Here is a 72089-nt window from a genome sequence, read left to right as displayed (position 1 = left end):
CTAGTCTACACTCTACCTCAACGATTCGGATTAACTGTATATGGTGAAAAATCAATTAATGTTAAAGTGTGTGTTGTGTAAATTCAATAGATGACCACATAGATTCCCATGATTAGTGGACCACGCGAGAAGAAAGTAGTTTTCTTCAATCAGTGTTTTTGGCCCTTTGAAGCAAAGAGACGACTTCTTTTGGGTCTAAAATGAAATAATTTCTGTCCTGAAGAAGGCGAAGAAACGTTTTGCCGAAATGCCGCGTTGACAATGTCTGTTTTTAATGTGACATTTTTTTTTAACTGTATTTTGTATTTGTTCGAAATAATGAAGTGAATACAAAAAAAAATACCAATTTGCTAAGAAATTCACTGTTTTGAAATATAATGGTGACTATGCGAATTTGAACTTTGTAAAATTGCACTTGTAGGATTTCGAGACAATTTGGTTTATGTTTGTGTTTTTATAAGGGTTTTAAATAAATAATTGAAATTAGAGTACATTATTGATCATTGAGTGATTATTGTTACACATCGCAGCAACTTGTAATTTCATCTAAAAGGTTTTGTCATTTCTCTCTTTAGTGACAATATTAGTAGTTTTTGGCTTGTGATACTACAAGTACCTATATCACATGATCCAAACCGTGGGTGGTTTTAACATCTACGTGCATATCTATTTTGTTTAGATTTCATCTCTGGAGAAAAGCTAATTCTTTTTCTTTGTGGATCTTGAAGAGAAACACATCCTTAAGACCCAAAAAGTGGGGACAAATCACAAGGGTACACCCAGGACAAAGAGCTTGGCCTTTTCAGTTGATCCAATAGGTGCGCAAGGTGGCTTTCTGCAACTGTCACCTGAGAACACCCCATATGTGCTGATACTGGAAAATGTCCTGCATTTATCTGAGGAAGTAAAGCTACTGAATGAAGCCTTGAAGCAAAGGTCTGCCCACTGGTTATGCACAAAAGTCCGTTTTGGGGGGGGGGGGGTGGGGGGGTTACTTGTTTAGCATGAGTTGGGTTGGTAACTCAAGGAAAACAACTAAAGGTGACTGTATAGTGCTTAACTTAAAAATTTAACATGGTCTGGGTCTTATATTACCTTATGACTTTCTGCAAGATGGTTCAGGCGTTGTAATTAGAGTCCTGCCCCTTAGCTTTTTTTATAGACCCTCAGTGGCGAGCCAGTACAAAACCCATTAAGGTCCAAAATCCTCAAGCTATCTAATGACATACCCATTAGCAGTCAAATATATCTGTCACCACCCGATTTAAGCCATTCGTTGATATGGAGTCAATCAATCATAGACACATCAACACTGAGATGAACATCTAGGAAGGAGCTTTGGAGGCCACAGCCACCATGCCATTGGGACACTGAGCTCAAATACTTCTACCTGGAGGGGCCCTCCTATCCACTACCACTGAGGCAAAACCAAAAGCCCACCCAATAGGTTTGTCCGTGGCCATTTAGTTGACTTTGTGTCCAGGAGACCTGAATGTCTTTGAAACAGAGCATAATATCCATCTATGTAAAAAGAATCAACCAGCATTTGCATCATCAGCAGGTAGGGTACAGGGCGGTCTTTGCCATCTTTGTTTGTGTTAAAATCACGAGGCTAATGTTTTACTTAAATGGTCCTCACCACAGTTTTTAGTGTCCTTGATATCTCTAATGAGGGAGTATGTTATAAACATTTATCAGCAAGATGTCAATGTTTTTAATCAACAGGTGTGTTAAGTAATTGATGATTTGGTTGACTTTTTGGAGAGTTTTTATCTGCATTTGAATAAGGAGGTTGTTTTGCTGTGGGTAGGGGATTTTAACATCTCATTATTCCCCCTAGGAGATAGTCATTTGGGTGTTTTCCTTTAGAAAATGATGTTGGTATGGTGCACTATACACACACTACCCTAGAGGATGCTTTGAATACCCTCATATTAAAGTTGATGAAACTTCACTTGTGATTGTTACATCATAAAGACTGCCAAACCATCCCTACTTTCACTGAAAGTTCCACTGGGAGCACTATTGGCTTTATATTAATATCTACAGAGGCCCCCCCTTGTCCTGGACTTTGAAACTATTTTTAATGATTTTAGTGATCATAATCCAGTGAGCATTTTTTTAACAATTAAATGTAAAGAAATATTCTGAAGATAAATGCCATACACTGATGTTCTCAAAGAGTAAAGGAATGAGTCAAGTTGGGGAAAAATTATTCCAATTATTTTTTGGCTAAACTTTACAAAGATAATATGGAGTCCATCATAGTCTGTCTGTCAGAAAAACCAACCAAGAATCTATATGAAGGGGGCTTGAGCATCTATGCGAGTCTATTGCAGAGGGTTTAACTTATAAGGATGGCTCATAATTTGGCCTATTAAATCTTTGGTTTAGTGCTGCCTGCACTGCTGTCCACAAACGCTTGAAGTCCACACTCACAGCATTCCCTCATTTGCCTAGTGGATTTTTTAAATGCTAGGCATGACTAGAATGCTATATTGGAAGAAAGGAAAAGAGAAATAATAAATAAAGCCTGGGAGGATTTATCAGCGGCTGCTCGTTTGAGGGATAGCACTAAGGTTTGTGAGGTAATTAATCATTCGTTCTTCTCGAACTATGATACCCCTAAGGTGGACCTCTGATCCCAGAAGATGAGTGGGTGACCCACTTTACTGGAGTATTGCAGCTTAGTGTTAGAAGTCTACAGCCTAGTGATGTTTCAACTAGGCCCATCATTTAAACTAACAATCCCATAGATTTCATGTTCAGCCCCTGTTCCCCTTAATGGTCATGGCTATCAAAAAGTCTGGCCCCCAGGGATAGCCCTAGTCCCTGATGGGGTACAAGTTGATCCTTTAAATTGAATGTATGTCTGTGGGGATCAGTATTATGTGCTATGTAGTGCGATTGAGGGTACCATTCCTGAATCCTGGAGATTGGCCATTTCAGTCCCAATTTTTAAATAGGGAGCCAAATTAATGCTTGCTTGCTATAGATCAAACTCCCTTGTTGAATCCACTGCTGAGTAATCCTGTCCCGCCTGGAGATCTGGGCAGAAGAGAAAAAATCCTGACACAATTCCAGTTTGTTTTGCTGTACTTATGCCCAGGTCTAAATCCTAACAATAAGGGGATTATTTAGATTTCGGCAGATGGGTTACTCTGTCACAACGGTGCCTGAGTAACCCTTCCACCAAAATGTAAATCAGGCCCTAAATCTCCATCTCATCACAAGTAAATATGTGGAAGCAAAAAAGGGGGCTATTCATATGGCATTTATTGACTTATCAAGTGCTTTCGGTTTAGTCAACCGTGATAAACTACGGGAAGAGCCTGGCAGTTGAACAAGAACGCTTTCAGGTCGAAATGCAAGCGTTTTCCATACTAATATTATAAAGAGAGAGCCCAAACCTTTGAGGCGGGTAATCTCAGTAACCACAGCACCAATCACAACACCCAATACAGCGTTGGAAAGGGCAGTTGCAGCAGAAGCACATAGGCTATGCAGATGGCCACCATATACATTTAAGAGGTAAAAGAACCGTGCCAGCAAAGTAGTCCCTGTGGACGTGTCTGCGTTCTGCTGTGGGCGTGACAAACGCTGGGGGCGTGTGGTACGTTCCGCCCTTCATGCCATGTGAGTCATAATTGCGCCGCATCAAGGGGCACGCTGGGGCCGTGACAAATGCTGTGGGCGTGTGTCCGCGCTGTGGGCGTGTGTCCGCCCTTCATTCCATGTGAAGCGCCAATTACAAAATTGCGCCGCATCAAGGGGCACGCTGGGGGCGTGACAAACACTGGGGGCGTGTGCTACGTTCCGCACTTCATGCCATCTGGGTCGTACATTAATCAGATCGTCTGCTGTGGCCGTGTGCTGGGGGCGTCACAAAGGCGTTCACCTCGAAGCATGGTAAGTAACCATTCGCAAGACTCCCTTGGGAGACTGCCCGTTGTCTCACACATACTGGGAGTGCCAAATGCAGTGTGTGCCTTGACCTGGGTGTGTCTGAAAGGGCCAAACGCAGTGTGTGGCTTGACCTGGGTGCGTCTAAAAAGCACTCGGGCCGAAGAGCGTCGGTGTGGGTCATAAAAAAATAAGAACAGCGGGAAACAATCATTCAAGACTCACACAATTCTAATTGTTAGACGGTCGCCGCTTGCCCTCAAGCGGGGGCACACGCGACTGAGCGTGTCTGCGGGGACAATTACTGCAGCCTCTCATGCGCGCTGTTACTGAACTATCACATTAAACCAAATGACACGCGCCTGCTAACATCAGCCAGGGCTGTAGCCGGGCTCAGGCGGCGGATCACTACACTAATTACATGCGCCTGCTAACATGAACCAGGGCTGCAGCTGGGCCTCAAGCGGGGGGACACGCGCCTGCTAACATCAACCAGGGCTGCAGCTGGGCCTCAAGCGGGGAACACGCGAATGACCGTATCTGAATACACACATTACACACATTCTATTTCATACCCGGACAACGTCGGGACGGGCTGCTGGTATTAGAATAAAGTTATGGTTCGGTAAAGCACTCAGGGGGAAGAAACATCACAAATAGTCTTTAAGAGGAGTAAGACAGGGATTGATATTAGCTCCGTTCCTTTTCATGATTTTACATCAATGTAATATTGGAACATCTTTTATGGCTAGGTAAGGACTTGCCAAGGATGAGCGAGCAATCAATATCAGTACTTTTATTTGCAGATGATGCGGTATTGATTACTCACACAGCAAATGGTCTTCAGGGACTTTTGGATCACTTTGAATAATTCACTTTTCGATCCAAGTCCTTCATAAAGTCTGCAAAGTCCTACATAATGGCTTGTGAGCCGCTAAGTACTAAAATGAAAATTATTTATTATTCTAAAGCACTTAGTTACCTAGGGACAATTTTTTGTTCCTCTCTGTAGGAAAGTAGGATCTGCATTCATGGTTACCCCCCCCCCCCCCCTCCCTCCCCTTTGCGTGGCTTCAGTATTTTTTTTTTTTACTAGTCTGACTGGGATCCTGCTAATCAGGACCCCAGTCACTGTGCTTTCTCCCTAAATTGACTACGGTAAGTACTTCTGTTCAGCCACAATTGGTCACTGGTGTACCCTTGTAAATCCCTAGTATATGGTACTGAGGTACCCAGGGCATAGGTATACAAGGGTTCTCCGATGGGCTGCAGTATGTATTGTGCTACGCATGGGAGTCCACTTTGCAGGCCTGCCTTTGCATCCTATCTGTCACATGCCGTGAATGGTGCAAGCACCAACTCACACAAAACCTATAAGGAAACTTAGTTTAACTGCAGTAACCGCAGATAGAAGTCACCCCTATGGCAGGCCTTTCAGTCCTGAGGGCAGGGTGCATGGTTAGACGTGTGAGGGTGCCCCTACATGATCAGGACTACCCTACACACCCCGGAGTCGATTCTCCAAGCTTTGCAAGTGCGGTCAGCCATTTTAATACATATAGTGGACATCAGTCAATACGAGATGGCTAACTATATAGTGGCTGATACCAAACACGGCAAGGTTCGGCACAAACCTGTTGGAATCATACCCCATCACCGATTCTAGTGTTGGATGTTTGATCCCATATACTGGGCGGCTCCCTTGGAGTACCCCCCTGTACTAACGGTAACAGCCTTTCAGGGCCTGACAGCAAGCTAGTGCTGCTGCCGACCATAGACAAAATTCTGCTTTGAAGGGCACATTTGGTGCCTTCCTTGCGTACTCCGGTTTGGGCCAGCTCAGGGAGCCCTTGGCTCCCACTCTGGCGCGAAACTGGACAAAGGACATAAGAGTATCCTTCCCTCTGTCCAGCCCCTCCTCTGGGAGGGACCCCTGAGTTGTTTCAACCCATTCCCTTGGGTACTTAAGGGCTTAGATTTGTCGTGAGACAAGACTCAAGCCTAAACCACATCACTCTTTGACCATCTGGACACTTGGACTTCACCTGGAATTGAGACTGCACCAAAGAAGACTCCTGCTGCTTCTGGTCTCGCTGTTCTGCAAGTCCTCATCGTCTGCTCTTCATCCTGGATTTTCAAGGGAGATTACTTTGGGTGTCCTTGATGCCAACAGGTCTGCTGGAGTGAAGGAGTCACTCCTCTGCATCTTCCGGCACTGTAATGAAGCTGACTGGTCTGCTGCTCCTGATGTCCCACGGACTTCAAAAGGCTCAGCAACACATTTGGTGGTTCTGCAACTCCCTCGGACCTTCCCTGTCCTCTCTGCAATTTTGAAGCCAGTATCCCTCGTTGGAACCACTGTGACTGAACCCCTGTGCACTGCATTGACTTGCTGTTGCCAAGACTTGTTGGCTCTGTACTCCAGAAATCTTTGGGCTTTAAGAAGCTTCAGCCTCCAGCATCTCTTCCTGCCAAGTACAGCATCCTCACTGCAACTTCTGCACTGTTGGCGTTCCTTCTTGGTGAGCTGCTCAAGGTCCTCTTACAACTCCTGTGCCTTTGGCATGTGGGTCCTCCTCAGGGTCCTCTTCTGCTTCAGTGGGTTTACTCTGGGCAAGATCCGCTTACAGCCGTCATTAGACTGCAAATTAGTAATGTCACTATGAAGAAGAATTTAGGGTGGGTTGATGTTCCATCTGTAAAGCTTTTTACAAATGCTTTGTTTGCAAGTCATTAGTCAGGTGTGAGGACATCTATTTTAGTTTTCGAAAGTAGTTTGATTTCTGTCTTTGTTAATAGAGTCAATAAGATAAACTAACAAAAATAATAAATCAGCATAATAGATCACTGCAGTGCCTTGTACGTGAATGAAACGAAGTGAAAGAATGAGACAAATTGAAATATCCGACAGCTCACTACACACAGAAGTATGAGGAATAAATGACTATTCCAGAGTCCACTTTTAAAGTTCCATAGGTTCTTAAATACGTATTGACATTGAGTGTCAAAGTCCACTAGAAACAGACATGGGTAAAATTAAGCAGTTTTAAGAACTGGAATTTTTCATTAACAGATTTCGACCTACAGCACGAAAGACAGAGAATGAGAAGAGAGAAAGGAGGAAAAAAATATAGGAATAGTGTCAAAGGCAGAAAACAGGAATGAAAGGAGTGACGTAAGATGACAGGACTTGTGTGATGACAGAAAAAACATACGAGGTTGTTACGGTATTCAGAAGTCCAGTATTTGGAAGTACTTGTGGGAGGATCCGGAGTAATACTGGGTACCTGAACTTATTTTTTTCTGACAAACTGTTCACCTTAGCACAAGATCTTCACATCTCATTTGTCCATGAACGTTGAATACCTCCATGACTTTGAAGCTGATTAACCCTACATATACAATTTAAGGAACATGTATGTAAATAATGGATCTGTAAGGCATGTTCTGGACCTACAGAGGTGAGGATGGTTAACTGATCAGGCTACTGAACAAATAAGTTATTGTTGGAAATGGCCCTTTTTGCAGGGTTATCCCCAAACATTTTGCCACTTCCTCCTATTTTTTCCTGACCTGCTGTTGTTGGTTTTAGGACTCTGGGCACTTTACCACTGCTGATCAATGCTAAAGTGCATATGCTCTCTGTGTAAACTGTGTTATGGATTGGGGATTCCATGATTGGTTATATGATTTACTAGTCAGTCCATAGTACAGTGCACTGTGTATGCCCAGGGCCTGTAAATCAAATGCTGCTAGTGGGCTTGCAGCACTGTTTGTGCAATCCATTCAGAGAAGCAGTCTTTCAAAGGTAACTCAGACCCCCCCCTGCAGTATTTGTGTGCAGTCTAGTACTGCCATGTCGACCTGGAAAGTACACCCACTTGCCAGGCCCTAACCTTCCCTTTTCTTACATGTGAGTCACCACTGAGGTAGGCCCAAGGTACCTCTAAGGGCAGGGTGCAGTGTATGTGAAAGGTAGGGCATGCCCTGATGTGTGTGGCATAGCCTGATCGTGAAATTCTGCCGATTTCGTTTTTCACTGTTTAAAGGCTTTTTGACCCATAGGAAAGCATTGTAATAACTCATAACAGCTTATAAATATAACTTCCCATTGGGACCAGATAGGAAAATAAAGTTCAGTATGCCTGAACTCAGAATCTAAAGATGCTTCTTTTATTAAAGGTGATTTTTACATTTGGTGTTTAAAAATACAACTTTTAGAAAGTAGGTATTTTCTTGCATAGCCCTCTAGTGTGTCTCTGCTAGCATGTGTATTGACTGTATTGCTTTGGAGTGACCGGGGCTAGGGGTGTGCAGTGGCTCCAGAGAGTCTGGATGAGTTAGGACTGGCCTGAATAGACCTGGGCTACATTCAGAGTAGTGGAGGAGTTTTCAATAGCACCCGGTCTGCATTTATAGTAGTGGGAGGAGATTTGCTTGCACCTGAAAGGGCCTAGTCTGCTGTAGACAATGCTGTCTCCATTTCCTGCTGGGAAGCTGGGCCAGAGAGGACCAAACTGGTTTGGACTAAGCACAGACACTCTCCTCTTCCAGAGAACAAATGATTTTGGTTTATAAATATTGGGGCCCAGACCCCCATATTTTAGATTACTGCTGAACTAAGGAACCTGTCAGGAAGAAGGGCTGGAAAAGCTGTCAGGAGGAACTGCCACTTTGCTGCGTGCTCTGCTGTGTTGGTCTGCTGCTTGCTGCTTCTGTCTTGGGCAGGGAAAGGACTGGATTGTATTTTCATCATCCTGCTGTTAGAGTTTTCTCCAATGGGTTGAAGTGGAGTTTGCCTCATGTTTTAAGTCTCAGGAATATACAAGACTCCAAAGAACCCTTTGGGACCAAGAAGATTGCCAAGAAGAAGAGCTGGGGAAGCTATGAGGAGAGACTACCACTTTGCTGTGTTCTTTGCGGAGTTGGCCTGCAGTGGCTGCTTGTATTTTGGGCAGTGAAAGGACTAGACTGAACTTTCTACAACTTTCTTTTTTTGAGTTTCTCCAAGGGCCCCAGGTGGAGCTTGTCCCCTGTTCAAGAAGTCTCAGGAACAGCAAAGACTTCAAGTTCTTCTGCCATCAGCATTGGGGACTGTGTGTTCTGTACTGCAACAGAAGAAAAGCAACTCGCCACCGTCTATGACGCTGCTGCTGACCATGTCCTGGAAGCACCGCAGAGGGAACCGCCGAAATGCCGCACTGCAACTCGGGTCTCACCAACGACGCCACCTGATGCAGCCACAGACCTGCTGCCTGCACTGCGACCTGTGGGAACAGCACTCCGTTGCTTCATGTCATTGCCCTGGTATCCTCGACGTCGCTGCACCACGCCGACATTGACGCCGCTGCTTGCACCGTAGTTCGAGGGCACCGCTCGTAAGTTACACGACGCACCATCCTCATCCTGCACCACAACTTTGGCCTACTGATGCCAGTGCCATCGATTCCAGTTTGTCAGCCGACGACAGCGCTTCAGCAACGATGATGCCGCTGCTTGCACCCTGACCAGCCAGCACCGCATCACTTCGCAACGCAGCCCTGGTCTCACTGATGCCGCTGAACGACCGTCACTGAGCCGCTGCCTGCACCACGACCTGATTCCTGCCGTCGCCAGCGCTCCCGACTTCAACCGCGAGGAATTCGATATGCAATGTGTGTGACTTCAAGGGCCCGATGACTCCTGCACCGACCTCTGGAACAGACGCCAGCCTTTCGGGGCTCATTGAGAGGTCGCTGACCCTGCATTTCTAAAGGTACTGTTTGTCGCAAAGACCTGCAACTGTAGCTGGCCCACGACACCGCATTCAAGCCAGAACTGTTTGGATTTGCTATTCACGACACCTTGATAGCCCGAGGCGGCGCTATCGACTTAAAGGAACCATATTTCAAGTCTATTTTAATGTCTGAAGATTACTAAGTACTGTATTGTGGATTTTGTATCATTTTGGTCTTGTCTTAAGTATTTAAAAATATTGGATATTTTTCCAAACTGGTGTGGTGTCCTTTTGAAGTGCTTTCACTGTGTTACGGTTGGTTATGTGCAAATGCTTTACACACTGCCTCTAAGATAAACCTGACTGCTCATGCCAAGCTACCAAGGGAGTGAGCAGGGGTTATTTAAGAGTGCAACTCCCTTATCCTGACTAGAAAGAAGGGTTCCTACTTGGATAAAGGTGCAAACCCTTGATAACTAGAGACCTCCATTTCTAACAGTTATACACAGTGTTTGTAATGCAAGACCTTTCCAAAAGTGTCATTACAATGACACGAGTCAGCTATGGAGGTAGTATCACCCGCAAATTCGAAAAATAAGTGTATGATTGGTGCAAGATGCATCCCTGCACTGAATTGATGAATCCTTTAGTGACTCAACTATCCTTTGATTCTTCAGCCTCCCCATCGTCAAGTTGATCCTGATCACCATTGTCATGTATCTGTGTGACATTTGTCAGAAAACACTATTCCAGTGCAACAGATTACACAGATAGATTGTTTGTCAAAACTTTGGAATAGATTTGAGCAGTGTGGTCCCAGCTACACCGAAGCACCATACACACATTGTCTTGACTCCTAAGCTCTTATAGGAAGATGGACCCAATGGTGCTTAGGGCACAACACAGCAAGAACATTGTATTTCACAATGATGGCCCATACGCATTCTGCAGTCCTGATGCACAAAACATTTTAGCATTCCTGGTCATGGATTAGTTGGTGTCATATACTCTGCTAGGTGATCACTCTGTGTGACCTTATTGGTTGAAGCACTTAAGTTTACCTGATTAATTTATTTTAGTTTTAAGATATAGCGCAAACTAGACCCGGCACATCAGCTATCAGATCGCTTTAGATAAGCACCAGTTTCGTTACAGATGGACACATTCATTTTTGTTAGGCACGGGGAGATTTAATGATTTGCCTAAAATCACAGGATGTTGAGCGTCGTTGCCGAGACTTGAACCCGGTTTCCCAGCTTACACATCACTAAAATGCCATTGGCGCGGTACTGCGTTTTACCGCAATAGTGTCATAGTCAGGATGTATGGGTACCTTTATGCAAATTTGTCACTCATCATCCTTACGATCACATAACACATCTCAATAGCTGTATAAGTTACTTTCAATTGTGCAGAAATATAGTTACATTTAATTGTCTGGATGTACAAGTTTCAATGTGTCAGTAATGGACATGAAAGAAGATTTTTTTGACTCTGTGAGTTTTGATCTACACATGTTAGTGCAAACTGGCCATTTTTGGGACACCATACATTATTTATTATCTGTGCATGTAGTAGGAATGGGGGTCTCTAGTTGGCAATAGTTTGCACCTTTGTCCAAGTAGGGACCCTTGCTTCTAGTCAGGCTATGGGAGTTACGCCCATAGACAACCCCTGCTCACCCCCTTGGTAGTTTGGCACGAGCAGACAGGCTTATCTCAGAGGCACTGTGTCAAGCATTTGTACACAAATACAGTAAAACAGTGAAAACACTACAAATGGACACCACACCAGTTTAGAAAAATAAGTAATCTTTGATCTAAACCAAACAAGACCAAAACGGCAAAAATCCAGCATAAAATAATCAAAATATGCACTTTGTAAGAATAACCTTAAGAATACTGGGCATATTATCAAGGCAGGCAATATGAGATTATCGTCGCTTTTGAGGCTGTTTTCGGCTGCAAAGCGGCGATAAATTTATTGCCCTATTAGCAAGCTGTCGCGAACAGCAGTTAGCGACAGCTTGTAGGCGAAAGCGAGCAGTTTGGGGCCCGGTTTGCATGTCCGCGATGTTTATCGCTAATGACATGCAAAGTGGGCGTACCCAACCTGTTGGAGAATGAAAGCAGTCTCTAACATTGCTATCGCCTATTATCAACGCAGGTGTAGCGACAAGAAAATTCGCGCTAAGCGTAAATATCGCTGAAAACTAACGGCTGCTCTGACCAGTTCTTAGCCTGTATATCCAATGGGAGGTGGATATTCAGGCTAAGTCCCTATTAGCAATAATGCCTGAATATCGCTGGATTTCCAGCGATATTCACGCATTTCGCCGCTATCGCCGTATATTTTATCGCTTTGGAGATAAACGTTGCTAATAGCACATTATATCTGCGATAAAATCCGGCGATGCGCGTCGCTAAAAAAAAATTCGCTAAGCTTATTTAGCGATAAATATCACTAGTTGTTGATAATATGCCCCACAGTTCTTGAAGTCAGCAGCTCTGTCTGGGGCTACCGCAGTGCTGAAATAAAGCAATTGCAACAGTTTCGGTCAACCGCTATGGTGCGGACCGGCATCGGTGTCAGAAGCCTTGTAAACAGTACCTTTTGTTCCGGCTGACCACATTGGTGCGGGCAGGGCCGGACAGGGAACCAAAACCGGCCCTGGCAAAGTGCTCGGCCGGCCCCCCAATCCCCCCCACCCCGTCCCGGGCAGTTGGGGGTGCCGCCGTGCTCTTTGCCTGGGCCGGTTTTCGGCCGATTTTATTACAGGGCCGATTTTGCAGCTATGCTGCAAAACAGGCCCTCTAACAAAAACGGCCCCCAGGGGCCCCAAACCGCCCCCACCCGTGCGGCGCACCGGGGGATTGCCCGGTGCCTGCTACTGCCAGTCCGGCCCTGGGCCACTCCGGCCCAGTCGCAGCAACTGTTGCAGTTTCGGTGTGAATTGGAGTGGTGCGGCGTGCTGTGCCTTCAGGTCGCAGTGCAGACAACGACTCGGTGATGGTCGTCCAGCGACATTGGTGAGACATGGGCAGCGGTGCAAAGTGGGACAGTGCGAAGTGGGGCAGTGCTCATTGCAGTGCTGACAGGGGCGGGGCCAGTTGATGAGAGCTGGCGTCAGTGGGCCCAGACTGCAGGGGGGGGATGGGGCAGTGTGTCATGTGACTTACAAGTGGTACCCCCATACCACAGTGCAGCAGTGATGTCAGCTTGCAGCGGCGACATTGGTGAGACCAGGGCAGCAGAGTGAACCAAAGCGGTGCAGTGCCCATAGGTCACGGTGCAAGTAGCGGCTCAGTGGTGGCAGTCGTTTTTGTCAGTGAGACCGGGGTTGTGGTGCGCAGTGTGGCGGTGCCCTCTGCGGTGTCGAACTGCAGTTTCCCTCTGTGGCAAATGGAACGCATGGTCCCAGAGGCAGTACTCAGAGGAAGGTGAAGTCTTTGCTATTCCTGAGACTTCTTGAACAGGGGGCAAGCTCTACTTCAAGCCCTTCGAGACACTCAGCACTAAAAGTTACACAAAGTTCAGTCCAGTCCTTTCTCTGTCCAAGACAGAAGCAGCTACTGCAGGCCAACACAGCAAAGCACACAGCAAAGTGGTAGTCTCTCCTCACAGCTTTGCCAGCTCTTTTTCTTGGCAGGCCCCAATATTTATACTGTCTTTCTTTTTGTTCACTTGTGGCAGGAAGGCCCTGTGCTCAGTCTAAACCAGTTCTGTCCTCTCTGGTCCAGCTTCCTGGCAGGAGGTGGAGACAGTATTGTGTAAGGCAGACAAGGCCTATTCAGGTGCAAGGAAATCTCCTACCTCTACCCTGAATGCAGCCCAGGTCTATTCAGTCCAGCGCTGACTTATCCAGGAAAGGCAAGACACACCTCAAACCCCCCTCCCCCCCAGTGGCTGTCTGAGTAGAATGCACATCCCCAGCCCCTGTCCCTCCAAAGCCAGACAGTTAATCCACAATCCAGCAGAAGCACACAGGGGGCCTTATTTATGAAGTGGTGCACCGGCGGCGCAAGGCCTTCATAAATAAGGCCCCGGATGTCTAAGCAAGTAAATACCCACTTTCTAAAAGTGTTTTTTTCAAACACACAATATAGAAATCCTCTTTGCTAAAAGATGCATTTTTATACTCTGAGTTCAGGAATACTAAACTCAACTTTCTACTTTGTCCCAATGGGAAGTTATACTTATAAGATGTTATAAATAAACTCCCACTCTATCCTATGCGACAGATAGCCTTTTCATAGTGAAAAACAAAATACACTGTAATTCACTATCAGGACATGTCCCCCACACTAGTACATGTCCTACTTTTCACATACATTGCAAAAAGGAAGGAAAAAAGGAAGGTTAGGGCCTGGCAAGTAGTGGCACTTGCCAGGTTGACATGGCAGTAGAGACTGCATGCAGACACTGCAGTGGCAGGTCTGAGACCCCTATGAAAGGCTGCTTGTGTGGGTGGAACAATCCGTGCTGCAGGCCTACTATCAGTAGTTGACTTACACACCCTGGGCACACACAGTGCACTGTGCTAGGGACTCCGTAGTAAGTCAAACAAGCCAATCATGGAAACACCAATCCATATGCACTCTTTACATAGGGAGCACTTGCACTCTGGCAATGATCAGCAGTGGCAAAGTGCCCAAAGCATCTAGACCAGTAAAACTAAATCCAGCATACAGCAAAAATACAGGATGCAGAGGCAAAAAGACAGGGTAAAACCACCCCAAGAATGCCAGGTCTAACAGTATGGAGGTTAGACATTAACATTGGCAAAAGTATATTGCATACACTGCACGGTAAGACAGCTTAGTGCAAGTGTATGCCATATCTTGTTATCCATTCCTTGCTTGTTTGCGCTGGCACCTGCAGTGCTGTTTACCACTGTGACACAAACAAAATGCCCATGAAGACGTTGTTATTAGTTGAGATAGGAGATGTGTTGTGTGTATGCAATGTGATGTGTTCTTGCTGCACAGTCTGGTCCATTGATGAGAGATAGGGTGATAAAGTTTCTCTCCATTATTTCCCTGTTGTTTACATTGTGTGCTATTTTTTTTAATTAGTTGTGTTATGTTAAGCAGCTTTATCTAGCATGACTATTGCTGTACTACTGTCTGTGATTCATTTGCCTACTCATAGAAGTGTGTAATGTCCTCTCACCTCTTGCCCATGGGAACACCGTCTTTGACACAGAGTTCACAACAGGGATGAATTGCTTTCTCTTTGCCTAGTTGTAGCTGTTCAATATAACGGTTATATTTACAAACCCCTATTGCCACCACAACATCCTCTTTAGTGACTTTGTGGTGGCGATAGGGGCTTTGCCTTATTTACAAAGCATGAAACAACAAGGGTTTGGCTATAGCGCAGCAAGGCCGCGCCGTATGAGATTCTCAACAAAACAAAATGCCAGTACTGCTCACTGTTTTAACAAATTTTGATGCACAATGATTGAAACAATTATAGCATTACCACACAACTAATTGTGACTGTATTAATCTTTTTAATTTTTTCACGATTTTTTTTTACAATTTCAAAACAATTCTATTTTAGAATTCCTACAAGGGTTCACCTTAAGGAGAGGAAATATTTAAAATCTGTGGTTTGTTTGGGTGAATAGATAAAGGTGTATTTTTTTGACACCTGAAGAAGAAATAATAGATACAATTTTAGATTGAAAGGTGTTGGAACTACAATCACACATCAGATTCATCATCTTTCATTAGATTGAAGCAAACATCCTATGCATTCATTCACAGTCAAAAGAAGTGTGTGATAGAGAAATGGAAAAAGAAGAAGAAGAAAAAACGTGAATGGCCTCACCAGGGTTCGAGGGAACCGTTTATTAATCAATGTGGTGGGGTACTATTTTACTCATTAAGTTAATGTATCTAACAATTATATGTCAGGCTATCAATACTTTTTACAATTTTGATATTTTACAATGTTATTAACCCAAGATTAGCCTGAAAAACAGAAAGAGAGATGGTCGACGCGTTTCGAAGCCCCAAAGTCATGGGGGTTCTCATCAGGACCTTGAGGGATCAGTCCTGCAAAAGAATAAAACAACAGTTCTTACTACACTATCCCATGAGAGAAACCTTCAACTTTACAGCGGACTAACTTCCTCAGCTGGATTACCTTGTCTTCTACACAATCCTGTGTTACTCCTAGTTTCAATGCACTGTGACACGTTTCACAGGTTCCAAATGACGTTCAATAAAAGTCCACAATGCACTATCAATTGTATAAGGTTGCCGTAGTCGTCTGCGGGACAAAGGCAAGCTGTTGTATGATACTTTGTAATGTACACAATGTGGTAAACCAAAATGAGACTAACTACTTCGCATATATTTACCTTCCCAAAGGAGGGGGCCTTCCTGAGATGGAACAGGTGCTCACTCGACCAATATTTGTTTCATAATTCCTCTGCGAAATAAAAACAAATATAGTTGTTGTCGATTTCGAGGGAAAAAATAAAAAATAAACTTCACCATAGTTGTACTCTGAGCATAATAACACTTCGTTATTGTCTCCTCTCAGAAACGGCCTTATACCGAGATGTTTTGTTACAAAACGAAGGGGATGGAGCTTCGCGCTGTTTGAATGGTAGACCGCTTTGGATGCCGCTTTTGTCTAATATTACATCTAGTCGCTGCAGTTACAAATCTTACGGCTCTAAGTCTCACACCGTGAGTTGACCCGTAAATGGTGGTGGTCTATTTCGTGGACATACCTGGTTTGATGGAATGTCTCTCCTATCACCCGGCGCAGCGTTTGTTCATCCGCTGCTGCACTCTCGGTCTGTTCGTCTCTCGGCGCTGGTAGTTGGCGTTCATCTAGTGCCTGGCATTGTGGGGGATGTAGTTTCGTCAATAGGACGTACAGTTAGTTTTCCAATAGATCTTAAGTTCTCGTTCACTAAAAATACTTTACAAATCAGATACCTTGGTGATTTGGTGAAAAAATATATATAACATCGCCGTTAGTTCACCATTCTAAAGGTGATTGTATTTTGGCCTCAATCGAATGGGATAATGGGAGTTGAAGTTGGTGTATATTATTAGATAACCTGCCAGGTTTTGCAGGCCATATGTATAATGGTGTGTTGTGGTCTATGAAGTTCAATCTTTCATGTCCTTGTGTCTGTCTTTTGAGTCATCCAGATTCATGTGAAAAGGGTGCATTTAGAGATGATATAATTCTGACATCTCGTTGAGTCCTGTGACTGCAGAGTTGTATTTTAGAATTAGAGTTGCTTCTCGTGTAGATAGTTTTGCTTCTAGGTCACCTCCTCTCGGGTCGGGTTCCACCTTGGAGATTATAGTCCATTTCAGGTCTTTTTCTGAGTGTGAATATTTCGTCCAGTGTTGTACGAGTGGTGCAGTGAGAATATTCTTCTTAATTCGCGATTTATTTTGGTTTATTCGCTGTCTCACCTCTTGACGTGTTTTTCCTATATACAGTCTGTTGCAAGGGCAAACAATGCCATAAATAACAAACTTGGTTTTACAATTTGTGAATTTTGAGTGTCTCCATGAAATGCCATTATGTTGGAACAAATCTCCCTCCATTGTCAGAGGACAGCATACACATGTTCCACATTGATGATGGCCTGTGATAGGCGGCAAGTTGATGTATTCTCTCAGTGATGGAGGTTTTTTTGTTGGCATTGCTGCTCTGACTATGTGGTTAGCCACACACTTATCTTTCTTGAACGCGAAGAAGGACGTTTCTTTAAGATCTTCATCCAAATCATTAACAAGGTGCCAGTTCTGACAGATCTGTTTTTTTTAACCAATTCGACGTGGGGCAGAAAGTTGAAACACAAACTATTCTGTTTTGGTCTTTTCCTGTCCTTTTTGTGAGGAGGGTGTCTCTTGGTGTCCACCATGCTCTTTTTAGCGCACGTTTCAAAAGTTTACTTGGGTATCTACGAAGTAATAGTCGCTGTCTTAGGGCATTAGCGTGAAACATGTATTCGTCTTTGAAAGTACAATTTCTCCGAATACGTAAAAATTGACCCAGCGGTAGATTTTCTCGAAGACTTCGTGGATGGTAACTTGAAAAATGTAAAGCTTTGTTGCGATCTGTCTCCTTTTTATACAAAGTCGTGACCAAGTTACCATCCGAACAATAAACGTCTACATCGAGAAATGGTAATCTGTACTTTGAGTGTTGTATGGAGAATTTAATGTGTTCAGTCCGAATATTTAGCCACTGATGGAAGGACGATAGTTGTTCTTCAGTCCCTGACCACGTGAAAAAAGTATCGTTTATGTATCGGAGCCATCCTCCGATCCATTGGAAGTGTGGATTATTCTCATAGATAAACTTTTCTTCGAATTGATTCATAAACAGAACTGCCAGTTCTGGGGCAAATGGACATCCCATTGCCACGCCACGGGTTTAGAAGAAAAAATCGTCTTTGAATTTAAAGAAATTCCGTTTAAGAGCTAGTCTTGCCAAATCCATGATAAATTCAGTTGGCACCTTCATAGGTCTTTCTCTTGTATTTAAGACCAGTCTTAGTACCTCCAGCCCCTCTTCTTGGGGGATCTGGGTGTAAAGAGATGTAATGTCCATACTTACTAGGTAGTCTTTGTTCCCTTCAAAAGATAAGTCTGTCAATTTGTTAATAAAGTCAGTGGTGTCCTGCAAAAAGGACTTGACTTTGGTCATGAAAGGTTTCAGGAAAAAATCAATGAACTTTGAAACAGGTTCAAAGAGGGAGTCACAGCCAGACACTATGGGTCTACCAGGTGGTTGTTTCTCATCCTTGTGGATTTTTGGTAATACGTAGAACAAGGCAATGCGTGGATGTTTATTCTGCAGATATTCTAGTTCCTTTTTGCCCAGGAAACCTTGTTCAAAACCCTGATTGATGATAGCGAATAATTCTCTTTGTAGTTCTTGGGTGGGATCCTTATCCAGTTTCTTGTAACAGCCTTGGTCTGATAGTTGTTTATTAATCTCGGCTGTATATAATTCCACTCCACAGATGACTATGGAACCACCCTTGTCGGCCTGTTTAATTATAACTTCTTTATCGTTGGCAAGAGTTTGTAGAGCGTTCCTTTGGTCTCTCGATAAATTAGGTTTGATGAAACCTGCTTTTTTCTTTTCTTGTGATGAAATTGCCGAGAGGATTGTTTTTTCAAAGGCCAAAACCTCTTTTGGCACCTTGCTTGCGGGGGGACAAAATTTAGATTTTTTTCTAAAGCCAGTCGTTTCTGGGCTCTGTAGTGGAGCATTGTCAGCAAAAAATGTAGTCAATCTTATTTTCCTACAGAATTCAATAAATTCTGACCTGAGCCTGATGAAATCTGTGTTCCGAGTGGGCACAAATGATAGTCCTTTTTCCAAAAGGCTACTTTCTGTTGTTGATAGAACTTTATTGGAAAGATTAAAAATTGGCGATTTTAGTTCTTGTAATTGCTGTAGTTCTGCCTCCGTGTTGACATTTCCCATGGTTGGACAAATCTGGTTTTTGCGCGTGATTTTGGTTGGCCGCGGCCTAAAAAAGGCTGCTGTTGTTGTTGTTGTTGTCCTCCTTGTTGGTAATTTTGTTGTTGAAAGTTGGGTTGGAAAGAGCCTCTTTTTGCAAAGCCTGGTCTGTAGTTTGTGTTATCTGTTTCACTCCCACTAGATGAGGATGTGTCCGAAAAGGTGATACAATTTTTCCGGGATCTTCCCTGATTTTCTGGGAGGAAGCGTCGGGCTTCTGGTCTAGGGTAAAAATCTTGTTGCAAGTAAGGATATGCTTTCTCCAAGGAAAAATTCCGTTTGTCTCTTTCAAAGTTGTTTTCTTTCTGGTTGATTGTGTAGTCTTTAAACTCGATGATATTTGTGTCTACTTTGTCCAACAAAGCTTTTGAGTCCATAATAAGTTGATTGTTTTTTATTTCTTTCTCCAAAGCTTCTATTTCTTCTAATTGGATTTTAGAGAGACGCAGTGCTGTTTCCACTGTTAATACCATCAGGTCTCTGCTACATTTGGTTTCTATTTGGCTGTAGCCTTTTTTGTAAATAGGATCCTCTGTAAATACTACTGGGATGTTTCTGATAATTAAACCTCCAGGAATGGTGCCCGATCGCAGATGTTGATGTGTTTCTTCAACCGAAAGAGTTTCTCTGACTCGTTGTTCACTTTAGCTGAACTGCTGAGTGTCGCTGATCCGAGTAAAGGAGGGTTACTCAAAAGATCTTTTATGTGTTCCTCTGAATAAGCCAGAGTGTCATTTTCTGTCATGGTCTTCGGGGAATTTTTAACGCGAACGATCTTTGAAGGAAATTGTGAGGGGTATTGAATTCTCTATCTATTTTGCTTAAGACTGAAGATTAAGTGCTTAAACCACAAGACAAACGAAATAAACAAAATAGCTTGTGACAAAGAAAGAAAAAAAGAGGATGCACACCTCTAAACGTGATTAATAGAAGAAGAAGAAATCAGCCTAGATATGGACTTATTTTCATGTCCTGAAATAGACCTCGCGAGCCAGCGCCCGCTAACAAAGCATGAAACAACAAGGGTTTGGCTATAGCGCAGCAAGGCCGCGCCGTATGAGATTCTCAACAAAACAAAATGCCAGTACTGCTCACTGTTTTAACAAATATTGATGCACAATGATTGAAACAATTATAGCATTACCACACAACTAATTGTGACTGTATTAATCTTTTTAATTTTTTCACGATTTTTTTACAATTTCAAAACAATTCTATTTTAGAATTCCTACAAGGAATGAGCTGACACCATTGGTGTATTGTGGATGTGTTATCTTGTTGTATGGAGTGACATTAGGTTATGTAATACATATGTCACAAACCTTGCAATGTAAGCGGAGTTACTCCCTCTGACAATATGTGATACAGGTTACAGAAACCAATCATGGTGTATATGAGGATGATCCCTATGCTTCTGTATCCTCAGTTGAGATTCTGGAGGGTGGTACACCACTTGAACACTGTGAAATGGATGCACTACATTGGAGGTGAATATTGAGGTCGTGGTCTCAAGATATCTTGAGTGGTGAGGGCTAACAAATTGTCCATGGAAGACAATGTTGCCATTTGCAAAGTGTGGGATATATGCCCATTAGGGACATATGGTTTACCCAGCTACAAAGGTACATAACATCCCCTAGAGCAGCACACACACTTTGTTTTTTGATAATGACAGAGGGATAACTTTAATAAAATTATTCACTCTCCCTCCATCCATTTTTTAATACACTCTTTAGGACTTCACTGCCTCTTACACCCATGCACCCATTCGGCTTCATCAAAAGATCTTCGATAAAGAGACCCTTCGGGTGACCCGTAGGGCCCGACGAGTGCCGGCCCGATGAGGAACAAAGCCCAATGATGAAGCATGACATCCTTTGGGGTGTGTGAGGGCAACAAGAGGAGGACAAACTGTCCCTACAGATAGAGTAGCACATGACTAGAGTACTCTCTACTTCCACCTCTTTCTCCTTTAAGGAACAGTGACTCCCTTTTGGTATAAGTCTTTGTAGTTTGTTGCCTTACTGATTACCTATTGGTATTTGAAACGCTCAGCATTATTTCTTCACATGACCAGGTAGTGGGACAATGGCCAAGTCCTCAACCATAGTATCATGCTAGATGACAGTCTCATCCCATGAGACTGGTTTCTGTGACCCACAATGTCTTATTGAATGTCAACATGGCCAACGGCAGAGCATAGGATAGCACACGGTATACCTGGTTAATCATGGGAGATTGTGACAGTTGTGTTTAAAATCACAGTCTTAAGTGTCATCTGTGGCAAGGAGAAACTTAACAGTGCCAACATTTTACATTAGACTACGATTGTGAATAAGTGAGTTTAGGAACTGTGACCCACAAAACAGGAATTATGAGCCCTTGATGGAAAACCTTTTGTTAGTTACAAAGCCATGGCAACAGCAGGACAGAATTATGACAGACTGAAAATGAGTGTGTAATTGAAGCAGGATAGACCTTGAGTGCACATGCAACATAGGTCATTGTTTACTAATATGAGTGTGAGGGATGTAAAGACTCAAGTTTGGAAAATGTTTTAGGTAATACACATCTTAGTAGAAATATGATTTTATGTGATAAATTAGACTGAGTAAGTTGGAAAGCAGACCAAACAGATTTAACATGGAACTGAGTGATGGGTGGAAGGTCAAGGGAATGAACGTGGGTAAATTGAGAGTGGATGAATAGAAGGAAAACAAAAGTTCATGAAAGAAGGTACAAATTGATGATGGAAGGGCTGGAAGTAGATTATCTGACAGGACAAGCCAAAGTAGAAAACAATGATACATTTTGAAGCAGTGTAAGAAAATTGGAACGTGGACAAAGAGGAATGCAAGAAGCTAGAAGGTGAACACAATGTTGAGGGAATGACCAAAGTGAGGCATGACTTGAAAAAGTTTATGAGGCACATGGGATTGGAGAAAATAAATCAAATGTTGTGATGACATCCATACTTAAATTAGTTAAGGTATGTAGTAAGCAAATGTCACTGCTCAGTGTGCACTTTTAGCACATTACATGAAATGTACAGCTGCAATATACATCATTGTGAAGCATTGGACTAAGGGGAGCTAACAGCACAGGCAACTGAATGGGAAGTGTTGAACTCAATGACTTTTGGAAGATATGTATTCCTTGAGTGACAAAGTGGGTTGTAAGTCAATTTCCAGCCTACTTCCTTGGTGGGACTAGTTACATATATGTTGTACTTTAACATTATATTATTGTGTATTACAGTTGGCACAGAAACAATATATATGCACAATGCTATTTCCAACATGTGCAATTTAAAATTGTTGACCTACATGATTGAGTGGCTTGAGGTGTGTGGTGTGTTCAAGTTGTACTTACCAACAAGCAGTGCATTTCCATAGGTGCCATTCTGGAACTGCTGGTTGATGACAGATTGGCGGAAGATAAAAGAATCATGGACACTGCCAGGTTACTTGGCCACAACATTCAGTAACTCATCAAGATGGTAAACGATTGCCTGCCCATTCATGGAGTAGGTGTGCTTCCTGTTTCTGTAGATGTAGGAAGTTTCCACAGGAGGCACAAGTTGCACATGGGTGCAGTGCATTGCCCCCAAAACATGTGGAAAACAAGCAATAGCATAAAAACCTTGCTTGTTGGTGAGATGTTCTTGCGCAGTGTTGGGGAAGTGGAGATACAGAGACGTCAGGCTGATGATGGCATCTAGGATAGTGGGTAGGAACCTGGAGAAGGATGCCTGGGAGACTCCAGCCACTCTGGCGGTGGTCGGTTGAAAAGTCCCTGAGGCCAGCTTATGCAGCACAGTAAGTAGCTTTGTCTGTGGAGGGATGTTTGTGCTGCACTGAGATGTGGCCTGCAGCCGTGGCAAAATCTGGTTGAGGAGGTGTAGAATGCAGCCACTTTTAAGCCTGTAATGGGCTATGACCTCCTCTGGGTGGAGGTGTAGGAGGGTGATCCTCTGCGGGTTGATCCGCTCTCTTCGGCGGCACTGCCTCTGTGATGGTGGTGGTGGTGGTGGTGGTGGTTGTCTTCTTGGTGCTCCGTTCTATGTCAATATTTTTCAAAATACTTCAGTGTTGCAGGAAGTTCAAAATGACAACCGCAAGATGCAGTATCCAGAATACCTGAGAATGTTCCTGGTCTTTTATTTTTCTTTGTTGCAGGTTCACAGTGAAGATGTGCGGGACGTGCCGACCTAGGGAGACCGGAATATCAGCAGTAGGAAGGTGGAGGCAAGGAACTGTGGAAAGTCAGAGACTTTCCTGCGCCATCTGGAAACAAGGAAGAAGGAGAGACGCACAACCAGAGACCTTTGTGGAGGAGAGACGCCCAGTCTAGAAGATTGTCGCTGAAGACAGGAGACGCTCAAGTAAGGTAGCGTTGAAGAGGTCAAGCGCGTGCAGATAATTTGAGTGTCTTCTATAGTCTAGCGCTCAAGCTGCCACACGTGGAGTTGTGCTAACAACGTGACACCATCAATTAGGCCATCTGAGCCGATTGTGTGGACATGTGCCATGGTTGCGAATGCAACATGCTTAATGTCTTTTGTGCAACTAATGTCACTCATGTATACAATCATTGTTGGACATATCAGAGTGCACAAACATGTAATCGATGGAATAACCACTGCCACCAGGGTTTACTCAGATCAGTAGTACACATGATACATTGGGACAGTTAAACTACCAACATGCGGGACAGTTCAATAATACTAGCACTATTCACACTCCAGGTTGGACAAGCATGAGTGTGCACAATGTGCAAGAACAGAGGGCAGCAGGGTCATGGCAACCACCACCACAATAGTGCTGTAGAAGGGAGCGGATCTACCGTCAGATGATCACCCTCATTCACCTCTGGCAAGCGGAGGTCATAGCCCATTTAATGCTAAAGAAGGGGCCCATTGCCTGCCTCCTGAACCAGATAGCGCCTGGCCTGCAGCCCATATCCCAGCCCTGCAATAACATCCCACCACAGACTAAGCTACTCGCTGTCCTCCACATGCTGGCATCAGGAACCTTTAAACATACCACCGCCAGAGCGGCAGGAGTATCACAGGCATCCTTTTCCAGGTTCTCCTCACTGTCCTGGATGCCAACATAAGCCTAACAGCTAACAACGACTTCTCCAAGAGCATATCAGGAGTGTTATAGAGGAAATCTGCACAGCTATTGCCAGTACAGACACAAAATGAATGGATACCAAATAATGTCAGAGCTATGGCCTACACTGGCCCCAAGGTGTCTTGCATTGCAGTTTACGTAGGATACTTGTTTAATGGTTCTGTGCAACCTCACAACACATCTTCTAACTTCTGTATAGTGGCCCTACAGTGGACACTGTGCACCACCATGTGTCGAAAAACATCTCACAGGGTCACATACATCCACTTTTATGCCCATGTTTATGGTGCATGCCTTTGCGCTGGTGCCAACAAATCTGACCAATGCCGGCACACTTGAGCCTTGAAGCAAAGCTGACTGTGCAGCATGGTTATTTATTCTGTACATGAAGGGACACCTTACATCACAAAAAATTCTAGAAAGGGGATTTGCCTGATCCATGTGTTCAGCAGCATTCAGCACACATGGAATGAGCTGAAAGGCAGGAGAACTAAGTACATGTCTCCTAGTCTTGCCTGTCTGTTGTCAAATTTTCAGAGCTGTCAAATTTGACCCAGCCCCAGATATGTGAATCTGGAGCTGCATCAAAAGCTGTGGATGTTGTGGTGGAACGTCCAACACTAATTGCCCACCCCTTTGCTGTAGTGGACTGCATTTGTAAGGCAAATATGAACAGTGGCATAACAAAACTTGAGGGCCCCCCCTGCAAGGTAGGTGGAGGTGCCCCCTCCAGGCTCAATCAGGAGCTCCCGGGCCGGAGTACTGTATTGAGGGGGCCCACTGGAGTTTGGGGCCCTCGCACCGCGGGGGCTGCAGGGACCAGTGTTACGCCCCTGAATATGCAACAAGGTGGCATAAATCAAGGTTAACTGGCTTTACGTAACTCTGTAAATATGGGGATGTTTTTAACACCACAAGAACATAAACAAAAGTGATGTCCCATTGGTGTTTGGACCCTGTATGCATGCCCTCAAATCTTAACTACAGGTAGTACATGCTTGGCTGACCCGAGTGTGTGTCTCAACCCCATGACAGTGGTAGACACCTTACTAGAATGGGGTAATTACTTTCCAAATATGTTGTCACACATACAACATATGGAAAACAGTGTAACTTGTACCATTGCATGCATTGCCAATCAAACATTGTGAAGTATGGTGCAGCATGCATCTGTGAAGGTTTGCATGCTGAGAGTCCAGACCAATTTTGAACCAAAGACATCTGACCAATGAAGGCCACATATGTCACATGTCATAGCCGTAGACTGTTGCCAAGAATGCAACTGCTAAAACAATGCTACAAATACAGGTCGAATAGCACTTAGCATTAATTTATTAACCTCATTACGTGCTAGTGTGACTTTTCATCGCCAAAATAAAAAAAAACTCGCAAAGTACATGAGTTGTCAAAGGAAACTCAACTCTTAACCGTTTGTGACACAAAAATTCAACCAAACTACACTGGACTTCCACCTCCGGGCTGCAATGCTGCCTGTCGATTGCTCGCCAGTTTCAGCTAAGTTACAGCGCTTCTTGCAGTCAGTCTATCACTTCACAACGCAGCCCTGGTCTCACTGATGCCGCTGAACGACCGTCACTGAGCCGCTCCCTGCACCACGACCTGAGGGCACTGCACGCTACCCCGATGCACTTCACACCACAGCCCGATGCCTGCCATCGCCAGCGCTCCCGACTTCAACCGCGAGGAATTCGATATGCAACATGTGTGACTTCAAGGGCCCGATGACTCCTGCACTGACCTCTGAAACAGACGCCAGCCTTTCGGGGCTCATTGAGAGGTCGCTGACCCTGCATTTCTAAAGGTACTGTTTTGCGGGTCTTCACGACACTGTAGCTGGCCCACGACACCGCATTCAAGCCAGAACTGTTTGGATTTGCTATTCACAACACCTTGATAGCCCGAGGGGGCGCTATCGACTTCAAGGAACTATATTTCAAGTCTATTTTGATGTCTGAAGATTACTAAGTACTGTATTGTGGATTTTGTATCATTTTGGTCTTGTCTTAAGTATATAAAAATATTGGATATTTTTCCAAACTGGTGTGGTGTCCTTTTGAAGTGCTTTCACTGGGTTACCGTTGGTTATGTGCAAATGCTTTACACACTGCCTCTAAGATAAGCCTGACTGCTCATGGCAAGCTACCAAGGGGGTGAGCAGGGGTTATTTTAGGAGTGCAACTCCCTTATCCTGACTAGAAAGAAGGGTTCCTACTTGGATAAAGGGGCAAACCCTTGATAACTAGAGACCTCCATTTCTAACAGTTATACACAGTGTTTGTAATGCAAGACCTTTCCAAATGTGTCTTTACAATGACACGAGTCAGCTATGGAGGTAGTATGACCCGCAAATTCAGAAAATAAGTGTATGGCTGGTGCAAGATGCATCCCTGCACTGAATTGATGAATCCTTTAGTGACTCAACTATCCTTTGATTCTTCAGCCTCCCCATCGTCAAGTTGATCCTGATCACCATTGTCATGTATCTGTGTGACATTTGTCAGAAAACACTATTCCAGTGCAACAGATTACACATATAGATTGTTTGTCAAAACTTTGGAATAGATTTGAGCAGTGTGGTCCCAGCCACACCGAAGCACCATACACATATTGTCTTGACTCCTAAACTCTTATAGGAAGATGGACCCAATAGTGCTTAGGGCACAACACAGCAAGCACATTGTATTTCACGATGATCGCCCATATGCATTCTGCAGTTCTGATGCACAAAACATTTTAGCATTCCTGGTCATGGATTAGTTGGTGTCATATACTCTGCTAGGTGATCACTCTGTGTGACCTTATTGGTTGAAGCACTTAAGTTTACCTGATTAATTTATTTTAGTTTTAAGAGTTTTATATAGCGCAAACTAGACCCGGCACATCAGGTATCAGATCGCTTTAGATAAGCACCAGTTTTGTTATAGATGGACACATTCATTTTTGTTAGGCACGGGGAGATTTAATGATTTGCCTAAAATCACAGGATGTTGAGCGTCGTTGCCGAGACTTGAACCCGGTTCCCCAGCTTACACATCACTAAAATGCCATTGGCGCGGTCCTGCGTAATACCGCAATAGTGTCATAGTCAGGATGTATGGGTACCTTTATGCAAATTTCTCACTCATCATCCTTACGATCACATAACACATGGCAATAGCTGTATAAGTTACTTTTAATTGTGCAGAAATATAGTTAAATTTAATTGTCTGGATGTACAAGTTTCAATGTGTCAGTAATGGACATGAAAGCAGATTTTTTTGACTCTGTGAGTTTTGATCTAAACATGTTAGTGCAAACTGGCCATTTTTGGGACACCATACATTATTTATTATCTGTGCATGTAGTAGGAATGGGGGTCTCTGGTTGGCAATAGTTTGCACCTTTGTCCAAGTAGGGACCCTTGCTTCTAGTCAGGCTAAGGAAGTTACGCCCATAGACAACCCCTGCTCACCCCCTTGGTAATTTGGCACCAGCAGACAGGCTTATCTCAGAGGCACTGTGTCAAGCATTTGTACACAAATACAGTAATACGGTGAAAACACTACAAATGGACACCACACCAGTTTAGAAAAATAAGTAATCTAATCTAAACCAAACAAGACCAAAACGGCAAAAATCCAGCATACAATAATCAAAATATGCACTTTGTAAGAATAACCTTAAGAATACGGGGGCATATTATCAAGGCAGGTGATATGAGATTATCGTCACTTTTGAGGCTGTTTTCGGCTGCAAAGCGGCGATAATTTTATCGCCCTATTAGCAAGCTGTCGCTAACAGCAGTTAGCGACAGCTTGTAGGCGATAGCGAGCAGTTTGGGGCCCGCTTTGCATGTCCGCGATATTTATCGCTAATGACATGCAAAGTGGGCGTACCCAACCTGTTAGAGATTGAAAGCAGTTGCTAACATTGTTATCGCCTATTATCAACGCAGGCGTAGCGACAAGAAAATTCGCGCTAAGCGTAAATATCGCTGAAAACTAACGCCTGCTCAGACCAGTTCTTAGCCTGTATATCCAATGGGAGGTGGATATTCAGGCTAAGTCCCTATTAGCGATAATGCCTGAATATCGCTGGATTTCCAGCGATATTCACGCATTTCGCCGATATCGCCGGATATTTTATCGCTTTGGAGATAAACGTTGCTAATAGCACGTTATCTCTGCGATAAAATCCGGCGATGCGCAGCGATAAAAAAAATTCGCTAAGCTTATTTAGCGATAAATATCGCTAGTTGTTGATAATATGCCCCACAGTTCTTGAAGTCAGTAGCTCTGTCTGGGGCTACCGCAGTGCTGAAATAAAGCAATTGCAACAGTTTCGGTCAACCGCTAAGGTGCGGAACGGCATCGGTGTCAGAAGCCTTGTAAACAGTACCTTTTGGTCCGGCTGACCACATTGGTGCGGGCAGGGCCGGACAGGGAACCAAAACCGGCCCTGGCAAAGTGCTCGGCCTGCCCCCAATCCCCCCCACCCCATCCCGGGGGGTTGGGACTTCCGCATACACAGGCAGACGCGCGGATAGCAGCACAACTCGGGCTGCGGAGAAGGAGTAATACTCTGCTCCTTAATTGTCGGTACTGACCAGGTTATCTACTGCTGACTACATTCAGCGTTTTTTATATATAACCCGACAGCCGGGACGGAAGTAGAACGGGCGGAGAGCAAATAGCCATTGGCAATAATTTTGTAAACACTGCCCGTGCGGAGCCCTGATGAAGTCTTGGGCAAAGTACCCTGACGAAACACGTGTTGGCTGGGCATTGTGAATAAACCTGAATTGAAGAAATACATCCATCCAGACTATCTCTGCATCTATTATTGTAATTTTGTGTTTTTTGTACTTTGTATTGAACACAACAATAAGAAGACGTGTGCACAGATTCCCATTGTATCATTTGTTTGTGGATCTAGGTCCCATTGGAGGTTGTGGGTTCTCCTCCTTTCTGTGGCACCATCGGATTTAGCATTAGAGTGACAGATTTACGTTATACTCGGTGGGCGCCATATCTGATCTACCACTAAAAAGCCCCTTCTTTTGTCTCCAAACTGTTGCAGTTTCGGTGTGAATTGGAGTGGTGTGGCGTACTGTGCCTTCAGGTCGCAATGCAGACAATGACTCGGTGATGGTCGTCCAGCGACATCGGTGAGACATGGGCAGTGGTGCAAAGTGGGACAGTGCGAAGTGGGGCAGTGCTCATGGCAGTGCTGACAGGTGGCGGTGCCGGTTGATGAGAGCTGGCGTCAGTGGGCCCAGACTGCAGGGGGGGATGGGGCAGTGTGTCATGTGACTTACAAGTGGTACCCCCATACTGCAGTGCAGCAGTGATGTCAGCTTGCAGCGGCGTCATTGGTGAGACCAGGGCAGCAGAGTGAACCAAAGCGGTGCAGTGCCCATAGGTCACGGTGCAAGTAGCGGCTCAGTGGTGGCAGTAGTTTTTGTCAGTGAGACCGGGGTTGTGGTGCGCAGTGTGGCGGTGCCCTCTGCGGTGTCAAACTGCAGTTTTCCTCTGTGGCAAATGGAACGCATGGTCCCAGAGGCAGTACTCAGAGGAAGGTGAAGTCTTTGCTATTCCTGAGACTTCTTGAACAGGGTGCAAGCTCTACTTCAAGCCCTTCGAGACACTCAGCAGAAAAAGTTTCACAAAGTTCAGTCCAGTCCTTTCTCTGTCCAAGACAGAAGCAGCTACTGCAGGCCAACACAGCAAAGCACACAGCAAAGTGGTAGTCTCTCCTCACAGCTTTGCCAGCTCTTTTTCTTGGCAGGCCCCAATATTTATACTGTCTTTCTTTTTGTTCACTTGTGGCAGGAAGGCCCTGTGCTCAGTCTAAACCAGTTCTGTCCTCTCTGGTCCAGCTTCCTGGCAGGAGGTGGAGACAGCATTGTATAAGGCAGACCAGGCCTATTCAGGTGCAAGGAAATCTCCTACCTCTACCCTGAATGCAGCCCAGGTCTATTCAGTCCAGCGCTGACTTATCCAGGAAAGGCAAGACACACCTCAAACCCCCTCCCCCCCCAGTGGCTGCCTGAGTAGAATGCACATCCCCAGCCCCTGTCCCTCCAAAGCCAGACACTCAATCCACAAACCAGCAGAAGCGCACAGGATGTCTAAGCAAGTAAATACCCACTTTCTAAAAGTGTTTTTTTCAAACACAGAATATAGAAATCCTCTTTACTAAAAGATGCATTTTTATACTCTGAGTTCAGGAATACTAAACTCAACTTTCTACCTTGTCCCAATGGGAAGTTATACTTATAAGATGTTATAAATAAACTCCCACTCTATCCTATGCGATAGTGAAAAACAAAATACACTGTAATTCACTATCAGGACATGTCCCCCACACTAATACATGTCCTACCTTACACATACAGTGCACCCAGCCCACAGGACCTACCTTAGGGGTGACTCGCTGTCAAAGCCTAGCTCACCTGAGTTTCTGTTCAGTTCTGATGGAGGTTGAAGACAGTCCGACCCCACCCTGAAACTGCTTGTTCCAGCACACTTGTTTTAAACAGTGCACTAAGAACCAGAAGCTCAAGGGAAGGGGGGAAGTGGATAAAATAAAAAAAGAGAGACAACACCGTTCTTGCGTTTCCACTGTAGAAGTGCTGCTAAAATCTGCGGCCCTTTCTGACTTCTGTAGAAACTGGTGCCTAATGAAACATAAACAAAGAACAGATGAGTGCAACCTATCCCTAAATGTGTTCCTGACTAACCCTTAATCTATTAAGAAATTATCTTCTAAAAGTACCTCTTGGATGCTGGTCTTTAGCTTCCAGGTTTGGAATGTGTTACTGTTCTGGGATGTGCTTTCTATTACAGTAAAACTTCTGTAAAATCAAACGAATATCATTATCAGAGTTCTCAATATCTAACATTCACCTTAATATAACTAAAGCCTAAATTCTTAATAGCAAACTCACTTTTCACACATTTCCAGCCTTTTTATAAAACAAATACTGTACTTTTACATCAAAATACAGCAGGTAATTTGTGCAAGTCCTTGATTTACTGTTTGCCTTGCTGTCAATGGTTTCCTCTGTTCGATTCTTAAAAAGTTCCATGTAAAACAATGTTCATTTCACAAAGTTCCACAAAGTATTCTTGTAACAAAGGGTTTGAACCACAAAGTTCGTGGGAGATATCTTGTTCCAAATTGTCTTTACATGAATCCAGAAATCGCCGACAAAGTTCTTTCAGGTAATAAAACGTTTTGCACTTACTTGTTGCTGAAAAGGGATACTGATCAGTCTAACCTTGTCCTCTTTCTCTTTTGCAGGTCGATTGCAGTGGACAGAAGAGGGGCTGAGGCAAGAAGGAGCCGGAAACCGGAAGAAGGAAGAGCCAGCAGCCGCGCCCGTTGAAGCCAATGAAGGTCTGGAGAGAGCAGGAGTGCCAGCGCCGAAGGATCTGTTCTCAGGTAAGTGGGAGGTAGACAAGCACTGGGTGAGGCTCAGGGGCTGCCTTTTATAGACAGGGCTGGGTTTGGTTCGAAGAGCTGGGTGTGGTTCGAAGAACTGGGTGTGGTTCTCACAAGCAGGTGTGCAGATCTTCAGTTATTATGCTAATGAGTTGAAGTAACACTTGGCCTAGGGAGGAGTGCTCTAAATAAGCCTTGGTAAAAGCAAGGTCCAATGTGCAAACAAGACAGCAATGTCCAAACTTGTGAATACATTGAGCAACATACACAGAAGTCTTAGGGAGGGGCTGCGATAACAAGAAAGGCTTTCAATAGTATGTTTAAAGAGAGCTATTACAGAGACCACTAGTGCAATGAGAGGGGACATGCTCTTTGCTGTGCACAATCCCTAACAGTCGCCCCCTCAAAGGCCCTCCTACTGGACGGGGTTTCCCTGGATTTATTAGATAAAACTGTCTAATCAAGCGTGGGGCATGTACATAGGACGCTGGTTCCCATGAATTCTCAGTTTCGTCATATCCTTTCCATTCTACTAAATAAAACAGACGTCCATGAATTCTTTTTGCGTCTTTTATGCTTTTCACTTCATATTCTAGATTTCCCTTAATTGGTATGGGTGGAGGTGGTGGTTCGGGTCGGGTATTTGGGTTGTACGGCTTAAGCAAGGACACATGGAATGTAGCATGTACTGGGTATTCTTTTGGTAAGTCCAATTTTACTGTTACCGGGTTTACTATGGCAGTTATACTAAAGGGTCCAATGAAACGTGGTTGCAGCTTTTGGGATCCCTCTATATTTAGGTTCTTTGTGGAGAGCCATACTTTGTCACCGATTTTATACATTGGGGACTCAGATCTGTGTTTGTCTGCCTGTCTTTTCATGCTTTCTTTGTACTTTAATAAATGTTTCCTGGCCTTGTCTTGTATGTCACCTAATCTCGTTAGTCTATCTGTTACTGTAGGCAACAGGGAATCTTCTAATAAAATGGGTATAGCTCTCGGATGATACCCCTGCATGAAATAGAATGGTGAGCAAAGTAGAGCTGCATGATCAGTATTATTATAAACAAACTCCGCTACAGGGAGAGCTTCCAACCATTCACTAGAATAAGCAGCCAATAAACAACATTTTTTCCAAAATCTAGAGTTGAACTGGCTACCTTGGTCTGACACCACTTTACTTGGCAAACCATGTAAACGCACAATTTCTCTTATGAAAATATCGGCAAATTCTACCGCAGTTGGCCATTTCCTTAATGGTACAAAATGTGCCATTTTAGACAAAAAAAATCCACTATCACTAACACTGTTGTGAAGGATTTTACTGGTGGTAAACCTACAATAAAGTCTACACTCACAGTGTGCCAAGGTTGTTTGGGTGATGGCATTGGTATTAACAAACCGTCAGGGGCCTTATGAGAAGATTTAGGTGTTGCACAAACTGGACAGGTAGTGACAAATTGCTTAATGTCCTTACTCATATTATCCCACCAAAAGTGTTTTTGCACATTTTCCAAGGTTTTTACCCCAGCCAGGATGACCTGCCAACGGTGAGGCGTGATGCCAAATTATCACCTGTGTTTGTAATTCTGTGGTGGGCACTAACAGCATGTTGTTGTGATACAATAAACCTCGTTGTATTGAGTTATGGGAATCCTTTAACCAATCTTGAGGTGCTATTTGCATGTGTGCATTATATAGATCTGTGATGAAATCCTTCTGTTGTACTGGTGCCAAACGTTTTTGGGGAGGAATAATGGGTTCTCCTTTTTTGTCTTGTTTCATGTCTGAGGTATGTCCGTATCTAGATAACACATCAGATTGAATTTGTTGTACACCTGGTCTATAGGTTATAACGAAGTCAAATGTACTAAAAAAATTTAACCAGCGCATCTGACGTGGAGTTAATGCTTTTAGTGATCCAAGAAACTGTAGGTTCTTATGGTCAGAAAAGATGGTAACAGGGTACTTGGCTCCCATTAACCCCTTTGGTGCTCATGACGAGCTTAGCTCGTCATAAGGTATACCTCTAGGGCACCCATTTCTTTTATGGCCCGGCACAGCAGAAGAACATCTCAAGCAGCCAAGGTGTTAAATGGTGCCTCCATTCAGAAAAGGCTACTTTGAAGCTAATAGTTCTCTTTCAGCCACAGTGTAAGTTTGTTCAGCTGGTAATAACTTTTTGGAATAGAAGGCTATAGGATGTAATTGGCCATCTACTGCATCTCGTTGAGAGAAGACTCCTCCTAATGCTACTTGTGAAGCATCCGCTTCAACAAAAAATGGCAAGTCAGGATCAGGATGTTTCAGAATTGGGGCTGAAGTGAACTTTTGTTTCAGAAGTTGAAAGGCGTGTGCCGCCTCATCAGACCAAATAAATCGTTGCCCTTTCCGCAACAAGGTGGTTATTGGGGCTGCAATGTCGTCAAAATGAGAAATAAACCTCCTATAAAAATTGGCGAAACCCAGAAATTTCTGAACATCCTTCACAGATGATGGTTCTGGCCAATCAGTAATAGCACTAATTTTCTTTTCATCCATAATTATTCCTTGAGGTGACAGGCAGTATCCTAAAAAGTCCACTTTGCTGACATTAAAAGTACATTTTTCTAGTTTAGCAAAGAGATGATTTTCTTTTAACTTTGATAATACTGCACGAACATGTTGGGTATGTTCTTCCGGGTTCTTAGAGTAAATGAGGATGTCGTCTATGTATACTATGACACAAACGTCCAGGAATTCGTGTAGGACCTCATTTATAAAGAATTGAAAGGCCGCAGGGGCATTACACAACCCAAAGGGCATTACTGTGTACTCAAATAGACCAAACTTTGTCTTGAAAGCTGTCTTCCACTCATCCCCCTCTTTTATTCGGACCAGGTGGTAAGCTCCCCGCAGATCTAGTTTAGTGTATACAGTAGAATGTCTTAATTGATCCAACAACACAGGTATTAGAGGAAGAGGATATATTTTTTTTTATTGTAGCCTTATTTAGTCCTCTATAGTCGCTCACGCGCGCAGAGATATACCTGGCTTCGGGATAAAAAAAAGTGGAGATGACACCGGAGATGTGGAATGTCGGATGAACCCAGACTGTAGTAGGTCGTCTAGGTAGGTTCTTAAATATTTGGTCTCTTCGTCAGTCAAAGCATATACTCTGTTATTAGGTAAAGGGGCCCCTGGGATAAGATCTATACGGCAGTCATATGACCGATGAGGGAGCAACACACTAGCCTTCACTGGATCAAAAACGTCTTTAAAGTCAGAATATTCAGGAGGGAGACTTGGTTCGTCTTGTGTAACACTAGCACAGTGTATTACTGTGCTCTGTTCTGTACCTGCTTCTTGATAGCAATTGGTTCTATAGAATGAGGAATCCAAAGTAACTGTTCTGTTCACCCAATCAATTTTTGGGTTTTGAGTTGTTAACCAGGGTACCCCGAGAATCAAGCCAAAATTAGGGGTATCTATCAGATCAAAGCTAATCATCTCTGGGTGCTCGTTTTCACAGACCGTGACAAGGGGACTTGTTCGTTTTGTGATTAATCCAGAGGTCAATTCTGACCCATCCACTGCACATACTGCTTCTGGACAAGGCTTTAGGCAAATAGGAAGACCTAATGTGTTAGCTAACTTATTATCCACAAACTTTTCCTGTTGCTCCTGAATCCAGTAGGACAGGGAGAGAATGTCTAACTTGGGTAGTAACAATTAAAAAGATCTGAATTGTGAAATGTCTAGGTATGCGCGGTACCATTAAGGCTGCAGAATTAGAGGTTTGATTAGGATGTTTTCTCGAACAAGTAACCTCCCCCCTTGTCGAGCTTAATCGTTTCCCGACTCAGTTGAGGAGATAGAGGAAAAAGTACCCTTTAGTGAAGTTTTAGGTTTTACTGGACATTCTCTGGCAAAATGTCCTGCCTTGCCACAATAAAAACATAATTTAAGTTTTCTCCTTCTTTCTTTTTCCTGTGACGTGAGTGGACCTCTGACTGTTCCTATTTGCATAGGCTCAGGTTCAGGGAGTTTATTATCTGTGTCTTTCTTCTCATGTCTAATAAAAGTTAACCGCGATTCCAGTTTCGATTTATCTCCCTTTCTTTCTCCTAGTCTGTGTTCCAATTTTATGACTAAATCTACAATGTCAGAATATTCTTCTGGCAAATCAACGATATGAGCCAACGCGTCTTTTAACTCGTCTCTCAAACCTTTATAAAAAAGGTAGACACGCTTTTCTTCTGGCCAACGTGTCTCGGTGAGTAAACAATTAAAACTAGTGAGATAGGTCAATAAATCCTTGTTACCTAGTTTAAGATTTAAAAGCTCATTATCACTTCCCTGCATAAAAGTGTCTTTTGCAAAAAGGCTGGTCATAGTACGTTTAAATTGATTCCAATTATGGAGGATGGGATCATCTCTATCCACGAAAGGAATTGACCAATTGGCTGCTGTACCGCCCAAATAAGACAAGACGAATGCCACTTTCGTAGCCTCAGTAGGGAACTGTTGTGGTTTACAAACGAAGTGTAATTGACATTGATTGATAAAAACATGGAATTTGTTACTATCTCCATGAAAACGTTCAGGTGCTGCTAAAGGCACAGCATTAGGAACATTAACAGTAACCTCAACTGGGGGAGGGAAAGTTGTATGTTTTGCTCGCGCCCCTGTCTCTGAGGAGGTTTTAAACAAAGGCGTAAAAGCTGTGTTCCACTGGGATTCCCTAGGTTTATACCTGCTCAAATCCTGTTTTAAAAAGGTGTTTTCCAACTTTAATTTCTCTATTTCCTCTTGCATATGTTGCAAGATGCCAGACACTGATTCATTATGGGCCAAGTTCTCGTTTAGGGCCTGCGCCATATCCGTGGCGTCAATGCCCTCTGTTTCTTCCCCGGCATTCATCGTCCAACAGAACTGAATATTTTAAAGGCTTGTGCTTCTGTCAAAGCCCAGCTCACCTGAGTTTCTGTTCAGTTCTGATGGAGGTTGAAGACTGTCCGACCCCACCCTGAAACTGCTTGTTCCAGCACACTAGTTTTGAACAGTGCACTAAGAACCAGAAGCTCAAGGGAAGGGGGGAAGTGGATAAAATAAAAAAAGAGAGACAACACCGTTCTTGCGTTTCCACTGTAAAAGTGCTGCTAAAATCTGCAGCCCTCTCTGACTTCTGTAGAAACTGGTGCCTAATGAAATATAAACAAAGAACAGATAAGTGCAACCTATCCCTAAATGTGTTCCTGACTACCCCTAATCTATTTAGAAATTCTCTTCTAAAAGTACCTCTTGGATACTGGTCTTTAGCTTCCAGGTTTGGAATGTGTTACTGTTCTGGGATGTGCTTTCTATTACTGTAAAACTTCTGTAAAATCAAACAAATATCATTATCAGAATTACCAACATCTAACATTCACCTTAATATAACTAAAGCATACAGTCAGATTGCTCCACTTCATCAAATGCATCGATCGCTATTCTTGCAGAATGGCCTCTCTTGAACCCTGACATGGTTCAGAAGTTGCTGAAGACAATTAAATCAGGCTCACCTAAAGACCCGCTGCCATGCACTGTTTTAAGGTTGCTCAGTGGCAATGTTTTTGAAACCATCACTGATCTTCTGAACTCATCGCTGACTGAAGCAACTGTACCCAGTGAATGGAAACACGCTATGATCCATCCTCTTTTAAAAAAAGCCGGAGCTGACCCTAATCTGCCATCCAATTTTCGCCCTATTTCATTGCTGCCCACCTTTGCCAAAATATTAGAAAAGCACGTCCACCGTTGCCTCACGGATTTTATCACCACTCACGACCTACTACCTTCCCATCAGTCGGGATTCCGTTCAGGATTCTCCACCGAGACCACCCTGTTGGGCGTCACCGAAAACATCCGCCGTTTGGTTGATCAAGGCGAAACAGTAGCACTTGTGCTGCTTGACCTCAGCGAGGCGTTCGACACCGTGTCGCACGTGGTCCTCGCCCAGACACTCCATTCCATAGGCATCAGGGGCGCGGCTCTCGAATGGATAAAATCATTACTGAAAGACCGCACATTTCAAATTTTTTCACAAACCGCCTGTTCTGATATCATGTCATTCAAACATGGAGTACCACAGGGCTCTATTTTTAGCCCGTTACTCTTTAATGTTTACATGAGCCCCTTAGCAAAAATAGTGGAGGAAACAGGACTGCTTATGTTTTCGTATGCAGACGACTCTCAGCTGCTTTTCTCTCTTTCATCAGCTGACCCGAACACTTCCTCCTCGCTACAGCTCGGACTCAGTAAAATCTCAGAATGGATGAACAATTTTTTTTTTAAATTGAACAGCAGTAAAACGGAACTAATTTTGTTGGGAAAGAACAAAGGGCTATTGGGCCCTCAACATTGGCCATCTGAAATGGGTACCCCCCCCCCCACCCCTGTTACACATGCTCGCAATTTGGGCGTCATCATTGATGACTCGCTCAATTTACACAAACAAGCGGTGAAAACTTCGGCTACCTGTTTCACCATACTTAAATGGCTAAAAAAGATCTGCTGGATGCTACCCGAAAACACCAAAAAGACTGTTGTCAATGCTTTAGTAACATCAAGGCTTGACTACGGAAACGTTCTGTATCTGGGGGCAAATAAGATCACAGTCCGTAGATTACAGACAATTCAGAACGCTGCAGCAAGATATTATGCAAAATTCCCTTTGCGAAGCCCACTACAAAATACATAAGAAAGCTCCACTGGTTAAAGGTCGAGAACCGAGTTAAATTTAAATCTCTATGCTTTATGCACCGAATTTTCACCAATAACGCCCCCAAATACCTGCAAAATCTAGTGCGTCCCTATCGTCCCACCAGATCTCTTCGATCCTCTATGGCAAATTTTTTCGAAATTCCAAAGTTCAGATTGTCACGCATGGGTGGCAGGTCCTTTTCATTCCTAGGACCATCACTTTGGAATTCAATGCCGCTGACATTACGATCGGAGCTGAGCTATGTCAAGTTTAGGAAAGCCTTAAAGACCTGGCTATTCGACATCTAGCAGGCTATAGCCCACTATTATTGGATCTGTTGCGCCGGGAAACCCTTTGTTGGGTAGCTGTGCGCCCTATAAATGTAATAAATAAATAAAAATAAATAAATTCTTAATAGCAAACTCACTTTTCACAAATTTCCAGCCTTTTTAATGAAACAAATACTGTACTTTTACATCAAAATACAGCAGGTAATTTGTGCAAGTTCTTGATTTACTGTTTGCCTTGCTGTCAATGGTTTCCTCTGTTTGATTCTTAAAAAGTTCCATGTAAAACAATGTTCATTTCACAAAGTTCCACAAAGTATTCTTGTAACAAAGGGTTTGAACCACAAAGTTCGTGGGAGATATCTTGTTCCAAATTGTCTTTACATGAATCCAGAAATCGCCGACAAAGTTCTTTCAGGTAATAAAAATGTTTGCACTTACTTGTTGCTGAAAAGGGATACTGATCAGTCTAACCTTGACCTCTTTCTCTTTTGCAGGTCGATTGCAGTGGACAGAAGAGGGGCTGAGGCAAGAAGGAGCCGGAAAGCGGAAGAAGGAAGAGCCAGCAGCCGCGCCGTTGAAGCCAATGAAGATCTGGAGAGAGCAGGAGTGCCAGCGCCGAAGGATCTGTTCTCAGGTGAGTGGGAGGTAGACAAGCACTGGGTGAGGCTCAGGGGCTGCCTTTTATAGACAGGGCTGGGTGTGGTTCGAAGAGCTGGGTGTAGTTCGAAGAACTGGGTGTAGTTCGAAGAATTGGGTGTGGTTCTCACAAGCAGGTGTGCAGAGCTTCAGTTATTATGCTAATGAGTTGAAGTAACACATGGCCTAGGGAGGAGTGCTCTAAATAAGCCTTGGTAAAAGCAAGGTCCAATGTGCAAACAAGACAGCAATGTCCAAACTTGTGAATACATTGAGCAACATACACAGAAGTCTTAGGGAGGGGCTGCAATAACAAGAAAGGCTTTCAATAGTATGTTTAAAGAGAGCTATTACAGAGACCACTAGTGCAATGAGAGGGGACATGCTCTTTGCTGTGCACAATCCCTAACAGTTGCCCTCCTCAAAGGCCCTCCTACTGGACGGGGTTTCCCTGGATTTGTTTAGATAAAACTGTCTAATCAAGCGTGGAACATGTACATAGGACGCTGGTTCCCATGAATTCTCAGTTCGTCATATCCTTTCCATTCTACTAAATAAAACAGACATCCATGAATTCTTTTTGCGTCTTTTATGCTTTTCACTTCATATTCTAGATTTCCCTTAATTGGTATGGGTGGAGGTGGTGGTTCGGGTCGGGTATTTGGGTTGTACGGCTTAAGCAAGGATAAATGGGGGTGGGGTCGCACACTACTCACACACCGGCGGTGTTGCCCCTAAGGACTCTGGTCAATGTAGTAAAGTGTTCGCGATGCATCATCTTTCGATCTTCTGCTATCTTCGCTGTCTTCGCCATCCCTGGACACGTGTTTCGGGGTATCACCGCTCGTCAGCAGGGATAGGCAGTGTACTGGGGTTGCCGATGGCTGCCAATATCTGCCAGGTATAGTACCACTCAGGCGCGTAGGTGCGGGATCCCAGGCTCGTCAGCCCACTGCTCACGGGAGCTTTAAAGTTACAAATGGGGGTGGGGTCGCACACTACTCACACACCGGCGGTGTCGCCCCTAAGGACTCTGGTCAATGTAGTAAAGTGTTCGCGATGCATCATCTTTAAAGCTCCCGTGAGCAGTGGGCTGACAAGCCTGGGATCCCGCACCTACGCGCCTGAGTGGTACTATACCTGGCAGATATTGGCAGCCATCGGCAACCCCAGTACACTGCCTATCCCTGCTGACGAGCGGTGATACCCCGAAACACGTGTCCAGGGATGGCGAAGACAGCGAAGATAGCAGAAGATCGAAAGATGATGCATCGCGAACACTTTACTAAATTGACCAGAGTCCTTAGGGGCGACACCGCCGCTGTGTGAGTAGTGTGCGACCCCACCCCCATTTGTAACTTTAAAGCTCCCGTGAGCAGTGGGCTGACGAGCCTGGGATCCCGCACCTACGCGCCTGAGTGGTACTATACCTGGCAGATATTGGCAGCCATCGGCAACCCCAGTACACTGCCTATCCCTGCTGACGAGCGGTGATACCCCGAAACACGTGTCCAGGGATGGCGAAGACAGCGAAGATAGCAGAAGATCGAAAGATGATGCATCGCGAACACTTTACTACATTGACCAGAGTCCTTAGGGGCGACACCGCCGGTGTGTGAGTAGTGTGGGACCCCACCCCCATTTGTAACTTTAAAGCTCCCGTGAGCAGTGGGCTGACGAGCCTGGGATCCCGCACCTACACGCCTGAGTGGTACTATACCTGGCAGATATTGGCAGCCATCGGCAACCCCAGTACACTGCCTATCCCTGCTGACGAGTGGTGATACCCCGAAACACGTGTCCAGGGATGGCGAAGACAGCGAAGATAGCAGAAGATCGAAAGATGATGCATCGCGAACACTTTACTACATTGACCAGAGTCCTTAGGGGCGACACGGCCGGTGTGTGAGTAGTGTGCGACCCCACCCTCATTTGTAACTTTAAAGCTCCCGTGAGCAGTGGGCTGACGAGCCTGGGATCCCGCACCTACGCGCCTGAGTGGTACTATACCTGGCAGATATTGGCAGCCATCGGCAACCCCAGTACACTGCCTATCCCTGCTGACGAGCGGTGATACCCCGAAACACGTGTCCAGGGATGGCGAAGACAGCGAAGATAGCAGAAGATCGAAAGATGATGCATCGCAAACACTTTACTACATTGACCAGAGTCCTTAGGGGCGACACCGCCGGTGTGTGAGTAGTGTGCGACCCCACCCTCATTTGTAACTTTAAAGCTCCCGTGAGCAGTGGGCTGACGAGCCTGGGATCCCGCACCTACGCGCCTAAGTGGTACTATACCTGGCAGATATTGGCAGCCATCGGCAACCCCAGTACACTGCCTATCCCTGCTGACGAACGGTGATACCCCGAAACACGTGTCCAGGGATGGCGAAGACAGCGAAGATAGCAGAAGATGAGCTGATGCCGGTCCTCATCCACCCAGACCAGTCGGGCTTTATTACGGGACGCCAGACCCACGATAACTTACGCCGGGTGATCCATCTGATCGAGAAGGCCGATAGATTCCGCATACCTGCGGTACTAGTGGGTTTGGACGCGGAGAAGGCCTTCGATCGGGTGGATTGGGGGTTTTTGTTTTACACGGCCTATCCCTGCTGATGAGGGGTAATACCCCGAAACACGTGTCCAGGGATGGCGAAGACAGCGAAGATAGCAGAAGATCGAAAGATGATGCATCGCGAACACTTTACTACATTGACCAGAGTCCTTAGGGGCGACACCGCCGGTGTGTGAGTAGTGTGCGACCCCACCCCCATTTGTAACTTTAAAGCTCCCTTGAGCAGCGGGCTGACGAGCCTGGGATCCCGCACCTACGCGCCTGAGTGTTACTATACCTGGCAGATATTGGCAGCCATCGGCAACCCCAGTACACGGTCTATCCCTGCTGATGAGGGGTAATACCCCGAAACACGTGTCCAGGGATGGTGAAGACAGCGAAGATAGCAGAAGATCGAAAGATGATGCATCGCGAACACTTTACTACATTGACCAGAGTCCTTAGGGGCGACACCGCCGGTGTGTGAGTAGTGTGCGACCCCACCCCCATTTGTAACTTTAAAGCTCCCTTGAGCAGCGGGCTGACGAGCCTGGGATCCCGCACCTACGCGCCTGAGTGGTACTATACCTGGCAGATATTGGCAGCCATCGGCAACCCCAGTACACGGCCTATCCCTGCTGATGAGGGGTAATACCCAGAAACACGTGTCCAGGGATGGCGAAGACAGCGAAGATAGCAGAAGATCGAAAGATGATGCATCGCGAACACTTTACTACATTGACCAGAGTCCTTAAGGGCGACACCGCCGGTGTGTGAGTAGTGTGCGACCCCACCCTCATTTGTAACTTTAAAGCTCCCTTGAGTAGCGGGCTGACGAGCCTGGGATCCCGCACCTACGCGCCTGAGTGGTACTATACCTGGCAGATATTGGCAGCCATCGGCAACCCCAGTACACTGCCTATCCCTGCTGATGAGGGGTAATACCCCGAAACACGTGTCCAGGGATGGCGAAGACAGCGAAGATAGCAGAAGATCGAAAGATGATGCATCGCGAACACTTTACTACATTGACCAGAGTCCTTAGGGGCGACACCGCCGGTGTGTGAGTAGTGTGCGGCCCCACCCCCATTTGTGGCTTAAGCAAGGACACATGGAATGTAGCATGTACTGGGTATTCTTTTGGTAAGTCCAATTTTACTGTTACCGGGTTTACTATGGCAGTTATACTAAAGGGTCCAATGAAACGTGGTTGCAGCTTTCGGGATCCCTCTATATTTAGGTTCTTTGTGGAGAGCCATACTTTGTCACCGATTTTATACATTGGGGCCTCAGATCTGTGTTTGTCTGCCTGTCTTTTCATGCTGTCTTTATACTTTAATAAATGTTTCCTGGCCTTGTCTTGTATGTCACCTAATCTCGTTAGTCTATCTGTTACTGTAGGCAACAGAGAATCTTCTAATAAAATGGTTATAGCTCTCGGATGATACCCCTGCATGAAATAGAATGGTGAGCAAAGTACAGCTGCATTCTCAGTATTATTATAAACAAACTCCGCTACAGGGAGAGCTTCCAACCATTCACTAGAATAATCTGCCAATAAACAACGTAGCGTTTGAAGTAAGGTATGGTTTAGTCGTTCAGTTTGTCCATCTGTTTCTGGATGGAAAGCAGTAGATAATGCCACATCTATTTTCAGTTTTTCGCATAATTCTTTCCAAAATCTAGAGTTGAACTGGCTACCTCGGTCTGACACCACTTTACTTGGCAAACCATGTAAACGCACAATTTCTCTTATGAAAATATCGGCAAATTCTGCCGCAGTTGGCCATTTCCGTAATGGTACAAAATGTGCCATTTTAGACAAAAAATCCACTACCACTAACACTGTTGTGAAGGATTTTACTGGTGGTAAACCTACAATAAAGTCTACACACAATGTGCCAAGGTTGTTTGGGTGATGGCATTGGTATTAACAAACCGTCAGGGGCCTTATGAGAAGATTTAGGTCTTGCACAAACTGGACAGGGAGTGACAAATTGCTTAATGTCCTTACTCATATTATCCCACCAAAAGTGTTTTCGCACTTTTTCCAGGGTTTTTACCCAGCCAGGATGACCTGCCAACGGTGAGGCATGATGCCAAATTATCACCTGTGTTTGTAATTCTGTGGTGGGCACTAACAGCATGTTGTCGTGATACAATAAACCTTGTTGTATTGAGTTATGGGAATCCTTTAACCAATCTTGAGGTGCTATTTGCATGTGTGCATTATATAGATCTGTTATGAAATCCTTCTGTTGTACTGGTGCCAAAGGTTTTGGGGAGGAATAATGGGTTCTCCTTTTTTGTCTTGTTTCATGTCTGAGGTATGTCCGTATCTAGATAACACATCAGATTGAATTTGTTGTGCACCTGGTCTATAGGTTATAACGAAGTCAAATGTACTAAAAAAATGTAACCAGCGCATCCGACGTGGAGTTAATGCTTTTAGTGATCCAAAAAACTGTAGGTTCTTATGGTCAGAAAAGATGGTAACAGGGTACTTGGCTCCCATTAACCCCTTCGGTGCTCATGACGAGCTCAGTTCGTCATGAGGTATACCTCTAGGGTGCTCACGACGAGCTGAGCTCGTCATGACCACACCCATTTCTATTATGGCCCAGCACAGCAGAAGAACATCTCAAGCAGCCAAGGTGTTAAATGGTGCCTCCGTTCAGAAAAGGCTACTTTGAAGCTAATAGTTCTCTTTCAGCCACAGTGTAATTTTGTTCAGCTGGTAATAACTTTTTGGAATAGAAGGCTATAGGATGTAATTGGCCATCTACTGCATCTCGTTGAGAGAAAACTCCTCCTAAAGCTAAGTGTGAAGCATCCGCTTCAACAAAAAATGGCAAGTCAGGATCAGGATGTTTCAGAATTGGGGCTGAAGTGAACTTTTGTTTCAGAAGTTGAAAGGCGTGTGCCGCCTCATCAGACCAAAGAAATCGTTGCCCCTTCCGCAACAAGGTGGTTATTGGGGCTGCAATGTCTGCAAAATGAGAAATAAACCTCCTATAAAAATTGGTGAAACCCAGAAATTTCTGAACATCCTTCACAGATGATGGTTCTGGCCAATCAGTAATAGCACTAATTTTCTTTTCATCCATAATTATTCCTTGAGGTGACAGGCAGTATCCTAAAAAGTCACTTTGCTGACATTAAAAAAACATTTTTCTAGTTTAGCAAAGAGATGATTTTCTTTTAACTTTGATAATACTGCACGAACATGTTGGGTATGTTCTTTCGGGTTCTTAGAGTAAATGAGGATGTTGTCTATGTATACTATGACACAAACGTCCAGGAATTCGTGTAGGACCTCATTTATAAAGAATTGAAAGGCCGCAGGGGCATTACAGACTCAAAGGGCATTACTGTGTACTCAAATAGACCAAACTTTGTCTTGAAAGCTGTCTTCCACTCATCCCCCTCTTTTATTCGAACCAGGTGGTAAACTCCCCGCAGATCTAGTTTAATGTATACAGTAGAATGTCTTAATTGATCTAACAACACAGGTATTAGAGGAAGACAATATTTATTTTTTATTGTAGCCTTATTTAGTCCTCTATAGTCGATACACACGCGCTGAGATTTATCCGGCTTCGGGATAAAAAAAGTGGAGATGACACCGGAGATGTGGAATGTTGGATGAACCCAGACTGTAGTAGGTCGTCTAGGTAGGTTCTTAAATATTTGGTCTCTTAGTCAGTCAAAGCATATACTCTGTTATTAGGTAAAGGGGCCCCTGGGATAAGATCTATACGGCAGTCATATGACCGATGAGGGGGCAACACACTAGCCTTCACTGGATTAAAAACGTCTTTAAAGTCAGAATATTCAGGAGGGAGACTTGGTTTGTCTTGTGTAACACTAGCACAGTGTATTACTGTGCTCTGTTCTGTACCGGCTTCTTGATAGCAATTGGTTCTACAGAATGAGGAATCCAAAGTAACTGTCCTGTTCACCCAAACAATTTTTGGGTTATGAGTTGTTAACCAGGGTACCCCGAGAATCAAACCAAAATTAGGGGTATCTATCAGATCAAAGCTAATCATCTCTGTGTGCTCGTTTTGACAGACCATGACAAGGGGACTTGTTTGTTTTGTGATTAATCCAGAGGTCAATTCTGACCCATCCACTGCACATACTGCTTCTGGACAAGGCTTTAGGCAAATAGGAAGACCTAATGTGTTAGCTAACTTATTATCCACAACATTTCCTGTTGCTCCTGAATCCAGTAGGACAGGGAGAGAATGTCTAACTTGGATAGTAACAATTAAAAAGATCTGAATTATGAAATGTCTAGGTATGCGCGGTAACATGAAGGCTGCAGAATTAGAGGTTTGATTAGGATGTTTTCTCGAACAAGTAACCTCCCCCCTTGTCAAGCTTAATTGTTTCCCGACTCAGTTGAGGAGATAGAGGAAACAGTACCCTTTCGTGAAGTTTTAGGTTTTACTGGACATTCTCTGGCAAAATTTCCTGCCTTGCCACAATATAAACATAATTGAAGTTTTCTCCTTCTTTCTTTTTCCTCTGACGTGAGTGGACCTCCGAGTGTTCCTATTTGCATAGGCTCAGGGAGTTTATTATCTGTGTCTTTCTTCTCATGTCTCATAAAAGTTAACCGCGATTCCAGTTTGGATTTATCTCCCTTTCTTTCTCCTAGTCTGTGTTCCAATTTCGCAACTAAATCTACAAAGTCAGAATAGTCTTCTGGCAAATCAACGATATGAGCCAACGCGTTTTTTAACTCGTCTCTCAAACCTTTATAAAAAAGGGAGACACGCTTTTCTTCTGGCCAACGTGTCTCGGTGAGTAAACGATTAAAACTAGTGAGATAGGTCAATAAATCCTTGTTACCTTGTTTAAGATTTAAAAGCTCATTATCACTTGCCTGCATAATAGTGCGTTTTGCAAAAAGGCTGGTCATAGTACGTTTAAATTGATTCCAATTATGGAGGATGGGATCATCTCTATCCACAAAAGGAATTGACCAATTGGCTGCTGTACCGCCCAAATAAGACAAGACAAATGCCCTTTCGTAGCATCAATAGGGAACTGTTGTGGTTTACAAACGAAGTGTAATTGACATTGATAGATAAAAACATAGAATTTGTTACTATCTCCTTGAAACCGTTCAGGTGCTGTTAAAGGCACAGCATTAGGAACATTAACAGTAACCTCAACTGGGGGAGAGAAAGTTGTATGTTTTGCTCGCGCCCCTGTCTCTGAGGAGGTTTTAAACAAAGGCATAAAAGCTGTGTTCCACTGGGATTCCCTAGGTTTATACCTGCTTAAATCCTGTTTTAAAAAGGTGTTTTCCAACTTTAATTTCTCTATTTCCTCTTGCATATGTTGCAAGATGCCAGACACTGATTCATTATGGGCCAAGTCCTCGTTTAGGGCCTGCGCCATATCCGTGGCGTCAATGACCTCTGTTTCTTCCCCGGCATTCATCGTCCAACAGAACTGAATATTTTGAAGGCTTGTGCTTCTGTCAAAGCCCAGCTCACCTGAGTTTCTGTTCAGTTCTGATGGAGGTTGAAGACAGTCCGACCCCACCCTAAAACTGCTTGTTCCAGCACACTAGTTTTAAACAGTGCACTAAGAACCAGAAGCTCAAGGGAAGGGGGGAAGTGGATAAAATAAAAAACAGAGAGACAACACCGTTCTTGCGTTTCCACTGTAGAAGTGCTGCTAAAATCTGCGTCCCTCTCTGACTTCTGTAGAAACTGGTGCCTAATGAAACATAAACAAAGAACAGATAAGTGCAACCTATCCCTAAATGTGTTCCTGACTAACCCTTAATCTATTTAGAAATTCTCTTCTAAAAGTACCTCTTGGATCCGGGTCTTTAGCTTCCAGGTTTGGAATGTGTTACTGTTCTGGGATGTGCTTTTTATTACTGTAAAACTTCTGTAAAATCAAACGAATATCATTATCAGAATTACCAACATCTAACATTCACCTTAATATAACTAAAGCCTAAATTCGTAATAGCAAATTCACTTTTCACGCATTTCCAGCCTTTTTTATAAAACAAATACTGTACTTTTACATCAAAATACAGCAGGTAATTTGTGCAAGTCCTTGATTTACTGTTTGCCTTGCTGTCAATGGTTTCCTCTGTTCGATTCTTAAAATGTTCCATGTAAAACAATGTTCATTTCACAAAGTTCCACAAAGTATTCTTGTAACAAAGGGTTTGAACCACAAAGTTCGTGGGAGATATCTTGTTCCAAATTGTCTTTACATGAATCCAGAAATCGCCGACAAAGTTCTTTCAGGTAATAAAAAGTTTTGCACTTACTTGTTGCTGAAAAGGGATACTTATCGCGCCCGTTGAAGCCAATGAAGGTCTGGAGAGAGCAGGAGTGCCAGCGCCGAAGGATCTGTTCTCAGGTAGGTGGGAGGTAGACGAGCACAAGCACTGGGTGAGACTCAGGGGCTGCCTTTTATAGACAGGGCTTGGTGTGGTTCGAAGAGCTGGGTGTCGTTCGAAGAACTGGGTGTGGTTCTCACAAGCAGGTGTGCAGAGCTTCAGTTATTATGCTAATGAGTTGAAGTAACACATGGCCTAGGGAGGAGTGCTCTAAATAAGCCTTGGTAAAAGGAAGGTCCAATGTGCAAACAAGACAGCAATGTCCAAACTTGTGAATATATTGAGCAACATACACAGAAGTCTTAGGGAGGGGCTGCGATAACAAGAAAGGCTTTCAATAGTATGTTTAAAGAGAGCTATTACAGAGACCACTAGTGCAATGAGAGGGGACATGCTCTTTGCTGTGCACAAACCCTAACACTCATATATATAAAAAAGGAAGAAAAAAAGGAAGGTTAGGGCCTGGCAAGTAGTGGCACTTGCCAGGTTGACATGGCAGTAGAGACTGCATGCAGACACTGCAGTGGCAGGTCTGACACCCCTATGAAAGGCTGCTTGTGTGGGTGGAACAATCCGTGCTGCAGGCCTACTATCAGTAGTTGACTTACACACCCTGGGCACACACAGTGCACTGTGCTAGGGACTCAGTAGTAAGTCAAACAAGCCAATCATGGAAACTCCAATCCATATGCACACTTTACATAGGGAGCACTTGCACTTTGGCAATGATCAGCAGTGGCAAAGTGCCCAAAGCATCTAGACCAGTAAAACTAAATCCAGCATACAGCAAAAATACAGGATGCAGAGGCAAAAAGACAGGGTAAAACCACCCCAAGAATGCCAGGTCTAACAGTATGGAGGTTAGACATTAACATTGGCAAAGTATATTGCATACACTGCACGGTAAAACAGCTTAGTGCAAGTGTAAGTGTATGCCATATCTTTGACACTGTTTGTTATCCATTCCTTGCTTGTTTGCGCTGGCAGCTGCAGTGCTGTTTACCACTGTGACACAAACAAAATGCCCATGAAGACGTTGTTATTAGTTGAGATAGGAGATGTGTTGTGTGTATGCAATGTGATGTGTTCTTGCTACACAGTCTGGTCCATTGATGAGAGATAGGGTTTCTCTCAATTATTTTCCTGTTGTTTACATTGTGTGCTATTTTAATTAGTTGTGTTATGTTAAGCAGCTTTATCTAGCATGACTATTGCTGTACTACTGTCTGTGATTCATTTGCTTGCTCATAGAAGTGTGTAATGCCCTCTCACCTCTTGCCCATGGGAACACCTTCTTTGACACAGAGTTCACAACAGGGATGACTTGCTTTCTCATTGCCTAGTTGTAGCTGTTCAATATAACGGTTATATTTACAAACCCCTATTGCCACCACAACATCCCCTTTAGTGACTTTGTGGTGGCGATAGGGGCTTTGCCTTATTTACAAGGCAGTGTTAAGCCACTTAATGTGGCTTAACGCTGTTTTGTAAACAAGGCACCCTTTTACGCTATACTTTGCGTTTAAAGGGGAGGGCAATGGGTGTTGTGGTGGGCGTTCCACCGCAACACCCATTGAGTTTTACGCTGCCCCCTATTTACAAAGGTGGCGTCAATAGGAGGCAGCGCCAAAATTAAGACCAGGGAAAACCTGGTCTCAAACAGGCGAAACAATAAGAAAAGCTTTATTTCTCTTTGTTTTTGCTGTTTCTATGTGTGCTGTGCATCACACATAGAAACAGCCAAACACCACTGACATTTTGCGACTTCTATGTGAGCACACATACAAGTTACAAAATGGCATTTAAAGAGTGTTTATGTGCAGGAAGGAAGACCTTCCTGCACAGAAACAATCTTCACCTCAACGCAGACACCCTTGCACTATGGTGCAAGGGTGCCTGAGTTGGCACTAGTCTGCTAAATTTAGCGCCAGCTCAGGGGGAAACGCAGGGCTGCACCATATTGTTGTAAATATAGTGCAGCTCTACGTTTTTGAAGTGGCGGAGCTCGGCATTAACCCCTTCCGTGCTGCCGTCGGCCAATGGCCAACGCAGCCCCGCCCGTTTGTCAGAACTGGGGCACTGCCGCGAAATCGCGGCAGCGGCAAATGGGTTAAGCCAAGGAGGCTAACGCCACGCTCCACCACTTTGCTGTAAATATGCTCCGAAGTGTGCTTACATAAATGTCCTGGACAATATCTGGATGTGCACATGGTTCATCATGATGTTTGGTGTGCCACTGTGCATCGGTGATTGTAGAGGGCTGAGCTAACCTGAATGTAGAGCAAATTGTTGGTATGTGCTTTAGTTTGACATACACAACCAGGGTAGGGCTCGGAACAGCAACCAGCCCTGGCAGGTTGCTGATCTACCAGCCCTGGGAGTGGGTGGGTGTGCTAGCAAGAAGCACCACTCCCGCTTTTCTTACAGGGTGACGAACCAGTCTCCAGTCACAAAACCGGCTCCCGGGGGCACAAAGTCGGCCCCCATCCCTCCGGCTCACCGGGGAAATGCCCAATGCCCGCAAAAGCCCCGAACACAGCATCCATGTTGTTCAGGCTCAAACATAATTTATAAATGAAGTATTTGCCTGACTGAGCTGACACCATTGGTGTATTGTGGATGTGTTATCTTGTTGTGTGGAGTGACATTAGGTTATGTAATACATATGTCACAAACCTTGCAATGTAAGCTGAGTTACTCCCTTTGACAATATGTGATACAGGTTACAGAAACCAATCATGGTGTTTATGAGGATGAACCCTATGCTTCTGTATCCTCAGTTGAGATTCTGGAGGGTGGTACACCACTTGAACACTGTGAAATGGATGCACTACATTGGAGGTGAATATTGAGGTTGTGGTCTCAAGATATCTTGAGTGGTGAGGGCTAACAAATTGTCCATGGAAGACAATGTTGCCATTTGCAAAGTGTGGGATATGTGCCCATTAGGGACATATGGCTTACCCAGCTACAAAGGTACATAACATCCCCTAGAGCAGCACACACACTTTGTTTTTTAATAATGACAGAGGGATCACTTTAATAAAATTATTCACTCTCCCTCCTTCCATTTTTTAATACACTCTTTAGGACTTCACTGCCACTTACACCCACGCACCCATGCGGCTTCATCAAAAGATCTTCGATAAAGAGACCCTTCGGGTGACCCATAGGGCCCGACGAGTGCCGGCCCAACGAGGAACAAAGCCCAATGATGAAGCATGACATCCTTTGGGGTGTGTGAGGGCAACCAGAGGAGGACAAACTGTCCCTACAGATAGAGTAGCACATGACTAGAGTACTCCCTACTTCCACCTCTTTCTCCTTTAAGGAACAGTGACTCCCTTTTGGTATAAGTCTTTGTAGTTTGTTGCCTTACTGATTACCTATTGGTATTTGAAACACTCAGCATTATTTCTTCACATCACCAGGTAGTGGGACAATGGCCAAGTCCTCAACCATAGCATCATGCTAGATGACAGTCTCATCCCATGAGACTGGTTTCTGTGACCCACAATGTCTTACTGAATGTCAACATGACCAACGGCAGAGCATAGGATAGCACACGGTATACCTGGTTAATCATGGGAGATTGTGACAGTTGTGTTTAAAATCACAGTCTTAAGTGTCATCTGTGGCAAGGAGAAACTTAACAGTGCCAACATTTTACATTAGACTACGATTGTGAATAAGTGAGTTTAGGAACTGTGACCCACAAAACAGGAATTATGAGCCCTTGATGGATAACCTTTTGTTAGTTACAAAGCCATGGCAACAGCAGGACAGAATTATGACAGACTGAAAATGAGTGTGTAATTGAAGCAGGATAGACCTTGAGTGCACATGCAACATAGGTCATTGTTTACTAATATGAGTGTGAGGGATGTAAAGACTCAAGTTTGGAAAATGTTTTAGGTAATACACATCTTAGTAGAAATATGATTTTATGTGATAAATTAGACTGAGTAAGTTGGAAAGCAGACCAAACAGATTTAACATGGAACTGAGTGATGGGTGGAAGGTCAAGGGAATGAACGTGGGTAAATTGAGATTGGATGAATAGAAGGAAAACAAAAGTTCATGAAAGAAGGTAAAAATTGATGATGGAAGAGCTGGAAGTAGATTATCCGACAGGACAAGCCAAAGTAGAAAACAATGATACATTTTGAAGCAGCTTAAGAAAATTGGAACGTGGACAAAGAGGAATGCAGGAAGCTAGAAGGTGAATACAATGTTGAGGGAATGGACCAAAGTGAGGCATGACTTGAAAAGGTTTATGAGGCACATGGGATTGGAGAAAATAAATCAAATGTTGTTAAGACATCCATACTTGAATTAGTTAAGGTATGTAGTAAGCAAATGTCACTGCTGAATGTGCACTTTTAGCACATTACATGAAATGTACAGCAGCAATATACATCATTGTGAAGCATTGGACTAAGGGGAGCTAACAGCACAGGCACCTGAATGGGAAGTGTTGAACTCAATGACTTTTGGAAGATATGTATTCCTTGAGTGACAAAGTGGGTTGTAAGTCAATTTCCAGCCTACTCCCTTGGTGGGACTAGTTACATATATGTTGTACTTTGACATTATATTATTGTGTATTACAGTTGGCACAGAAACAATATATGCACAATGCTATTTCCAACAATTGCAATTTAAAATTGTTGACCTACATGATTGAGTGGCTTGAGGTGTGTGGTGTGTTCAAGTTGTACTTACCAGCAAGCAGTGAATTTCCATAGGTGCCATTCTGGAACTGCTGGTAGATGACAGATTGGCGGAAGATAAAAGAATCATGGACACTGCCAGGGTACTTGGACACAACATTCAGTAACTCACCAAGATGGTAAACTATTGCCTGCCCATTCATGGAGTAGGTGTGCTTCCTGTTTCAGTAGATGTGGGAAGTTTCCACAGGTGGCACAAGTTGCACATGGGTGCAGTGCATTGCCCCCAAAACATGCAGAACACAAGCAATGGCATAAAAAGCTTGCTTGTTGGTGAGATGTTCTTGCGCAGTGTTGAGGAAGTGGAGATACAGAGACGTCAGGCTGATGATGGCATCTAGGATAGTGGGTAGGAACCTGGAGAAGGATGCCTGGGAGACTCCAGCCACTCTGGCGGTGGTCGGTTGAAAAGTCCCTGAGGCCAGCTTATGCAGCACAGTAAGTAGCTTTGTCTGTGGAGGGATGTTTGTGCTGCGCTGAGATGTGGCCTGCAGCCTTGGCAAAATCTGGTTGAGGAGGTGTAGAATGCAGCCCCTTTTTAGCCTGTAATGGGCTATGACCTCCTCTGGGTGGTGGTGTATGAGGGTGATCCTCTGCCAGTCGATCCGCTCTCTTCGGCGGCACTGCCTCTGTGATGGTGGTGGTGGTGGTTGTCTTCTTGGTGCTCCGTTCTATGTCAATATTTTTCAAAATACTTCAGTGTTGCAGGAAGTTCAAAATGACAACCGCAAGATGTAGCATCCAGAATACCTGAGAATGTTCCTTGTCTTTTATTTTTCTTTGTTGCAGGTTCACAGTGAAGATGTGCGGGACGTGCCGACCTAGGGAGACTGGAATATCAGCAGTAGGAAGGTGGAGGCAAGGAACTGTGGAAAGTCAGAGACTTTCCAGCGCCATCTGGAAACAAGGAAGAAGGAGAGACGCACAACCAGAGACCTTTGTGAGGAGAGACGCCCAGTCTGGAAGATTGTCGCTGAAGACAGGAGACGCTCAAGTAAGGTAGCGTTGAAGAGGGCAAGCGCGTGCAGATAATTTGAGTGTCTTCTATAGTCTAGCGCTCGAGCTGCCACACGTGGAGTTGTGCTAACAACGTGACACCATCAATTAGGCCATCTGTGCCGATTGTGTGGACATGTGCCATGGTTGCGAATGCAACATGCTTAATGTCTTTTGTGTAACTAATGTCACTCATGTATACAATCATTGTTGGACATATCAGAGTGCACAAACATGTAATTGATGGAACAACAACTGCCACCAGGGTTTACTCAGATCAGTAGTACACATGATACATTGGGACAGTTAAACCACCAACATGCGGGACAGTTCAATAATACTAGCACTATTTACACTCCAGGTTGGACAAGCATGAGTGTGCACAATGTGCAAGAACAGAGGGCAGCAGGGTCATGGCAACCACCACCACAATAGTGCCGTAGAAGGGAGCGGATCTACCGTCAGATGATCACCCTCATTCACCTCTGGCAAGCGGAGGTCATAGCCCATTTAATGCTAAAGAAGGGGCCCATTGCCTGCCTCCTGAACCAGATAGCGCCTGGCCTGCAGCCCATATCCCAGCCCTGCAATAACATCCCACCACAGACTAAGCTACTCGCTGTCCTCCACATGCTGGCATCAGGAACCTTTAAACATACCACCGCCAGAGCGGCAGGAGTATCACAGGCATCCTTTTCCAGGTTCTCCTCACTGTCCTGGATGCCAACATAAGCCTAACAGCTAACAACGACTTCTCCAAGAGCATATCAGGAGTGTTATAGAGGAAATCTGCACAGCTATTGCCAGTACAGACACAAAATGAATGGATACCAAATAATGTCAGAGCTATGGCCTACACTGGCCCCAAGGTGTCTTGCATTGCAGTTTACGTAGGATACTTGTTTAATGGTTCTGTGCAACCTCACAACACATCTTCTAACTTCTGTATAGTGGCCCTACAGTGGACACTGTGCACCACCATGTGTCGAAAAACATCTCACAGGGTCACATACATCCACTTTTATGCCCATGTTTATGGTGCATGCCTTTGAGCTGGTGCCAACAAATCTGACCAATGCCGGCACACTTGAGCCTTGAAGCAAAGCTGACTGTGCAGCATGGTTATTTATTCTGTACATGAAGGGACACCTTACATCACAAAAAATTCTAGAAAGGGGATTTGCCTGATCCATGTGTTCAGCAGCATTCAGCACACATGGAATGAGCTGAAAGGCAGGAGAACTAAGTACATGTCTCCTAGTCTTGCCTGTCTGTTGTCAAATTTTCAGAGCTGTCAAATTTGACCCAGCCCCAGATATGTGAATCTGGAGCTGCATCAAAAGCTGTGGATGTTGTGGTGGAACGTCCAACACTAATTGCCCACCCCTTTGCTGTAGTGGACTGCATTTGTAAGGCAAATATGAACAGTGGCATAACAAAACTTGAGGGCCCCCCCTGCAAGGTAGGTGGAGGTGCCCCCTCCAGGCTCAATCAGGAGCTCCCGGGCCGGAGTACTGTATTGAGGGGGCCCACTGGAGTTTGGGGCCCTCGCACCGCGGGGGCTGCAGGGACCAGTGTTACGCCCCTGAATATGCAACAAGGTGGCATAAATCAAGGTTAACTGGCTTTACGTAACTCTGTAAATATGGGGATGTTTTTAACACCACAAGAACATAAACAAAAGTGATGTCCCATTGGTGTTTGGACTCTGTATGCATGCCCTCAAATCTTAACTACAAGTAGTACATGCTTGGCTGACCCGAGTGTGTGTCTCAACCCCATGACAGTGGTAGCCACCTTACTAGAATGGGGTAATTACTTTCCAAATATGTTGTCACACATACAACATATGGAAAACAGTGTAACTTGTACCATTGCATGCATTGCCAATCAAACATTGTGAAGTATGGTGCAGCATGCATCTGTGAAGGTTTGCATGTTGAGAGTCCAGACCAATTTTGAACCAAAGACATCTGACCAATGAAGGCCACATATGTCACATGTCATAGCCGTAGACTGTTGCCAAGAATGCAACTGCTAAAACAATGCTACAAATACAGGTCGAATACCACTTAGCATTAATTTATTAACCTCATTACGTGCTAGTGTGACATTTTCATCGCCAAAATAAAAAAAAACTCGCAAAGTACATGAGTTGTCAAAGGAAACTCAACTCTTAACCGTTTGTGACAAAAAAATTCAACCAAACTACACTGGACTTCCACCTCCGGGCTGCAATGCTGCCTGTCGATTGCTCGCCAGTTTCAGCTAAGTTACAGCGCTTCTTGCAGTCAGTCTATCACTTTACAACGCAGCCCTGGTCTCACTGATGCCGCTGAACGACCGTCACTGAGCCGCTCCCTGCACCACGACCTGAGGGCACTGCACGCTACCCCGATGCACTTCACACCACAGCCCGATGCCTGCCATCGCCAGCGCTCCCGACTTCAACCGCGAGGAATTCGATATGCAACATGTGTGACTTCAAGGGCCCGATGACTCCTGCACTGACCTCTGAAACTGACGCCAGCCTTTCGGGGCTCATTGAGAGGTCGCTGACCCTGCATTTCTAAAGGTACTGTTTTGCGGGTCTTCACGACACTGTAGCTGGCCCACGACACCGCATTCAAGCCAGAACTGTTTGGATTTGCTATTCACAACACCTTGATAGCCCGAGGGGGCGCTATCGACTTCAAGGAACTATATTTCAAGTCTATTTTGATGTCTGAAGATTACTAAGTACTGTATTGTGGAATTTGTATCATTTTGGTCTTGTCTTAAGTATATAAAAATATTGGATATTTTTCCAAACTGGTGTGGTGTCCTTTTGAAGTGCTTTCACTGGGTTACCGTTGGTTATGTGCAAATGCTTTACACACTGCCTCTAAGATAAGCCTGACTGCTCATGCCAAGCTACCAAGGGGGTGAGCAGGGGTTATTTTAGGAGTGCAACTCCCTTATCCTGACTAGAAAGAAGGGTTCCTACTTGGATAAAGGGGCAAACCCTTGATAACTAGAGACCTCCATTTCTAACAGTTATACACAGTGTTTGTAATGCAAGACCTTTCCAAATGTGTCTTTACAATGACACGAGTCAGCTATGGAGGTAGTATGACCCGCAAATTCGGAAAATAAGTGTATGGCTGGTGCAAGATGCATCCTTGCACTGAATTGATGAATCCTTTAGTGACTCAACTATCCTTTGATTCTTCAGCCTCCCCATCGTCAAGTTGATCCTGATCACCATTGTCATGTATCTGTGTGACATTTGTCAGAAAACACTATTCCAGTGCAACAGATTACACAGATAGATTGTTTGTCAAAACTTTGGAATAGATTTGAGCAGTGTGGTCCCAGCCACACCGAAGCACCATACACTTATTGTCTTGACTCCTAAACTCTTATAGGAAGATGGACCCAATAGTGCTTAGGGCACAACACAGCAAGCACATTGTATTTCACGATGATCGCCCATATGCATTCTGCAGTTCTGATGCACAAAACATTTTAGCATTCCTGGTCATGGATTAGTTGGTGTCATATACTCAGCTAGGTGATCACTCTGTGTGACCTTATTGGTTGAAGCACTTAAGTTTACCTGATTAATTTATTTTAGTTTTAAGAGTTTTATATAGCGCAAACTAGACCCGGCACATCAGGTATCAGATCGCTTTAGATAAGCACCAGTTTTGTTATAGATGGACACGTTCATTTTTGTTAGGCACGGGGAGATTTAATGATTTGCCTAAAATCACAGGATGTTGAGCGTCGTTGCCGAGACTTGAACCCGGTTCCCCAGCTTACACATCACTAAAATGCCATTGGCGCGGTCCTGCGTAATACCGCAATAGTGTCATAGTCAGGATGTATGGGTACCTTTATGCAAATTTCTCACTCATCATCCTTACGATCACATAACACATGGCAATAGCTGTATAAGTTACTTTTAATTGTGCATAAATATAGTTAAATTTAATTGTCTGGGTGTACAAGTTTCAATGTGTCAGTAATGGACATGAAAGCAGATTTTTTTGACTCTGTGAGTTTTGATCTACACATGTTAGTGCAAACTGCCCATTTTTGGGACACCATACATTATTTATTATCTGTGCATGTAGTAGGAATGGGGGTCTCTGGTTGGCAATAGTTTGCACCTTTGTCCAAGTAGGGACCCTTGCTTCTAGTCAGGCTAAGGAAGTTACGCCCATAGACAACCCCTGCTCACCCCCTTGGTAATTTGGCACCAGCAGACAGGCTTATCTCAGAGGCACTGTGTCAAGCATTTGTACACAAATACAGTAATACGGTGAAAACACTACAAATGGACACCACACCAGTTTAGAAAAATAAGTAATCTAATCTAAACCAAACAAGACCAAAACGGCAAAAATCCAGCATACAATAATCAAAATATGCACTTTGTAAGAATAACCTTAAGAATACGGGGGCATATTATCAAGGCAGGTGATATGAGATTATTGTCACTTTTGAGGCTGTTTTCGGCTGCAAAGCGGCGATAATTTTATCGCCCTATTAGCAAGCTGTCGCTAACAGCAGTTAGCGACAGCTTGTAGGCGATAGCGAGCAGTTTGGGGCCCGCTTTGCATGTCCGCGATATTTATCGCTAATGACATGCAAAGTGGGCGTACCCAACCTGTTAGAGATTGAAAGCAGTTGCTAACATTGTTATCGCCTATTATCAACGCAGGCGTAGCGACAAGAAAATTCGCGCTAAGCGTAAATATCGCTGAAAACTAACGCCTCCTCAGACCAGTTCTTAGCCTGTATATCCAATGGGAGGTGGATATTCAGGCTAAGTCCCTATTAGCGATAATGCCTGAATATCGCTGGATTTCCAGCGATATTCACGCATTTCGCCGATATCGCCGGATATTTTATCGCTTTGGAGATAAACGTTGCTAATAGCACGTTATCTCTGCGATAAAATCCGGCGATGCGCAGCGATAAAAAAAATCGCTAAGCTTATTTAGCGATAAATATCGCTAGTTGTTGATAATATGCCCCACAGTTCTTGAAGTCAGTAGCTCTGTCTGGGGCTACCGCAGTGCTGAAATAAAGCAATTGCAACAGTTTCGGTCAACCGCTATGGTGCGGACCGGCATCGGTGTCAGAAGCCTTGTAAACAGTACCTTTTGGTCCGGCTGACCACATTGGCGCGGGCAGGGCCGGACAGGGAACCAAAACCGGCCCTGGCAAAGTGCTCGGCCTGCCCCCAATCCCCCACACCCCATCCCGGGGGGTTGGGACTTCCGCATACACAGGCGGACGCGCGGATAGCAGCACAACTCGGGCTGCGGAGAAGGAGTAATACTCTGCTCCTTAATTGTTGGTACTGACCAGGTTATCTACTGCTGACTACATTCAGCGTTTTTTTATATATAACCCGACAGCCGGGACGGAAGTAGAACGGGCGGAGAGCAAATAGCCATTGGCAATAATTTTGTAAACACTGCCCGTGCGGAGCCCTGATGAAGTCTTGGGCAAAGTACCCTGACGAAACACGTGTTGGCTGGGCATTGTGAATAAACCTGAATTGAAGAAATACATCAATCCAGACTATCTCTGCATCTATTATTGTAATTTTGTGTTTTTTGTACTTTGTATTGAACACAACAATAAGAAGACGTGTGCACAGATTCCCATTGTATCATTTGTTTGTGGATCTAGGTCCCATTGGAGGTTGTGGGTTCTCCTCCTTTCTGTGGCACCATCGGATTTAGCATTAGAGTGACAGATTTACGTTATACTCGGTGGGCGCCATATCTGATCTACCACTAAAAAGCCCCTTCTTTTGTCTCCAAACTGTTGCAGTTTCGGTGTGAATTGGAGTGGTGTGGCATACTGTGCCTTCAGGTCGCAGTGCAGACAATGACTCGGTGATGGTCGTCCAGCGACATCGGTGAGACATGGGCAGCGGTGCAAAGTGGGACAGTGCGAAGTGGGGCAGTGCTCATGGCAGTGCTGACAGGTGGCGGTGCCGGTTGATGAGAGCTGGCGTCAGTGGACCCAGACTGCAGGGGGGGATGGGGCAGTGTGTCATGTGACTTACAAGTGGTACCCCCATACTGCAGTGCAGCAGTGATGTCAGCTTGCAGCGGCGTCATTGGTGAGACCAGGGCAGCAGAGTGAACCAAAGCGGTGCAGTGCCCATAGGTCACGGTGCAAGTAGCGGCTCAGTGGTGGCAGTAGTTTTTGTCAGTGAGACCGGGGTTGTGGTGCGCAGTGTGGCGGTGCCCTCTGCGGTGTCGAACTGCAGTTTTCCTTTGTGGCAAATGGAACGCATGGTCCCAGAGGCAGTACTCAGAGGAAGGTGAAGTCTTTGCTATTCCTGAGACTTCTTGAACAGGGTGCAAGCTCTACTTCAAGCCCTTCGAGACACTCAGCAGAAAAAGTTTCACAAAGTTCAGTCCAGTCCTTTCTCTGTCCAAGACAGAAGCAGCTACTGCAGGCCAACACAGCAAAGCACACAGCAAAGTGGTAGTCTCTCCTCACAGCTTTGCCAGCTCTTTTTCTTGGCAGGCCCCAATATTTATACTGTCTTTCTTTTTGTTCACTTGTGGCAGGAAGGCCCTGTGCTCAGTCTAAACCAGTTCTGTCCTCTCTGGTCCAGCTTCCTGGCAGGAGGTGGAGACAGCATTGTATAAGGCAGACCAGGCCTATTCAGGTGCAAGGAAATCTCCTACCTCTACCCTGAATGCAGCCCAGGTCTATTCAGTCCAGCGCTGACTTATCCAGGAAAGGCAAGACACACCTCAAACCCCCTCCCCCCCCAGTGGCTGCCTGAGTAGAATGCACATCCCCAGCCCCTGTCCCTCCAAAGCCAGACAGTCAATCCACAAACCAGCAGAAGCACACAGGATGTCTAAGCAAGTAAATACCCACTTTCTAAAAGTGTTTTTTTCAAACACACAATATAGAAATCCTCTTTACTAAAAGATGCATTTTTATACTCTGAGTTCAGGAATACTAAACTCAACTTTCTACCTTGTCCCAATGGGAAGTTATACTTATAAGATGTTATAAATAAACTCCCACTCTATCCTATGCGACAGATAGCCTTTTCATAGTGAAAAACAAAATACACTGTAATTCACTATCAGGACATGTCCCCCACACTAATACATGTCCTACCTTACACATACATTGCACCCAGCCCACAGGGCCTACCTTAGGGGTGACTCGCTGTCAAAGCCTAGCTCACCTGAGTTTCTGTTCAGTTCTGATGGAGGTTGAAGACAGTCCGACCCCACCCTGAAACTGCTTGTTCCAGCACACTTGTTTTAAACAGTGCACTAAGAACCAGAAGCTCAAGGGAAGGGGGGAAGTGGATAAAATAAAAAAAGAGAGACAACACCGTTCTTGCGTTTCCACTGTAGAAGTGCTGCTAAAATCTGCGGCCCTTTCTGACTTCTGTAGAAACTGGTGCCTAATGAAACATAAACAAAGAACAGATGAGTGCAACCTATCCCTAAATGTGTTCCTGACTAACCCTTAATCTATTAAGAAATTATCTTCTAAAAGTACCTCTTGGATGCTGGTCTTTAGCTTCCAGGTTTGGAATGTGTTACTGTTCTGGGATGTGCTTTCTATTACAGTAAAACTTCTGTAAAATCAAACGAATATCATTATCAGAGTTCTCAATATCTAACATTCACCTTAATATAACTAAAGCCTAAATTCTTAATAGCAAACTCACTTTTCACACATTTCCAGCCTTTTTATAAAACAAATACTGTACTTTTACATCAAAATACAGCAGGTAATTTGTGCAAGTCCTTGATTTACTGTTTGCCTTGCTGTCAATGGTTTCCTCTGTTCGATTCTTAAAAAGTTCCATGTAAAACAATGTTCATTTCACAAAGTTCCACAAAGTATTCTTGTAACAAAGGGTTTGAACCACAAAGTTCGTGGGAGATATCTTGTTCCAAATTGTCTTTACATGAATCCAGAAATCGCCGACAAAGTTCTTTCAGGTAATAAAACGTTTTGCACTTACTTGTTGCTGAAAAGGGATACTGATCAGTCTAACCTTGTCCTCTTTCTCTTTTGCAGGTCGATTGCAGTGGACAGAAGAGGGGCTGAGGCAAGAAGGAGCCGGAAACCGGAAGAAGGAAGAGCCAGCAGCCGCGCCCGTTGAAGCCAATGAAGGTCTGGAGAGAGCAGGAGTGCCAGCGCCGAAGGATCTGTTCTCAGGTAAGTGGGAGGTAGACAAGCACTGGGTGAGGCTCAGGGGCTGCCTTTTATAGACAGGGCTGGGTTTGGTTCGAAGAGCTGGGTGTGGTTCGAAGAACTGGGTGTGGTTCTCACAAGCAGGTGTGCAGATCTTCAGTTATTATGCTAATGAGTTGAAGTAACACTTGGCCTAGGGAGGAGTGCTCTAAATAAGCCTTGGTAAAAGCAAGGTCCAATGTGCAAACAAGACAGCAATGTCCAAACTTGTGAATACATTGAGCAACATACACAGAAGTCTTAGGGAGGGGCTGCGATAACAAGAAAGGCTTTCAATAGTATGTTTAAAGAGAGCTATTACAGAGACCACTAGTGCAATGAGAGGGGACATGCTCTTTGCTGTGCACAATCCCTAACAGTCGCCCCCTCAAAGGCCCTCCTACTGGACGGGGTTTCCCTGGATTTTTTAGATAAAACTGTCTAATCAAGCGTGGGGCATGTACATAGGACGCTGGTTCCCATGAATTCTCAGTTTCGTCATATCCTTTCCATTCTACTAAATAAAACAGACGTCCATGAATTCTTTTTGCGTCTTTTATGCTTTTCACTTCATATTCTAGATTTCCCTTAATTGGTATGGGTGGAGGTGGTGGTTCGGGTCGGGTATTTGGGTTGTACGGCTTAAGCAAGGACACATGGAATGTAGCATGTACTGGGTATTCTTTTGGTAAGTCCAATTTTACTGTTACCGGGTTTACCATGGCAGTTATACTAAAGGGTCCAATGAAACGTGGTTGCAGCTTTCGGGATCCCTCTATATTTAGGTTCTTTGTGGAGAGCCATACTTTGTCACCGATTTTATACATTGGGGACTCAGATCTGTGTTTGTCTGCCTGTCTTTTCATGCTTTCTTTGTACTTTAATAAATGTTTCCTGGCCTTGTCTTGTATGTCACCTAATCTCGTTAGTCTATCTGTTACTGTAGGCAACAGGGAATCTTCTAATAAAATGGGTATAGCTCTCGGATGATACCCCTGCATGAAATAGAATGGTGAGCAAAGTAGAGCTGCATGCTCAGTATTATTATAAACAAACTCCGCTACAGGGAGAGCTTCCAACCATTCACTAGAATAAGCAGCCAATAAACAACATTTTTTCCAAAATCTAGAGTTGAACTGGCTACCTTGGTCTGACACCACTTTACTTGGCAAACCATGTAAACGCACAATTTCTCTTATGAAAATATCGGCAAATTCTACCGCAGTTGGCCATTTCCTTAATGGTACAAAATGTACCATTTTAGACAAAAAAAATCCACTAACACTGTTGTGAAGGATTTTACTGGTGGTAAACCTACAATAAAGTCTACACTCACAGTGTGCCAAGGTTGTTTGGGTGATGGCATTGGTATTAACAAACCGTCAGGGGCCTTATGAGAAGATTTAGGTCTTGCACAAACTGGACAGGTCGTGACAAATTGCTTAATGTCCTTACTCATATTATCCCACCAAAAGTGTTTTTGCACATTTTCCAGGGTTTTTACCCCAGCCAGGATGACCTGCCAACGGTGAGGCGTGATGCCAAATTATCACCTGTCTTTGTAATTCTGTGGTGGGCACTAACAGCATGTTGTTGTGATACAATAAACCTCGTTGTATTGAGTTATGGGAATCCTTTAACCAATCTTGAGGTGCTATTTGCATGTGTGCATTATATAGATATGTGATGAAATCCTTCTGTTGTACTGGTGCCAAACGTTTTTGGGGAGGAATAATGGGTTCTCCTTTTTTGTCTTGTTTCATGTCTGAGGTATGTCCGTATCTAGATAACACATCAGATTGAATTTGTTGTACACCTGGTCTATAGGTTATAACGAAGTCAAATGTACTAAAAAAATGTAACCAGCGCATCTGACGTGGAGTTAATGCTTTTAGTGATCCAAGAAACTGTAGGTTCTTATGGTCAGAAAAGATGGTAACAGGGTACTTGGCTCCCATTAACCCCTTTGGTGCTCATGACGAGCTCAGCTCGTCATAAGGTATACCTCTAGGGCACCCATTTCTTTTATGGCCCGGCACAGCAGAAGAACATCTCAAGCAGCCAAGGTGTTAAATGGTGCCTCCATTCAGAAAAGGCTACTTTGAAGCTAATAGTTCTCTTTCAGCCACAGTGTAAGTTTGTTCAGCTGGTAATAACTTTTTGGAATAGAAGGCTATAGGATGTAATTGGCCATCTACTGCATCTCGTTGAGAGAAGACTCCTCCTAATGCTACTTGTGAAGTATCCGCTTCAACAAAAAATGGCAAGTCAGGATCAGGATGTTTCAGAATTGGGGCTGAAGTGAACTTTTGTTTCAGAAGTTGAAAGGCGTGTGCCGCCTCATCAGACCAAATAAATCGTTGCCCTTTCCGCAACAAGGTGATTATTGGGGCTGCAATGTCGTCAAAATGAGAAATAAACCTCCTATAAAAATTGGCGAAACCCAGAAATTTCTGAACATCCTTCACAGATGATGGTTCTGGCCAATCAGTAATAGCACTTATTTTCTTTTCATCCATAATTATTCCTTGAGGTGACAGGCAGTATCCTAAAAAGTCCACTTTGCTGACATTAAAAGTACATTTTTCTAGTTTAGCAAAGAGATGATTTTCTTTTAACTTTGATAATACTGCACGAATATGTTGGGTATGTTCTTCCGGGTTCTTAGAGTAAATGAGGATGTCGTCTATGTATACTATGACACAAACGTCCAGGAATTCGTGTAGGACCTCATTTATAAAGAATTGAAAGGCCGCAGGGGCATTACACAACCCAAAGGGCATTACTGTGTACTCAAATAGACCAAACTTTGTCTTGAAAGCTGTCTTCCACTCATCCCCCTCTTTTATTCTGACCAGGTGGTAAGCTCCCCGCAGATCTAGTTTAGTGTATACAGTAGAATGTCTTAATTGATCCAACAACACAGGTATTAGAGGAAGAGGATATTTATTTTTTTATTGTAGCCTTATTTAGTCCTCTATAGTCGCTCACGCGCGCAGAGATATACCCGGCTTCGGGATAAAAAAAAGTGGAGATGACACCGGAGATGTGGAATGTCGGATGAACCCAGACTGTAGTAGGTCGTCTAGGTAGGTTCTTGAATATTTGGTCTCTTCGTCAGTCAAAGCATATACTCTGTTATTAGGTAAAGGGGCCCCTGGGATAAGATCTATACGGCAGTCATATGACCGATGAGGGAGCAACACACTAGCCTTCACTGGATCAAAAACGTCTTTAAAGTCAGAATATTCAGGAGGGAGACTTGGTTCGTCTTGTGTAACACTAGCACAGTGTATTACTGTTCTCTGTTCTGTACCTGCTTCTTGATAGCAATTGGTTCTACAGAATGAGGAATCCAAAGTAACTGTTCTGTTCACCCAATCAATTTTTGGGTTTTGAGTTGTTAACCAGGGTAGCCCGAGAATCAAGCCAAAATTAGGGGTATCTATCAGATCAAAGCTAATCATCTCTGGGTGCTCGTTTTCACAGACCGTGACAAGGGGACTTGTTCGTTTTGTGATTAATCCAGAGGTCAATTCTGACCCATCCACTGCACATACTGCTTCTGGACAAGGCTTTAGGCAAATAGGAAGACCTAATGTGTTAGCTAACTTATTATCCACAAACTTTTCCTGTTGCTCCTGAATCCAGTAGGACAGGGAGAGAATGTCTAACTTGGGTAGTAACAATTAAAAAGATCTGAATTATGAAATGTCTAGGTATGCGCGGTACCATTAAGGCTGCAGAATTAGAGGTTTGATTAGGATGTTTTCTCGAACAAGTAACCTCCCCCCTTGTCGAGCTTAATCGTTTCCCGACTCAGTTGAGGAGATAGAGGAAAAAGTACCCTTTAGTGAAGTTTTAGGTTTTACTGGACATTCTCTGGCAAAATGTCCTGCCTTGCCACAATAAAAACATAATTTAAGTTTTCTCCTTCTTTCTTCTTCCTGTGACGTGAGTGGACCTCTGACTGTTCCTATTTGCATAGGCTCAGGTTCAGGGAGTTTATTATCTGTGTCTTTCTTCTCATGTCTAATAAAAGTTAACCGCGATTCCAGTTTCGATTTATCTCCCTTTCTTTCTCCTAGTCTGTGTTCCAATTTTATGACTAAATCTACAATGTCAGAATATTCTTCTGGCAAATCAACGATATGAGCCAACGCGTCTTTTAACTCGTCTCTCAAACCTTTATAAAAAAGGTAGACACGCTTTTCTTCTGGCCAACGTGTCTCGGTGAGTAAACAATTAAAACTAGTGAGATAGGTCAATAAATCCTTGTTACCTAGTTTAAGATTTAAAAGCTCATTATCACTTCCCTGCATAAAAGTGTCTTTTGCAAAAAGGCTGGTCATAGTACGTTTAAATTGATTCCAATTATGGAGGATGGGATCATCTCTATCCACGAAAGGAATTGACCAATTGGCTGCTGTACCGCCCAAATAAGACAAGACGAATGCCACTTTCGTAGCCTCAGTAGGGAACTGTTGTGGTTTACAAACGAAGTGTAATTGACATTGATTGATAAAAACATGGAATTTGTTACTATCTCCATGAAAACGTTCAGGTGCTGCTAAAGGCACAGCATTAGGAACATTAACAGTAACCTCAACTGGGGGAGGGAAAGTTGTATGTTTTGCTCGCGCCCCTGTCTCTGAGGAGGTTTTAAACAAAGGCGTAAAAGCTGTGTTCCACTGGGATTCCCTAGGTTTATACCTGCTCAAATCCTGTTTTAAAAAGGTGTTTTCCAACTTTAATTTCTCTATTTCCTCTTGCATATGTTGCAAGATGCCAGACACTGATTCATTATGGGCCAAGTTCTCGTTTAGGGCCTGCGCCATATCCGTGGCGTCAATGCCCTCTGTTTCTTCCCCGGCATTCATCGTCCAACAGAACTGAATATTTTAAAGGCTTGTGCTTCTGTCAAAGCCCAGCTCACCTGAGTTTCTGTTCAGTTCTGATGGAGGTTGAAGACAGTCCGACCCCACCCTGAAACTGCTTGTTCCAGCACACTAGTTTTGAACAGTGCACTAAGAACCAGAAGCTCAAGGGAAGGGGGGAAGTGGATAAAATAAAAAAAGAGAGACAACACCGTTCTTGCGTTTCCACTGTAAAGTGCTGCTAAAATCTGCAGCCCTCTCTGACTTCTGTAGAAACTGGTGCCTAATGAAATATAAACAAAGAACAGATAAGTGCAACCTATCCCTAAATGTGTTCCTGACTAACCCTAATCTATTTAGAAATTCTCTTCTAAAAGTACCTCTTGGATACTGGTCTTTAGCTTCCAGGTTTGGAATGTGTTACTGTTCTGGGATGTGCTTTCTATTACTGTAAAACTTCTGTAAAATCAAACAAATATCATTATCAGAATTACCAACATCTAACATTCACCTTAATATAACTAAAGCATACAGTCAGATTGCTCCACTTCATCAAATGCATCGATCGCTATTCTTGCAGAATGGCCTCTCTTGAACCCTGACATGGTTCAGAAGTTGCTGAAGACAATTAAATCAGGCTCACCTAAAGACCCGCTGCCATGCACTGTTTTAAGGTTGCTCAGTGGCAATGTTTTTGAAACCATCACTGATCTTCTTAACTCATCGCTGACTGAAGCAACTGTACCCAGTGAATGGAAACACGCTATGATCCATCCTCTTTTAAAAAAAGCCGGAGCTGACCCTAATCTGCCATCCAATTTTCGCCCTATTTCATTGCTGCCCACCTTTGCCAAAATATTAGAAAAGCACGTCCACCGTTGCCTCACGGATTTTATCACCACTCACGACCTACTACCTTCCCATCAGTCGGGATTCCGTTCAGGATTCTCCACCGAGACCACCCTGTTGGGCGTCACCGAAAACATCCGCCGTTTGGTTGATCAAGGCGAAACAGTAGCACTTGTGCTGCTTGACCTCAGCGAGGCGTTCGACACCGTGTCGCACGTGGTCCTCGCCCAGACACTCCATTCCATAGGCATCAGGGGCGCGGCTCTCGAATGGATAAAATCATTACTGAAAGACCGCACATTTCAAATTTTTTCACAAACCGCCTGTTCTGATATCATGTCATTCAAACATGGAGTACCACAGGGCTCTATTTTTAGCCCGTTACTCTTTAATGTTTACATGAGCCCCTTAGCAAAAATAGTGGAGGAAACAGGACTGCTTATGTTTTCGTATGCAGACGACTCTCAGCTGCTTTTCTCTCTTTCATCAGCTGACCCGAACACTTCCTCCTCGCTACAGCTCGGACTCAGTAAAATCTCAGAATGGATCAACAATTTTTTTTTAAAATTGAACAGCGGTAAAACGGAACTAATTTTGTTGGGAAAGAACAACGGGCTATTGGGCCCTCAACATTGGCCATCTGAAATGGGTACCCCCCCCATCCCTGTTACACATGCTCGCAATTTGGGCGTCATCATTGATGACTCGCTCAATTTACACAAACAAGCGGTGAAAACTTCGGCTACCTGTTTCACCATACTTAAATGGCTAAAAAAGATCTGCTGGATGCTACCCGAAAACACCAAAAAGACTGTTGTCAATGCTTTAGTAACATCAAGGCTTGACTACGGAAACGTTCTGTATCTGGGGGCAAATAAGATCACAGTCCGTAGATTACAGACAATTCAGAACGCTGCAGCAAGATATTATGCAAAATTCCCTTTGCGAAGCCCACTACAAAATACATAAGAAAGCTCCACTGGTTAAAGGTCGAGAACCAAGTTAAATTTAAATCTCTATGCTTTATGCACCGAATTTTCACCAATAACGCCCCCAAATACCTGCAAAATCTAGTGCGTCCCTATCGTCCCACCAGATCTCTTCGATCCTCTATGGCTAATTTTTTCGAAATTCCAAAGTTCAGATTGTCACGCATGGGTGGCAGGTCCTTTTCATTCCTAGGACCATCACTTTGGAATTCAATGCCGCTGACATTACGATCGGAGCTGAGCTATGTCAAGTTTAGGAAAGCCTTAAAGACCTGGCTATTCGACATCTAGCAGGCTATAGCCCACTATTATTGGATCTGTTGCGCCGGGAAACCCTTTGTTGGGTAGCTGTGCGCCCTATAAATGTAATAATTAAATAAAAATAAATACATTCTTAATAGCAAACTCACTTTTCACAAATTTCCAGCCTTTTTAATGAAACAAATACTGTACTTTTACATCAAAATACAGCAGGTAATTTGTGCAAGTTCTTGATTTACTGTTTGCCTTGCTGTCAATGGTTTCCTGTGTTTGATTCTTAAAAAGTTCCATGTAAAACAATGTTCATTTCACAAAGTTCCACAAAGTATTCTTGTAACAAAGGGTTTGAACCACAAAGTTCGTGGGAGATATCTTGTTCCAAATTGTCTTTACATGAATCCAGAAATCGCCGACAAAGTTCTTTCAGGTAATAAAAAAGTTTGCACTTACTTGTTGCTGAAAAGGGATACTGATCAGTCTAACCTTGACCTCTTTCTCTTTTGCAGGTCGATTGCAGTGGACAGAAGAGGGGCTGAGGCAACAAGGAGCCGGAAAGCGGAAGAAGGAAGAGCCAGCAGCCGCGCCGTTGAAGCCAATGAAGATCTGGAGAGAGTCCTTAGGGGCGACACCGCCGGTGTGTGAGTAGTGTGCGACCCCACCCCCATTTGTAACTTTAAAGCTCCCTTGAGCAGCGGGCTGACGAGCCTGGGATCCCGCACCTACGCGCCTGAGTGGTACTATACCTGGCAGATATTGGCAGCCATCGGCAACCCCAGTACACGGCCTATCCCTGCTGATGAGGGGTAATACCCCGAAACACGTGTCCAGGGATGGCGAAGACAGCGAAGATAGCAGAAGATCGAAAGATGATGCATCGCGAACACTTTACTACATTGACCAGAGTCCTTAGGGGCGACACCGCCGGTGTGTGAGTAGTGTGCGACCCCACCCCCATTTGTAACTTTAAAGCTCCCTTGAGCAGCGGGCTGACGAGCCTGGGATCCCGCACCTACGCGCCTGAGTGGTACTATACCTGGCAGATATTGGCAGCCATCGGCAACCCCAGTACACTGCCTATCCCTGCTGATGAGGGGTAATACCCCGAAACACGTGTCCAGGGATGGCGAAGACAGCGAAGATAGCAGAAGATCGAAAGATGATGCATCGCGAACACTTTACTACATTGACCAGAGTCCTTAGGGGCGACACCGCCGGTGTGTGAGTAGTGTGCGGCCCCACCCCCATTTGTGGCTTAAGCAAGGACACATGGAATGTAGCATGTACTGGGTATTCTTTTGGTAAGTCCAATTTTACTGTTACCGGGTTTACTATGGCAGTTATACTAAAGGGTCCAATGAAACGTGGTTGCAGCTTTCGGGATCCCTCTATATTTAGGTTCTTTGTGGAGAGCCATACTTTGTCACCGATTTTATACATTGGGGCCTCAGATCTGTGTTTGTCTGCCTGTCTTTTCATGCTGTCTTTATACTTTAATAAATGTTTCCTGGCCTTGTCTTGTATGTCACCTAATCTCGTTAGTCTATCTGTTACTGTAGGCAACAGAGAATCTTCTAATAAAATGGTTATAGCTCTCGGATGATACCCCTGCATGAAATAGAATGGTGAGCAAAGTACAGCTGCATTCTCAGTATTATTATAAACAAACTCCGCTACAGGGAGAGCTTCCAACCTTTCACTAGAATAATCTGCCAATAAACAACGTAGCGTTTGAAGTAAGGTTTGGTTCAGTCGTTCAGTTTGTCCATCTGTTTCTGGATGGAAAGCAGTAGATAATGCCACATCTATTTTCAGTTTTTCGCATAATTTTTTCCAAAATCTAGAGTTGAACTGGCTACCTCGGTCTGACACCACTTTACTTGGCAAACCATGTAAACGCACAATTTCTCTTATGAAAATATCGGCAAATTCTGCCGCAGTTGGCCATTTCCGTAATGGTACAAAATGTGCCATTTTAGACAAAAAATCCACTACCACTAACACTGTTGTGAAGGATTTTACTGGTGGTAAACCTACAATAAAGTCTACACACAATGTGCCAAGGTTGTTTGGGTGATGGCATTGGTATTAACAAACCGTCAGGGGCCTTATGAGAAGATTTAGGTCTTGCACAAACTGGACAGGGAGTGACAAATTGCTTAATGTCCTTACTCATATTATCCCACCAAAAGTGTTTTCACACTTTTTCCAGGGTTTTTACCCAGCCAGGATGACCTGCCAACGGTGAGGCATGATGCCAAATTATCACCTGTGTTTGTAATTCTGTGGTGGGCACTAACAGCATGTTGTCGTGATACAATAAACCTCGTTGTATTGAGTTATGGGAATCCTTTAACCAATCTTGAGGTGCTATTTGCATGTGTGCATTATATAGATCTGTTATGAAATCCTTCTGTTGTACTGGTGCCAAAGGTTTTGGGGAGGAATAATGGGTTCTCCTTTTTTGTCTTGTTTCATGTCTGAGGTATGTCCGTATCTAGATAACACATCAGATTGAATTTGTTGTGCACCTGGTCTATAGGTTATAACGAAGTCAAATGTACTAAAAAAATGTAACCAGCGCATCTGACGTGGAGTTAATGCTTTTAGTGATCCAAAAAACTGTAGGTTCTTATGGTCAGAAAAGATGGTAACAGGGTACTTGGCTCCCATTAACCCCTTCGGTGCTCATGACGAGCTCAGTTCGTCATGAGGTATACCTCTAGGGTGCTCATGACCACACCCATTTCTATTATGGCCCAGCACAGCAGAAGAACATCTCAAGCAGCCAAGGTGTTAAATGGTGCCTCCATTCAGAAAAGGCTACTTTGAAGCTAATAGTTCTC

At 44.2% G+C, this 72089-nt stretch overlaps 1 long non-coding RNA gene across 1 annotated transcript; it reads left to right on the top strand.

The window, feature by feature from the left end:
- Nucleotides 1–48264: 48264 nt before the first annotated feature.
- On the top strand, nt 48265–69787 carry LOC144819714 (uncharacterized). The gene is made up of 3 exons (XR_013607530.1): nt 48265–48332; nt 62115–62255; nt 69753–69787. It is a non-coding gene; the product is annotated as an uncharacterized LOC144819714 (long non-coding RNA).
- The last annotated feature ends 2302 nt before the right edge of the window (nt 69788–72089 follow it).

The sequence above is a fragment of the Lissotriton helveticus genome, chromosome 2_1 (assembly GCF_964261635.1).
Source record: "Lissotriton helveticus chromosome 2_1, aLisHel1.1, whole genome shotgun sequence".
Classification (NCBI taxonomy): Eukaryota; Metazoa; Chordata; class Amphibia; order Caudata; family Salamandridae; genus Lissotriton; species Lissotriton helveticus.
Note: the sequence above shows the minus strand (reverse complement) of the source record. Positions and strands in the feature narration are given on the sequence as shown.